This window comes from Plecotus auritus (genome assembly GCF_963455305.1).
Source record: "Plecotus auritus genome assembly, chromosome: 4".
NCBI classification, from domain to species: domain Eukaryota; kingdom Metazoa; phylum Chordata; class Mammalia; order Chiroptera; family Vespertilionidae; genus Plecotus; species Plecotus auritus.
This window is the reverse complement of record NC_137775.1, coordinates 76,024,189-76,096,277: the sequence shown is the minus strand read 5'-3', so window position 1 is coordinate 76,096,277 and position 72,089 is coordinate 76,024,189. Positions and strand designations below refer to the sequence as shown.

General features: G+C 38.5%; 1 pseudogene across 1 annotated transcript; it reads left to right on the top strand.

Annotated features, from left to right (window-relative positions):
* Nucleotides 1-58,854: 58,854 nt before the first annotated feature.
* On the top strand, nt 58,855-60,677 carry LOC308246714 (small ribosomal subunit protein uS5-like; annotated as a pseudogene). Its single transcript has 2 exons — nt 58,855-58,859; nt 59,954-60,677. The product of its transcript is annotated as a small ribosomal subunit protein uS5-like (transcript).
* The last annotated feature ends 11,412 nt before the right edge of the window (nt 60,678-72,089 follow it).

Below are 72,089 nucleotides of genomic sequence, written 5' to 3'. Positions count from 1 at the left end.
CTAAAATTATTTTTTTCAAGTGGAAATTGACCAAATTGAGCTGTTGTTTTGATATTGCCTTGAAAGAATGTGTGCACACTGAAGGTGAGAAGCACTTTAAAATTAAATTCTTTTTCATTTAAGGGGGAAATGAAAAGTAACAAACCAAGCAAACTTAGTTTATGTAAGATATGTCGATGCATGCTGGCTGCGTTGTTTTACTAGGGCTGCACTAACAAAGGACCACACACAGAGTGGCTTCAACAGCAGAGATTGTCTCACAGTTCCAGAGGCGCGAAGTCCAAGGACAAGCTATGTCAGCAGGGTTGGTTCTTTCCAAGGCCTGTGAGGGAGAGTCTGTCTCATCCCCCTGCCTTAGCTTCTGGCACTCTTTAGTATTCCTGGGCTTATAGACACCTCACCATGACCTTTACCTTCATGTTCACATGACATTCTCCCTATGTACATGTCTATCTGCCCAAATTTTCTCTTTTCATAAAGACATAAAACCATATTGGACATGTGCCTACCCTAATGACCTCATTTTAACTTGCTTACTTCTTATTAAATAAGTCATATTGGATTAGTACTTATCCTAATTACCTCATTTTAATTGATTACTTCTATAAAGACCCTATTTCCAAATAAAGTCACATTCTGAGGTACTAGGGGTTAGGATTTCAAAATATCTTTTTTAGGGGAACATGACTCAACCCATAACATATGTAAATGTATATATTATATTAAATATACATATACTATAGTAGCATATAAAATGAACCCCATAGAATGTGTGATTTCCTCAAGAACATATCTTCTGTCCCCAGTCCTTCTGACAAAAGTACAGGAGAAAGAGCGGTCACTGAGGAATCTGGATTCAGCTCCACCACTAACTTACTACAAAACTGCCAAATATATCAGTTTCCTTATCTTCACATTTTTTTAAAAAAGGATTTGCATGGATGATTTCTAAGATGTGTGTGTGTGTGTGTGTGTGTGTGTGTGTGTGTGTTGTGTGTGTAGGGCTTTATAATTTAAAACTAATACATGGGTGTGGTTAGAAAAAACAAGTCAAACATTATGAAAGAATTTTTCATGAAGTGTAAGTTTTCCTTCCATTCGAAACTCTTAGCACCTCACATCAACTACCATGAACATATTCCATGGATCATTTTAGGGACATTCTCTGCATATATAGGTCCATTCCTTTTCCACAAATGATGGCATAGTATTCATGCTATTCCAAACCTTACTTCTTTGTCATCGGTTCGTGTTCTTTGAGGGAAAAGGGGTGGTGTGTGTGTGTGTGTGTGCGTGTGTGTGCAGCAGCAATTAACTATTGTTATCTATATATATAAAAGCCTAAGTGACCATTACAACTGAATGACCAGAATGACCGGAACAACCGGTCGACCAGTCGCTATGATGTGAACTGACCACCAAGGGGCAGACGCTCAATGCAGGAGCTGCCCCCTGGTGGTCAGTGCTCTTTTCCAGCCAACCTCCTAGGGTCCCCCAGCCATCCAACCTCCCACAGTCCCTTCCCCCAGCTGGTCCCTCCCCCGGCCGGCCACCCCAATCTGGTCTGGTCGGCCAACTTCCCATGGTCCCTCTCCCTGTACATGCCCCCTGCTGGCAGGCCCCGATTGGGACTCAGTGAGATGGCCCCGATTGGCCCTGATCACTGGCCAGGCCTAGGGACCCCACCTGTGCACGAATTCGTGCATTAGGCCTTTAGTTTAAGTATATTTACACCAAAAAAAAAAAAAGTGGGGGGAGGGAAATGAGAGAGAGAAAGAGCTTCTAAGATTCTTTAAAAACCTAAAATATTAGTCATCTTAAGTTGACAGTATTATTAATCAGAAGTGATCAAGAATATAATTTTGTTCCACATGTGATTGTAGTTTTAATACAAGTAGTTTGAAAAAAATTATGATAGTAAAAGGACTTTTCAGTGATGTTATCTAGATCAAAATTGATTATTCTGTCTTCAGAAAATCAAAGGTGTCTAAGCCAATAGACACTGAAGCAAGAGACAGAGTCAAGCATGAGGTTGAGGTGGGACATGGAACTGAAATGGCTTGAGACAGATGATCTGCCCACCTGAGCTAATGTGATCAGCTTAGAAAAGACTCAGATTGAAGCAAATCAATAGGTGATATAAGCTGGGGGTTAGTTATAAGGGGAGTTGGCTCCCTGTGTGTCTGATTGTTCAAAAGGATATTTCAGGTCCTCAAACTCATCCTCATCAACTATAAAAAGCCATGAGTCTGGGATTGGGTGCCTGCTATGATGTCTGCTTATACAGTAGACTTCTGATAAGTATACATTCACCAAATGAACAAACAAAAGAAAAATGCTGGTATCTGGACACTTGACAGCAAATATAACAAAGATGAACACTGTCCTCACTGTTAATGTTTAACATTGTACATTCTCATGAATTTGATTTTATGCTCCTTCTGGGAGAAATAGACTTAATATGCTGTTAATTCAGATGTATGGCTACTTAAAGAAGGCTATTAGACCCATAATCAAGAATTTTCTGTGCAGCTAGAGCTAAGAAATAGAGACTACAACTTGAAAATTTTCACCCAGTATTCTTACTTTTAGGAATGAAAAGATATGTGAGTATGCTAGTGTAGAATTTTGGAACAGCCTAAAAAGAAAGCAATAGTATTTAACTCCTGACCTTATTGTTGATGTTAAGCCATATATGTAGCAAATATTAACTTTAGGCTATTGCACAGTTATTTTGTAACCTGGTTTTTAAAACTAGTTTCTAAATATACTGATGTTCAAAGCTTTGGAATTAGTTTGATGAAGAAAATTATCCAACCAATTTGTTACCACAATGAATTTAAGTATCAGAAACAAATTTAACACTAGGTTTTTAGGCTGCCTATGCAGAAAGATTCAGCCACTTAAGTGCATGTATTTGCCAAAAATCATGAATTGTTTTCTTCAATGACTCTTGAGTAAACATTGATTAAAATTATCTTAAGAAATATCCACTAAACAAAAACAAGGTAGACCATAATAGTACTATGCAAGAAGGTGTCTATATGTCTGACCTTCAAAAACCCTTTAAAGCCCAGCTGGGGTGGCTCAGTTGGTTGCGTGTCATCCCGTGCACCAGAGGTCACTGGTTCAATTCCATGTCAGGGCTTATGCCTAGGTCGAGGGCTTGTTCCCCAATAGGGGATATGCAGGAGGCAGCTGATCAGTGATTCTCTCTCATCATTGATGTTTCTATCTCTCTCTCACTCTCCCTTCCTCTCTGAAATCAATAAACATATTTTTTAAAAGACCTCTTAAATGTTATAGTTCACCCCAAAAAAATCCAATTCTGCTGCCTTGAGCTTGCCCCAATGCTGGGAATATTTATTATCCCTTCTCCTACACTTTTGAATTTTTAGTTCCTATCAGGGTGAAGACATAACAAAATTTACAGTGAGAAAGTGACGATGAAAAGAGGAAAAAGACAGACGTATGCTCTCTCTGCCTGTGACTTTCCCCCGGCAAGGACTGGAGCTCCACCTGAGCTCACATGAGTCTCCAAAAGGCAGAAGAGTTTTCATTCATCCTTTGAACAGAGTCATGCTTTTTCTCTAGGTATATTTTTAAATTTCCCCATGGATAAATTAATAAAAGATGAGATAATCTCTAAATCCCTAGGATTTTTCTATTGTTATAGCATTAAAAGCCCTTAAAACTTTCCAAATGGATGAGTTCTTGCTTTGGGGTTAAACAAAACAACTGGTAGAATTCTGTTCCTTGCCAGTTCAGAGGATATACAAAACCTTGGTCCAAATTTATAGATGAGAAAATGGAATAAAAAGCAGGTGATCTGTTGGAGCAAGGAGAAAAGGAAATGTAAAGGCAAACAATGAATGTCTTTTTTATTTTAAATACGTAATGTTTTAATCTTTTCATTTCCATATGTATATGTATTACATGTTTTCATAACTTTTTTTTTTACTTTTTAAAGATGTTACCAAATTAAAGGAGTCCATTTCCCTGTATGCACCAAAGCCCACTCAAATGCAAGCAGGTGTTTGCAGCCAAGAAAGAGGGGTTTATTAGTTAAGAAAATGGCACCAAGTCTAGAGTGACAGGTAAGTTAGTGCTCAAAGACCTGGTTCCCCAATAGCTTCCAGAGGATGGGTTATATAGGGGGGAAAATCATTAATCATGGTGGCTAAAGGAGTTGAGGTCCAGGACTCTATCAATTGCTTGGGGTCAGGGTATCAGGACCTGACATTAGCCACGGCATTGTTTTGTCTGGTTTCATGAGGGTGTGTTCTGTAGGGCCATTCTGCTTTCTTGGGGCTGAAACACAACTGAAGGCAAGATTTTATCTTTAGCTTTACTAAAACTCTGTTTCTGCAGTCAACAGATCTGAGATTTTGTTCTTAAGACAATTTGATGTTGACAAGAATCTGATGTCTTAAGGCCTTAATGATTAAGGAAGAGACTGGACAGACAGAAAGGAGAAAGAGTCATGTTAAAGAAATGGAGTTTCTGCACTGTTACAAGGACAGAAACTACATTTTCAAGTAGATAGTTTTGTTAAAGAAACAAAATTATTCCTGAGGTTTAAAGAATATTATAACTCACAAATAAATCCAATTCTGATATTAAACATCCTAATTATTTCCTGAGGTTTAAGGAAGGTCAATCTGAAATTTTTTAGATTCCATGCCTTATTTTTATTTATGAATTTTTAAAAGACAGTATATGTTTTACATGTTATGTCTTGTGTTTATTGTATTTTAAATCCCTCAAACTATTCTAAAAATATTATATAACATACAATAATCAATAATCATGATTTATTCATTCATATAGTTTATCAACTTTTACTATACATCTACTATGTGTAAAATGTTATGGAAGTGCTATTGAAAAAAAAAAGAGAAAAATCTCAACTGTTTTTTCAAAAATTATTTGTTCTTCCAAATAAAGACAATGGCAATAAATAAAGATATTAGAACAAGGATGGCTCTGTTGGTATGGCTCAGTGATTGAACATTAACCTATGAACCAGGAGGTCACAGTTCAATTTCTGGTCAGGGCACATGAGCGGGTTTTGGGTTCAATCCCAAGTAGGGGGTGTGCAGGAGGCAGCTAATCAATGATTCTCATCATTGATGATTCTCTCTCTCCCTCTTCCTTCCTCTCTGAAATCAATAAAAATATAATTTTAAAAAAGAATGAGGATCAGCACATATAAAATACAAATATAGAAGAGACTTTTTTTAAAACAAACTAAAAGTAGAAACTCAAAGGACATAATAGAAGATGTTTTGCAAGCAGGGTTGTAATTTTCCAACAATCAAATGAAAAACTAGAGATTTAATAGAGTATGTGGAGAATTGTAGTACTGAAGGAATATGAAGGTTTGAACCATCTCAAGTATCTATTTTTGTCCTATACAACACAAACTGAATCTCATTTCAGAACAAAGCTATTAAAAATAAGGATGTTTTGGACATACAGATAAATTCTTGGAGCTTACTAAATTAAATGACTAGTGTACATCAGTGATAAGCAAATTACCAAATTATGTGCATGATTTATTAATTTTGAAATCAGGGTCCAACCCTGAGTTTCTCTCATCCCCAAAAGGCACATTATCAGGACTCAGCTGTGGACTGATTGACTGATTAGTTCTCAATATCAAGAATGTAAACTTCTTGTGGTTAAGGATGCTTGTTTGTTTGTTTGTTTTTCTGTTTTGTTTCCTGATAAATCTCCAATGCCTTGATGAGTACCTGGCACATAGTATGCACTCAATAAATATTAGTTGAATAAAGGTACCTACTGGTTTGTTAATTTTACTTTCTACATTAGGTACTTTTTTCACAACTATAAGATATCTGGAAATAACCTTAATGGTTTGGAAATTAAAAAGTTTAAGTCATTATTGTATTTCCAGTGTCTACCTATATGGATGGCTTTGTGACATGTCAATTTAGCTAACCCGAACTACATTCCTCAGAATTCCCATCCTAGTGTGCTTTCAGATAGAGTGAGCTACAAGAGATATTCTCTAATGAGAGTTAGAAGACAGAAGAGAGGAAGCAGCCATTTTGTAGCAAAAACAAAAAAAAATATCTTCTCTCTGTAATTCAATCAAACTCTAATCTAGGTGCTGCTGTGAAGGGATTTTGCAGATATTTTTAAAGTTTCTACCCAGTTGACTTTAGGTTAATCAAAAGGGAGATTACTGTGTGGACATGATGCAATCAGTGTGAAACCCTTTAAAACAGGACTTAGATCTTCCCTGAGTTCAGGGGCTTCATATGTCAGCTAGTGCTGGTGGGTTTCCAGCTTGCTTGTCAGCTTCCCTTTCTGACTGACTGCCCTGTGGATTTCATGTCTGCTTAGCCAGCCCCTATAATTTCATATGTCAATTCTTTGTAATAAATCATTTTTCCCTACTTATCTCCAACTGGTTCTGCTTCTATGATTGAAAAGCAGACACAAAGCATATGGTCAGTAAATGTTAAGTGAATATGTATATTTTATTTTACTTTTGTGTGTGTGAATATGTATATTTTAGATTATTACTACCCATTGGTTTATGGTCATGAATGACTCACAAATGAGAAGACAATCAGAAAAAGTTACAAGAATTTATGGCTACTCTTTATTTGGGAATATGAATATGTAAAAAGTGACTTTTATTGGATGAATCAGCTATTCACTAATATTGTGGTTCTGGTACTACATATCTCAAATTATCTTGGCCTTCTCTTATGGTTGAGCTCCGAACATCAAGGCCTAAGACATTATTGAAAGCAAGAAGGAAAAGGCTACGTGGAATACAGGTTTTGTTTTTTTACCTGAGTAACTCTCAATCAGAAGAGAAAAATCTTCCCAGAAGCTCCCTGTGGTAGATGGTAAAAATGGCCACAATTCTTTGCAGTTCCTCCTCTAGGTGGATTCTATTGTTCCAATCCTCAAATATGTGCTAGCTGTGACTTGATTTAGTCAGCAGAGTGCACAGAAGTTATGTGGTGAGAGTTTCAAAATGTCAATAAAACTTGCACATTTCTACTTTTTGTTTTTTTATATATTTCAACTAGAGGCCCAGCGCTCGAATGAAATCACCCGAGGAGGCACTCCGCAGGGCGCAGGGCCAAGAGGTGTTCCATGCACCTCCTGGTGACGGGTTGTGGTTGTGATGCCATTGATGCCTTTTCCCTTCCTTCCCCGCTGCCCCGAGCTAATGTGCGTGAGATCGCCTGAAGGAAACTGGGGCCCCGTATTGCGTGGAGCTTGCGTTCCACAGGAACCTGCCTGATCCAGGGAGGGTTGGGGCCATTCACTGCGGGAAAGGCTCGATTTAAATGAAGCCCCTGCTTAGATAGGCGCCGGCTGAGCGGTTTGCCATTTGCAGAGGGTTTATCATCCCTTCTGGCTGTTTCCTTGGAAACCACAAACTCAAGATAGCAGTGGAATGCTGCATCCTCTTATCTGAAACCCTGCTTCTCTGGCGCCCCAGGCGGCCAGGACCCGGTCATGCAGTGCGGGCCGCTACAGGAGTCGGCCAGGACCCATGTCTGGCTCGCAGTGTCCCCCGGACCCCCTGCCTGTGTCTCCTCTGGGGCCACCCCAGCCGCTGCGCTGGCTCAGGCAGCCCTCCCCCCCTCCCCATCTCTTCTCTATCTCCACTCTGGCCCTCACCTGCGTGTGCAATCTCCTCCTGTCCGGTAGTGACCCATTATGGCGTCTGGCCTAATTTGCATATTACCTCTTTTTATATAGAGAGAGAGATTACCATGTGAAAAAGCCTGCCTCCAGCCCTAGCCAGTTTGGCTCAGTGGATAGAACATCAGCCTGCAGACTGAAGGGTCCTGGGTTCGATTCCAGTCAAGGGCACATACCCAGATTGTGGGCTCGATCCTTGGTGGGGATCTAGCAGGAGGTGACCAGTCAATGATTCTCTCTCATCGTTGGTATTTCTATCTCTCTCTCCCCCTACTTCCTCTCTGAAATCAATAAAATATATTAAAAAAAAAAAAACAGCCCCAATCTGATGATTGATGAAGACATTTTGCCCTGAATAATCGATTGCCAACTCTACAATGTGAGTATGGTCATCCTGGATCATACACCACCTGCTCACTGCCCACCTACCAGATGAGCAAGCTGAGGACAGGTCAGTTGAGCCTGCCTGGACCAGAAGAACCACCCAGCCAAACCACAGAATCATGAACTAAACAAATCATTGATGTTTTAAATGACTAGGTTTGGAAGAGGCTTGTTATGCAGCAAAAGTTACCTAGTACATCCTTTTATCAGCCTTGTTTTTAAATCTTTTTCATCATTAATCAAGTTGCATTTCCACAACTAGAGACCAAGCCTGGAAAAGGGAGAATTATCATGATTGACATAGACATACCATGTTTCAGCCTTTGGCACAATACACATTGCTACCTGATTAAAAAGATGTTTCTATTAGCATGGAAATAAAAGGGTTGGTTCTAGACAAGAAAACAACAGTATCAGCTACTGTATATTGCAGTCTTTAAAGCAAATGAGAGAAGGAAAATATTAGACGTTTGTAAGGCGTCATAAACTTGCCTTGGATAATCCCAGATATGAACCTACTATAGAATAAACAGCATCAACATGTTTTAATTTAGAACTTAAAATATTGAATTATAGTAATTTCTCTTAGCCTCTAAAGGCAGTTACTACCTGCTATTTCTGGATGATGAAAATTTAACATAAATTCGATTTATTTCAAGAGCTGAATATAAGATAATGTCCAAATTACCCAACGTGATCCATGGATTCAAGGCAATTCTTATCAAAACTCCAAAGATAATTTTTACAGAATTAGAAAAAAATCCTTAACTCATATGAAACCACAATAACCAAATTATTTTGAGAAATAATTAGCTGGAATCATCCCACTTTTTATTTTAAAATATATTAAAAAGTTACAGTAATCAAAACAATATGATCTTATAAATAAAAGCCTAATATGCTAAGTGTCCAGTCAATGGTCAGCTGTTCAACCAGTCAAAGTGTAATATGCTAATAATATGCTAAGGCTGATTAACTGATTGCTATGATGTGCACTAAGGCTGATTAACTGATTGCTATGATGTGCACTGACCACCTGGGGGCAGACGTTCTGACTGGTAGGTTAGCTTGCTGCTGGGGTCCAGCCAATCGGGACTGAGCAAAATGGGCCAGACACACCCTAGAGCCCTCCTACAGTCCCTCTCCAGCTGGCCAGCCTCCCACGTCCCTTGCCAGCCCCGATTGTACACCGGTGGGGTCCCTCGGCCTGGTCTGCACCCTCTCACAATCTGGGACCCCTCAGGAGATGTCGGAGAGCTGGTTTTTGGCCCGATCCCACAAGCCAGGTCGAGGGACCCCACTGGTGCATAAATTTGTGCACCGGGCCTCTAGTGCTATCATAAAAACAGACATATAGACCAATGGAACAGAATAGAGAGCCCAGAAATAAAACCATGCATTTATAATCAACTGATATTAAACAAAGTTGCCAAAAATACAAAATAAGGAATGGAGAGTCTTTTCAATAAATGGTGTTGAAAAAACTAGATACCCACATGCAAAAAGATGAAATTGGATCTCTATCTTATGGCATACACAAAAATCAACTCAAGTGAATTAAAAATTTAAACATAAAATCTGAAACCATAAAACTAGAAGAAAATATAGGCATTAAACTCCTTGACATGAGATGACACAAAAAGCCAAAGCAATAAAAGCAAAAATAAATAAGTGGGACTACATCAAACTAAAAAGGTTTGTACTGCAAATGAAACCATAAACAAAATGAAAAGGCAACCTACAGAAATTTTAAAAAATCATAAGATTTTCAAACTGTATATCTGATAATGTTAATATCCCAAATATATAGGAAACTCCTACAAGTTAATAACAGTAAAACAAATAACTCAATTTTAATTTTTTAATGAGCAAAAGACCTGAATAGAATTTCTCCAAAAGAAAACATACAAATGGCCAACAGGTATATACAGTATAAAGGTATTCAACATCACTAATCAATTACCAGGAAAATGCAAACATACTACAATGAGATATCACCTTACACCAATTAGAATGGCTATTATTTTTTAAAATTAAGATTAAAAAAATAAAGATAAATGATAAGGAGGTTGTGAAGAAAAATAAACCATTGGACACTGCAAAATGATATGGATGTTCCTCAAAAAATTTAAAAATAGAACTACCCTATGGTCCAGCAATCCCACTTTGGGGTATATATCTAAAGGTATTAAAGTCAGGATCTGCACTCCCATGTTCATTGCTGCATAATTCACTACAGCTAAGACATGGAAGTAACTTAAAATCTATTGACAGACAGATAAATAAAGGAATGTAATATATGTATTCATATAATAGCCTCCAAAAAAATAAGGAAATCCTGCCATTGGCAAGGACATAGAGGAACCTGGAAGACATTTTGCTAAATGAAATAAGCCAAACACAGGATACCACTTAGGTGAGAAATCTAAAATAGACAAATGCATAGATGAAGAGAGTAGAATGGTAGTTTCCAGGGGCTGGGGGTGGGGAAAATGGGGAGATATCAGTCAAGGGTACAAAAGTTTCAGTTATGCAAGATAAATAGTCCTAGAGATCTATTGTACAACATAGTGCATATGGTGAGCAATATTGTATTATATACTTAAAAATTTATGAAAGGGCATATTTTGAGTTAAGTATTCTTATTGCATATATACATAATTAATAATAATAATAACTAATAGTTAAGAGGATGGAAGAAAAGTTTTGAATGTGATAGATATTTTTATGGCATAGATCATGATGATAGTTTCACAAACATACACTTATCTCCACGTTCAGCAAGTTTTATACATTAAATATGTACAGAATTTGTAAGTTGATTGTACCTCAATAAAGAGGTTTTAAAAAATGGTAGAAAGTAAAACTTTAAAGAAAGGGCATAGTAAATGCAGAAGTTAAAAGATTTCACAGCTTCAATTTGAAGAAATAAAAGAAATCACCTCCATTTTACAGCATTAAAATTGACAGGAGACTGCTTCTGCTTTTTGAGAACAAGAAAATGTATGCCAAATGCACTTTTCTACTACCTGAAATCTCCAGAAGAATTGTGTATGTACAGTTTCAGGAGACACAAAAGGTAGAGCACTTGTGGACATGGGGAGGACTCAGTGATTCAGGTTGCTCTGAATGTTAGTTTTACAGGATACTGACTGCACGTTGATTATCCAAATTAAATACAGCATGACCTTCCTAGATGGACAGAAGTTTTTATTAAGGCTCATATATTAAGAAGTTTTTGAAGTGGAGTCTAGGAATAAAACATGTTCTATTATAATTGGTTGCACCTGAAATGTTCTTCAATTAAGTAGTGTAGATTAGTCGAGGGCTAATGTCTGGGTAGTGGAGTATTCAAAGTAATAAATGGCCCCTGCCTTTGATTAAATGCAAAAATGAAGCTGACGTGTTTAATCAACCACAAATGCCTCTTTACAGCAAATAAGTACACTTTAACACATGGGCCATTATAACTTCTCTGTAGCAAGGAAAAGCTTTCAGTGTGTTTATCCAGCCGATAATGAAAATACCATCATGCTGCAAGAGAGTCTCTTCTGCCTCTTGCTGCTCACAGCGGCATCTACACAGGCATCTACATCTACCAAATTGATCGTTTTACTGAGTTGAACAAAATAACCAATTGTCTTTTCCATGAAATTACAGATACTTTTACTCTCAAGTTAGTGAAGCTCAGTGGAATACCAATCCAGAAGGAGTGAAATATTACCTAACCCAATAAAGATGACTAAATCAAGCCAATGATTTGAAGTGGTTAAACCTTGAAAGCGGAGAACATCAATATGTAGAGTGATGAATTGCCCTCCCCTTCTCCAAAAGAGATAGATAGCATTGCCACAGGAGTAGCGTTCCACTTTTCCACACCTTCTGACCACTCGTGACAAATTAAGACTGTGCACTCTCTTCACTCCTCACCATCTCTGTTTGACTCAGGCCACCTCCTAATAAAATCACCCTGATATGGCTCAACTTCATGTTTGTCTACTGTCTCTGGACATGGAATTAGAAAATACTCTTCCTCACATATGATTTTTGTCTCTGAAGATTCCATAAGGAAAATAGGGAAATTCGGAACATTCTTATTGACAGCTTATTCCTCTAAGACCTATAGACTTCTTCATCCTCTTTTCAGGGGTTAAAAGACCAAGGTCTCTGAGCAGCACCCCTACTTTAGCTAGACCTACAATGGGGAAAAAGAATCCAACTCTTAAAAAAGGCAAGAATTCTTAGAGACCAGCCAGATGACATATTTATCATCTCCACTTTTACATTACACATCTATTTCCACTTAAAGAAAACATGTTTATTTATATGGTGCATAAATGAGGAAGGCTTCTGTAACAAGTTACCAGAAATGGAATAGCTTAAAACAACAGAAATTGATTCCACAGTCTGGAAGCCAGGATGTTTACAATAAGATGTCAGCGGAGCTGCATGCCCTCTGAAGGCTCAGGAGGGAACTTGTTCCTTGCCCCTTTTAGTTACTGGTGGTTGTCAGCATTTCTTGAGTTGTGGCCACATCACTGTAATCTCTTAATTTCTGCCTCCAGGGTCACATTGACTCCTCTTCTGCTGTTAAATCTCCCTTTGCCTCACTCTTATAAGGACACATCATTAGATCTAGTGCACACCTGGATAATCCAGGATAAACTTGTCTCAAGGTGCTGAACTTAATATCTACTGTCATGTAAGGTAATATTCACTCTTATCTATATACTAGAGGCTCAGTGCACAAAATTCATGCACGGAGGTGTGTGTCCCTCAGCCCAGCCTGCACCCTCTCCAATCTAGGACCCCTCGAGGGATGTCCGACTGTCCGTTTAGGCCCGATCCTGGTAGGATCGGGCCTAAACGGGCAGTCGGACATCCCTCTTACAATCCAGGACTGCTGGCTCCCAACTGCTCGCCTGCCTGCCTTCCTGATTGCCCCTAACCACTTCTGCCTACCAGCCTGATCACCCCCTAACCACGCCCCTGACAGCCTGTTTGCCCCTAACTGCCTTCCCCTGCAAACCTGGTCACCCTTAACTGCCCTCCCCTGCAGGCCTGGTCACCCCTAACTGCCCTCCCCTGCAGACCTGGTCCCCCCCAACAGATCTCCCCTGCAGGCCTGGATCCCCCCCAACTGCTCTTCCCTGCAGGCCCAGTCACCCCCAACTTTGCTCCTCTGCCCGCCTGGTCACCCCCAACTGTTCTCCCTTACAGGCCTGGTCCCTCCCAACTGCCCTCCCCTGCTGGCCATCTTGTGGTGGCCATCTTGTGTCCACATGGGGGCAGCCATCTTATGTGTTGGAGTGATGGTCAATCTGAATATTACTCTTTTATTAGATAGGATAGAGACCTGGTGCACGGGTGGGGGCCAGCTGGTTTGCCCTGAAGAGTGTCCTGGATCAGGGTAGGGGTTTCCTTGGGGAATGGGGTGGCCTGGGTGAGGGGCCTGTGGTGGTTTTCAGGCCAGCCACACCCCCCGGCAACCCAAGCGGAGGCCCTGGTATCTGGGATTTATTTATCTTCTATAATTGAAACTTTGTAGCCTTGAGTGGAGGCCAAGGCAGACTAGGGCTGCGGGAACTTGGCTTCCTCCAACGCCCAGGTCAACTCAAGCCTCCTGCTCTCTCCAGCTTCGTGGCTGCCGCCATTTTGGGGGGATTTATTTATCTTGTATAATTGAAACTTTGTAGCCTTGAGTGGAGGAGGCCTGGGCCAGCCAGAGTGTGCGGAAAGCTTGGCTTCCTCCATTGCCGGAGAAACCCAAGCCTCCTGCTCTCTCCGTGGCTGCAGCCATCTTGGTTGGGTTAATTTGCATACTCACTCCTGATTGGCTTGTGGGTGTGGCAGAGTGGTGGTTAATTTGCATATTACTCTTTTTATTAGATAGGATATAAAAGCCTAAGCAACCAAATAACCGTTTGACCATTCAACCAATAGCTATGATGTGCACTAACCACCAGGGGGCAGATGCTCAATGTATAGGCATGGAAACATGGAACAGACTGATGAATCTCGGAAGGGGGGAGGGGGGAGGGTGGGAAGAGATTAACCAAAGATCTTATATGCATACTAGAGGCCTGGTGCACGGATTCATGCACCAGTGGGGTCTCTCAGCCTGGCCTATGGGGATCAGGCCAAAATCAGCAGTTCGACATCCCCTGAGGGGTCCCAAATTACGAAAGGTCACAGGCCAAGCCAAGGGACCCCACAGGTGCACGAATCCGTCCACTAGGCCTCTAGTATAATATAAAGTAATAATCACAATTTCTAGAGATTGGGACATGGCCATCTTTTGGCAGGCTACCATTCAGCCCACTAAATACAAGAACATATGTTTATTTGAGTAATTTGAATATCATCAATTTCTTTTAGTTGTCTATTCAAAGTAATACCATGGAAAAGAATAACCCTGAAAAATCACGGAAAAAAACACGTGGGCTTTCTCAGTGCTAGCTGCCTATTTTTGGAGTATTATGAATTATTGTTTCATAATTCTGAGAACTGCAATGTAGGCTTTCAACAATTTCTTTAAATGGACCTATTAGATTGTTTCTTTTGAGTTCCCCCTTCATTAACCTCTTTACTTTTGGATACTTTTCTTCTTTTAAAACATTTTTTTGAATCTCTGAATTTTTGATATTCTAGTAACCTGGTTTTCCTAGATCTATGAGAAATTTTAACATTTGAAAGAAATGTCAGTGATGAAAGTAAAACTATAATTGTCACAGACTTAGTCCTTTGATCTCTACTGTCACATGTTCTATCAAGGTATTCAAATAACTAATCCATCCATGAGATTTGAATTTTCAGATTATTTATATACAGCTCTAGCACTGACCTTTCTTCTTTACTGTTTTCCAAATGCTTTTGTTTTTATTTCCCCCATCCCTTTAAATGCAACATGCTTAAAACATAACATGTGTTTATTCCAAGGTCAGTTATCACTCAAGTTTCCATATTTTTGTCAGAGAAGTTATCATCTTTCTCTAAAATAAACTGGCTCTAATTCTCTCTCTCTCGCTCGCTCTCTCTCTCTCTCTCTCTCTCCTGTTTATAGTTTTTATTTATTATTTTAAAAAAAACAACCTTGCCTTCTTTCTAGTCCAAACTTTACCACCTGAAAAAAAAGAAAAGAAGATAACACAGTTAACTTGTAATTTATTTACACTCTTTTTCTGCAGAATATAATCCAGGGAGTTTGGGATGGAAAAAGCCAGAGTTCCGTCTGCTCTCCTTGACAACTAGGCCTGTGATTAAGTAGACTAATGATATTTGCTAGGAGGAAGAAGCTTTATCTCTGAAAGCCATTGGCAGGATGTCCCTGGCAAAGGGCTGTCTATTGTAAATGGAACCCTGGATCTAAAAGGCATTCCTCCCTGGGGAATGTCAAGAAGGCCACACAACTCTCTGGAGGATAAGATGGAAATGTTTTGTACTTAAATGCTCCTACTGTGTGAAGCCATCACATGGACCTCACATAGAGACCTCATTGATTCTAGGACAGAGGGGCGGATCTGAGAAGCCACCCTTGACACCCCAGACCTCTCCCTGTTTTTCTGAGCCTTTTGATTCCCTATATCCCTGACATTAGTTAGTAAAATTTGACACTGAGGACAAGCTCTTATTCATGGGAGTCTGATTTGACAATCTGATGCTGTGTGTTAACTCATCACCTATCTACTACTTGCATTAACCAATTTTATTTCTTATCCCCTCTAATCCCCTATAAAAATGATCATAAATAATTTTTTCTCAGATTCCATTTTTTAATCACATCTCTTCCTTGCTAATATCATTAATGAATGTCCACTGTCTAAATATTAAGTCCAAAGTCCTTATCCTAAAAATTAAAGGCAACTGTGTAACAATCACAGTGTCTGTGTAGTGCAAATAGTGGGCCATTTTGGCTTTATCTAGCCACATCTTAGTGCATAAAAATTAGGAAAAATATCAATTCCAGAAGGATTTAATATTTATATGAAAAATAAAATTTTAAACCTTATAGAAAATAATATTGATATCAATTTAAGAGCCAATCACTCTCTTCAGTAGGGAACCATATATTCCACAGTAGGGGAGGATTTCTTAAACAAAATACATAAACACTTACAATATAGAAAAATTAAACTAAGTTCAACTACATTTAAAATCCAGGGTTCTATTTATTATAAGGGACTATAGCCACCTTCATCTTATTTACAACATATAAAAAAACACCCAAAAAAAACAGAATTCCATATATTTTTGTATATATATATACTTCCTATGAATCAGTAAGAGGAACACAAAAAAATAGAAAAATGGGGTCTGGCCAGTGTTGCTCAGTGGTTGAACATTGACCTATGAACCAGAAGATCACGGTTCATTCCCAGTCAGGACATATGCCCGGGTTACAAGCTCCATCCCCAGTGTAGGGCATGCAGGAGGCAGCCGATCAGTGATTCTCTCTCATCATTGATGTCTCTATCTCTCTCTTCCTCTCTCTTCCTCTCTGAATCAATAAAAATATATTTTTTAAATGTGATATGTTAAAATAAATAAATAAATAAATAAATAATGTGATATGTTGACATAATGAGTACTATAGAGAACATCTCAACATCAATCAGTCTCAAAAATGTAATGTTGAGGGGAAGAAAACCAATGCTCAGCACAATACGTAGAGTATGATTTCATTAAATGAGTTCACAAACATTTTAAAAATCTAAATATATATTTATAGGAAGTGAAACTATGGGGAAATCAAGGAATTAATAAAGACAAAATTCATCATATTGGTTACTTGTGGGCAAAGGAGAGACTGAGGAAGGGAATTAAGGTGGGCAGATACATCTCAAAAGTAATGGTTAAGTTCCATTTATTTAAATAGATGAAAAGTACACAGAGTTTGTTTTATTGTTATTATTAATACCCTGCATAAACATTAGAAATGTTGTTTTGTATATTTAACTTTTAATGCATCTATTATTAGCCAATCTTATTTTATTTTTAATATATTTTATTAATTTTTTACAGAGAGAAAGGGAGAGGGATAGTTAGAAACATCGATGAGAGAAACATGGATCAGCTGCCTCCTGCACACCCCCTACTGGATATGTGCCCGCAACCAAGGTACATGCCCTTGACCAGATCGAACCTGGGACCTTTGAGTCTGCAGGCCAATGCTCTATCCACTAAGCCAAACCAGTTAGAGCATTATTAGCCAATTTTAGAGCCCTGTCCAGAGATCCAGCAATACAACATAGTGTCTATTCACACATGAAAATTTGTAGAAAGTCAGTGTATTTTAAAAAGATTAGTCTGTGGTGGGTTCTTCCTCCCACCATCCTTTAGAATCGAAGGCTTAAAAGTTGGTGCTTCCAGGATCCTGTTCTTAGCACAATTCTCTCCTAATTGTTCTTTATTTTTCAATTTCATCCACTATCATTGTTTTAATCATCACCTAGGTGCTGATGGTTCCCAAAAATATATTTTTCCTCTATTTCATATTCACTTATTCAAGTGCATCTAGGACAATTTCTCTCAGTGGTTAACGAACACTCCACATGAGTACATCTGAATTCAACTCCCTCTACTCCAGACAAATTCATCTGATCTGGTGTTTTCTTTCACAGTCCATAGCCACTCATTGGCTGTCAGAAACTGGATTCATCTTCCTCTTTCCCTTAATAATCAATTCTCATCATCCTCCCTGCCTTAATAATTGATACTAAATTTACTAACTTTACTTCCTTGTTATTTGTTTAATTTGTCCTCTTTCCTCCATTCACTGTACAAGGGCATGTTAGTGAAGGTCTCGATTATGTCAGTGGAAGTATGACTGCAATTGTGTATATATGAATGCAACACTATACAATCCCCTCTCCTTAATCTTGCCCATCTAAATCCATTGGCTTCACTGCTTTAAATACCATCTATTCAAAGTCATATTGTTCCCCTCCTTAAAACCTTCATTAACTTTATCATCAAGACAATGAAAACAATTATATGCATTTCCCTTCCGAACTCAGCCTTCCCTGTTGCTGTGAATTCATTTGCCATGACCTAGTTTCTGTTTATGCTCTAATTATACCACATCATGAGGCTTTGTTTATAAGTTTTCTTATGCCTGGAATGTGATTCTCCATGCTTTTGTAACTACTAATAGCTACTCGTCCTTGAACCTTAAAACTTCTTTTTGCCATTTCTTTCTGCTGCTACAGATCTCTGTGCATATTTCTATCAATAAACTTTCCATATTCCTTTTAACATGTTTACATCTCTGACTTCTCTAAACTATGATATCCTGAAGTATACATACTGTAATTCATCTTCATACTCCTCTCATTGTACACAGCACAGGTTGGCTTATAGTATGTATTCTACAAATATTAGTTTAAATGGACTGTGTAGATGTTGAAGAATTAGCCTTATTACATGAGGAATTGCCTCACTCTGTTTGCATAGTCTCTTTGAGCCTGAAACTTAGAATTAAAGTTGTGAATTTTCTTTTGTCCTGGACTACTGAGAGAGAGCTATGCCTCTTTGTTCCAAAACAGGTGTTTTAATTCCTCTTGATTAGAAAATTAACTTCCTTTCAAGGGGCTATTTTGGAAAGCAGAGGTCCCTGTTAAGTAGGATTAAGGATGTTATGACACTTCCTATGTAGAGCTATTAACTTTCTCCCTGGCTGCAAAATTCTAGGATATTAAAGTTTAATACTTCATACTAACTGTGCTCACCCTAAATTTTGTTATTTTTTTTTAAGATTGTGGAAACTGGATAAAGTAAATAAAATTAAAAACTGTGGAAACTGAATAAATTAAATAAAATTAAAATTTTGTGGTGTAAATGAACACTTAAATTGGTAAAGATTATAGGTTTTGGCATCAAATAAAGCAATAGTCAAACTTTATATCTTACTAGAGGCCCAGTGCACGGATTCGTGCACTGGTGGGGTCCCTCGGCTGGCGTGTGGGGATCGGGCCAAAACCGGCTCTCTGACATTCCCCGAGGGATCCCAGATTGTGAGAGGGTGGTTCTCAGGTGACACACCTCAGAATCAGGCTCCCTCCTCTCTAGTTCCAGGTGCATCACCTGAGAACCGCAGCTGCCAAGTCACTGCAGCTCGGCAGCTCCCGCATTGAGCATCTGCCCCATGGTGGTCATTGTGCCTCATAGCTACTGATCGGACAGTTGGATGGTCAGATGATTGCTTAGGCTTTTATATATATAAATTATGATTAATTATATTGAAATGTGGGGTTCAGGATACAGACTTCTTCTTGTAAGTTCTTGTCTGATAAAGATGAAGAAAAAACTTGTGGACTAACAGATTTCTTTAATAAAAATGTAGAAGTTTATTGGAAGCATATACAAACTCCATCTGGGCAGAGGTATCCCCAAAGAGGACCCCATGAGGAGGGGCCCCCAAATGGGAAAAGCCTGATCTCTCTCTCTCTAATGGGAAATTTTTTTTTTTTAATCCTGCCTCGTGTCCCTTTGTCTCCGGTTTACATATGCTGCAGTATTTTGCTTAAACCTGACCCTTTCTAATTGGACCTTTCATTAGTTTAGGACCCCCATGCTTTCCTTGTTGGTTATTTTGTTACATAGTATCAGCTTCAAAGGCCAAAGCCCACGTGGTGCTCCTACTTTCTCTCCCCCTTATCTTGCAACATTCCCCTATTCTCTGTGAAAATACGTTTCCTTCTTTCCATTATCCTGTGATTTTTCCTTATCCTCTGTGAATGTATGTTTTCCTCCCTCCCTTATCCTATGGCCTTTTTCTATTCTTTGTACAAGTAAGATAAGCATTTTGGCATCTGCAAGCCTCCATCTATGCATTCCTCTCCCATGGACCCTCTTTATTTCTAAGACTCCCTAAACCTGCCAATTTTGTCTCTAGAATTCCTTTCAATATGACTTTGTATAAGTTATTTAACTTCTTGAGCCTTAGTTTTCCTAGCTGCAAAATGAAGAACTTAATACATAACTCTAAAGGTTGTACCAAATAGTTTTATAGGCAAATTTTATCAATCATTCAATAACAGGCAATGTTAGGGATGAGATGAGGAGACCTCTGTTCTTGTCTTCTTGAGGGAAAGATTTCAATCAAGACACAAAGTATAGAAAAGAATTTATTTACCACAGCAAAAACATACTCAGGACAGTGAAATACGAACCATTTCTCCCCTAGTTGCAAGTCTCATGGGGTCTCTTAGAGGTTAGGGTATATGTGCCTGTGTGGGAAGGAAAGGGGAAAGGAAATGGCACTGGCATGCTCCCTGAGAAAGAGTGCACTGGGACCTTCATTTTCAGGGGTTTTAAAGGCTGGGCATTTAGGGGAGGTCTTAGGGGCCTAATCAATAGAATATTCATCAGCTTTATGCTAATGTACCAAAACAAAATTTATTCTCAATTTGTCTGTCCTTGGGTATGGTTGGCAAACAGCACTAATTGGATTTCTGTTATCTGTCTCCCTGAGTAGGGTGATTTAAGCATTTACCCTCTAGTTGGGGAGGAGAAGTACAAACCATTTACTCATAAGTATCCTTGGTTTAGGGAAAATAGGATTTACTAGATGGCTGCAAACTGCTGTTTAATTCTCTGTCTTAGTTTCCCTATTCTGTTTGTCCTGGAATTTTTCTCGCTTCTTAGTATGCTATAACAATAATTCCAATATTACACTAAGTCTTTCATATAATAAAAAGGGTACATTTCCCGTGTCAGTGGTCCCCAAAACCTGCCCACTAGGTTATTCACTAGGAAGATTCACATGACTCAGTATAGAATCATATTTATAGCTATGATTTATTGTAGTGAATGAATACAAAACAGAAAATCAGGTATAAGTTTCCAAGCATCACACAAGGAGTCACACAGGCATGCTTAATTCTTTCAGCAACTGAAAGCTGTGGTAAAACCTGTAAAATTTTATCCATTAGGGAAGCTCATTAGAGCCTCAGTGTCCAAAGTTTTATTGGGGGTCAGTGGTATCGGCACCATCTGCCTGGCACATGCCAAAATTCCAGACTCCTTAAGGAAAGCAGCTGTTAGGAAGAAGCCAATCTAACAACAACAAAAAATGCTCTTTATGTGGAAAGTAATAAGACTTCTGAAAAGCACCAAAGAAAACTGAAATACATGGAGATACATAGAGATTTATGAAACAGAAGACATATCATTAAAAAACAGAATAAATGTAATTTCAATCAAAATCCCAACACAGTGTTTCATGGGAAGCTGATTTTAATTTTTTATAGAAGAGACAAGATACTTCTGAAGAAGAAGAAGAAGAAGAAGAAGAAGAAGAAGAAGAAGAAGAAGGAGAAAGTGACATGACTTGGAAACAGGCAAACAGGTTCTTTTAATAGAATAGCAAACACTAAAACAAACACATACAGCTAGGGGAATTTGTTATATGATAGAACCAACACTGTGGATCAAGTAGGACAGGTTACTATTTAACACATTGATTATATTAATCAGAGAAAAATACAACTGAGTCCCTCCACTCATGTCACACTCAAAAATCAAGAGTTTAAGAACTTAAATATAAATGGCAAAATCTTAAAACTTTTGTTAAAATATACAAGAAATATCTTTATTACCTTGGCAAAAAAAATGTACTTTTTAGGAATCTAGATGGATGGATGGGTGGATAGATAGGTAGATAGATGATTGATGATAGATAGATAGATAGATAGATGATAGATAGATGATAGAGATATAGACTAAGCTATAAAGAAAGCAAGAAATGGCATAATTTTCCAGATCATGTATTTTCTGAGGGAGAAGGGGATCAGGAAAAGACACATAGAAAACATCAGATGCTTCAAGGATATTGATCTATTTTTTAAGACTAAATGGTAAAATATAACTATTCATTTCATCATTATTTATTGTTATCATTATTTCACTAAAGAAAAACAGACTTTAGATTCTTACATATGTCTAAATTGTTTCCAAAATATTTTTAGATCGAGTATCACAGTTTCCAAAAGAATTAGTCAAAAAATCGCTATTGGATGTCAATTACAGGAGAAACTACAGGCAGTCCTCAGGTTACCTCGGACTCAACATACGTCGTTTTGTGGTTATGTCGCCATCTCCCATCCTATATAATAAAGATGTAATATGCAAATGGTCATTACGCCATGAAACGTAATGACTGACCGCGTAACGACCGGATCACGGATCAGCAGGAGGGTGGGGCAGTGAGCTATAAGCGGGCAGCGGAGAGCTACAGGAGGGGGCAGGGCAGCAAGCTATGGGGGGGAAAGGGGGGCGGAGGGAGCTACAGGAGGGCAGCAGCGAGCTACTGGTGAGTTACTGGTGCACAGATACGTGCACAGGGCTACTAGTTTATTCATAAAAAAAAAGTTCCGTCATTTCGACATATGTACATATGTGCTTTATGTTTTTATTATTTATTTACCACAAGTAAAGGTGAGGAATTGTTATCTTTCTTTTAATTTTTTTTTACTGTTTCACTTCATTACTGCTGTGTATGAGCTCCATATGAGTGACATAGGTGCTTATGTAGGTGGGTTCCGACTTATGGCGAAAATCATGTTACGTAGTGCCGTAGGAACAGATCTCTGACATAACATAACCCAAGAATCTACTGTATTGACACTTCTTCCACATGCTTTTCTAATCTGCTGCTTCCAAGGACAAGCATAGAAGAGGAGTTTTCTATGGATGTGATGTAAGAACCCTAATTTCAGCTTTTGGAAATTTATTTTAGCCAACACATAGGAGATGAAAAGATGCAGGTTTTCTAATTTTGGATTAACATATAGATACACTTCATCTGCATGACAACAATCACCAGGGATAGCATATAGGATTTTCCTGAAAGCAAATGAGCTATTATGTGTAAATTCTGATCTTTTAAATATTTCCCAAAGACCGTAAACCTCAATGTGCTGCAATTTTTAGTATTCCTGTTGGATATTTCAGATCAGTCTTTCAGTGTCTGCAAGTGTAAGTGCTTGAAAATTTTAATCTCAAACCAGGAACAAAAATTAAAGCACCCTCAAGAGGCAGTCTTCATAAATGCTTTCAGTGAGAAAATAGGAATTTAATCAAAACAACATTTATCTAATAAGCACCTTCTGTTCCATTTACCGGGGGAACCAGAGGGAGCGGGACTTCGCTGGCAGCTGTGTTCTCCAGTCTAGTGCAAGCCGTTCAAGTGCTCTGCTGACATTGTGACTCTTTATTCGAATTCACTTCACTAAAAAGATCCAGTTAATACTTAACACAGCCTTTCCAGAGAACCTACAAATCTATAAACTTTCTCAAACATGGATGAAACTGGTCTGCCACATTGTCTGAGAGGGCCTGTGTAGAACTGAGGCCTGTCCTTCCAACATAAGAGCCGCAATTAAATTGCAACCTAGAGCCAATTACTGACATCTTCAGAGCATGGCATTTTGAATACTTTGAGACATATGATGCACAGATGGGTCCATAATCATTGAGTTAGATATATTTTGTTGAATTCCTAGCTAATAATCATAAGGGATCCTCAAACAGAAAACTAGCCTAGGCCTCTAACATGACCAGCCCAGGGTTTTCAAAAATAAGGTACAAGCACAACACATCCTGATGCTGCTTTAGTGCCCAATAAACTACAAGGCTCTAGATTAGTCAATCTGATAAATCCACTCATAGTTTTGTAGTTCTATGATCAGTGTGCAAGGCTTTTTATAGCTCAGTAAAACTCAGGACAGCTTTACAACCCAAGACTAAACCTGTAATAAAAAGGAAAAAAGAGAAAAAAAGATAGCCACATTTTAAAGAAAAATCTTCAAAAGTCACAGAAAGATGTATTTATATATTAAAATTACACATATCTAGAATCCAGACCACTACAAAAAACAGATAGTGAGAATTTTTTCTAAAGTATGAAATACACACAGTTGATACTCATTAAAAGACCCTTAGGCACTATTTGATCCTAAATGCCTTCAGGAAATAAAACATAAATTAAATTCTGTTTTGTGTGAATATGCATTTTATTATATCCTAGTTCCTTCAAAACTAACTGTGAAGGAAAAACCCAGATTTTTCCCTCTTATATAGGGAAAAGGCCAGTTCTTCTCTACCGTGTTTGTTTCCTGTGTTTCTTTTACTACCCAACACAGCACACTTCACTTCTGAAACTTTTAGTTATCAAATGTGTGGAGGTTTTCCCCACAAAAAGCCATTTTCTGTAGCACCAGCAGGGTGTCCTACAATTTAACTCAATTCTAACACTACCCCAGAGTCAGCATCAGATTCCACTGGTTAATGACTCAGTCCCATAATACCACCCACCCCACATCCATTTCCCCCACCCCAACACACACATACTTCAGATGCTGGTAGCAAGCCCAGGTTATCTATCACCAGTGCTTCTGACTAACAAGCTCTAGATAGAAGGTTCCTAAGACTCCCTCCTTGTTTTTGACTGATTTGCCACAGCAGCTCACAGGATTCAAGGAAAGACTTACATTTGCCAGTTTATTAAAGGGCATGATAAAGAATACAGATGAAAGGCCAGATGAAGAGGGTGAAGTCTGAGAGTATCTCTAGCACAGGAGCTGTCCCCGAGGAGTTGGTGAGCATCACCCTCCTGGTGTGGAGGTGTTTGACCACCTGGAAGCTCCATAAATCCCTGGGATTTTACTAGTATGGAGGCTTCCTCAGTAATTAACTTCATCTCTAGCTCTTCTCCCCTCTCTGGAAGATGAGGGGTGAGGCTGAAAATTCCAAGCTTTTCATCATGGCTTGGTCTTTCTGGTGACCAGCCCCAATCCTGGAGTCCACCCTGAGTCACCTCATTAAAACAAAAGATGCTTTAGTGCTGCTCTCACTTGGGAATTCACAAGGTTTTAAAAGCACTGATCCAGGAAGCAGGAGCAGAGAACAATACTAGTATATAGTATATTTTCTATTATCTCATACTAATCAATCATATTTTAATTGGGAAATATAGTTAAACAATATATTTTATTTTTCTTAGCATTTAGGAGTTATAAGAATTTACTTTATTAAAAAATTTGAAAAGGAGAAGAGGCAGAGGAGGAAGAGGAGAGAGGAGATGACCATGACTGGCTATAACTGGCTATTTCCAGTCCTTTCAAAAATGCCCATAGTTTTTTAGGGCAATAGTTTTAGCATTTGTGTCCATTCGTTTACAAATATATGTGCAACTTGAAATCCGCATTGAAATGATGATTTATTTTTGGCATGTTTGTTTGTTTCATCAATTTTCCATATGCAATATAAGGTCATTAAAATATTATGTGTTTATATTAATATTTTTGTCCATTCAAAGAAAAATGATTTATAAGATGGCATTTTAAATTTCTATTCTTTTAATTAATCAGTATTTTAAGGAAAGACAAAATAAGGGTTTATTATATAACTAATCTAGCAATTCAGCTTCATCTTGAGATTTTTTTTTTTTTCAGTATCACTTAGGACAAACCTGAAATGAAATAGCATTCTGTTTGCATATGTTATTTGAATTATGAATTTCATCTTAACTCTCTAATAAAATTAAGTGATTTTGATCAGAGAATGCCTCAAGGAAAGCTATCATATTGAAGGATAGAAGTTCCCAGAATTCTTTGAATAAAATGTCCATTATTCTTTGGATTATTAAATGATAACTCTATACTATGGAAAAATAATGCCCCAGTATGCTTTGTGTTCTCTCTAGAGACAAACTGATTACTCAGAACACTGAACACATCTATTTTAGAATAGAAATGAATCACCTAAGGGAACCTAGAACTCACTACTTGGATGGAAGTATTGTTCATACATTTTCATTCCTGTTAGAAAATTCAACAATTCAACATGCCTGCCTTATAAAATTGCCATCATGTTAGATTAAATCAGAAGGGACTGCTTTCTTTATTATATTGCTTTTGCTTTGCTTATTTATACATTATATAACTTACACTTTTACTTTAAATTCCACTTTAGAGGGTATCATAAATTAGCTTGTCAGAAACAATTCAAACCTGAAAACTTTGATATTGCATTTAGAATGAAGCTAGTACACTTAAATTTGGCCTAGAAAGATCCATTAGACAAAATATATAGCATAAGGTAGTCACACCAAGCGAGTTATACCACAGATCTGTCTGCTGTTTTTCCTCATTGGATATCAAATTAACATTTCTTGAGCCCCTTAAGAGTTGATAAGGGGGGAGAATTTAATATTTCTAAAAATAGCACCACACAACATGTTTTTTAAAAAATAAGATAATTATCAGCAAAACTAAATAAATAAAACAACGGGTACTTTCATATCTGGATTGAGTTTTGTTCCATAATCTGAACTCCTAAACATTTGTTAGTATCTCTCAACTGGCTGCATTCTCTCTGGAAAAAGAAAAAAAATGTCCATTTTAATTATGATGCTTTGTTAACAAACATCCTCCAATTTCATACCTGATTGGTAAACAAAACGATGAACTGACAAGAAGCCCCTTCTTTGGTTTTGTGTCTTATTTCTAGATTATAAACCTACATTGATGCATTTCGAAAAGTGTGGAGGCTGATTCATCTATTCTCTGCCAAATTTCTACATCAAATCACCCACCACTGTACTTTACATGTGCTCTTCATTACATCATTTTCCAACTCAAAGTAATTTTTAAAATTTCTGCATAGAACAGTTAATACCATTCTTAATAATACCCATGAAAAGCAATGCTAATCTTTAATTGTAATTTTCACTGTTTTGAAAAGACTTGGATTGAAAAAGTCAATTAAATGAAAGTATATAAATGACTGAAAGCATATCTATCAACTCTACTGGGAGAAAAAATAATAGAAGGTGTATATTCTGCTATCAGTAATTACTTTAAATGTAAATAGATTAAATTCCCCAATTAAAAGATAGGTATTGGAATAAGGAACTAGAGAACACAATCCAACAATGTGCTGTATATAACAGTATCACTTTAGATCTGAATACATAAATAAGTGAAAATAAATGACAGGGTGAAAAGATATTCCATGAAAATAATAACCAAAAGAAATCAGGAGTGGCTATCCCAATATCAGACAAAATAGACTTTAAGTCAAAAGAGTTATAAGATACAAAGGATTACTGTATATATTAATAAGAGTTTTAATACAGCAAGAAGATAAAACTTTATATATATATATATATATATACATCCTGCTAATGTCATCTTTGCATACAATGATCAGTTTTATCTAAATGAGCAATATTATGTGGAAATGTGATTAGCAGAATCAGTGGAATGTCTTTCTAAATTTTTTTTCAATATTATAATTCTAAATTTATGAGCTCTCCTTTTTCACTTGCATCCTATAATGATATAATGGCAAGAAAAAACAAACAACAATATCTCAAAGTTTTCATTCTTAAGAACCAAGCTGGGTGGGATGGAAGAGATCAACCAAAGAGCTTGTAGGCATTTATGCATAACCCGTGGACACAGACAATAGAGTGGTGAAGGCCTAGGGCAGGGTGGGCAGGCTAGAAGGGGTCAATGGGCGTGGAAAAGGACATATGTAATACTTTCAATAATAAAGATTTTTTTTAAAAAAATTCAATCCAATAATATTTGGAGTAATTTGTGTGATCTTAGATTTAAAGTCATCCCTCAGAATCCTGGGGTGGTGTGGGGGGATTGGTTCCTGGACTTCAATGGACACCAAACTGCACAGATGTTCAAGTCCTTATGTGAAAGGGCATTGTATTTAAATATAACCCATATTTGCATATAGGCTACAGCAGGGTATGCCTACACATCACTTCATTCATATGATTCAGCATAGTCAGTGGCACAAGGGAAATTCAAGTTTTGCTTTTTGGAACTTTCCGGGATATCTTTTTCCCAAATATTTTTGGTCTTCAGTTGGTTGAATCCATGCATGTGAAACCTGAAGATACGGAGGGCCATGTGTACTTATATTTCAGTTCTGATACAGTTGTATGACCTCAATCATGTTATTATTCATGCACAATCAGTTTCCTTATCAATAAAATGAAGTGTGTGTGTAATTGTTTACTTTTATAAGTTAAATAAGAATAAGGGTGCAAAAAGACAGGTTTATGGCTTAATTGTGGCCCAAATGTTATTAGAAGAAACAAACCTCACCCTTAACCCAGTGTTTTTGATTCTACCTCCCCTTGAAGCGGAAGAGAAAGGAGAATAAATAGGATCCTGCAGTCTCTTCTCCGGAGACTCATGGACTGGGTGATGTCTTGTTATTAGATGGCACAGGACCAGCAGCTGATAGATTAACTTGTATACTTGGTAAGATTGCAGTCACAGATACAGATGTTTTGAAGATGAGGAAATAATATGCGGCAATTAGATAATATTGATCACTGTATGCAAAGATATAGAAGTCTATTCTCCCTAATTCTTCAGGGAAACCAATACTGATCTGAAACCTCCAAGACTAGAAGCCTTGGGAGAGAGCGTTCAGGGTCAGAGTGCTTAATATTGACATTGGAGGTCCCAACATAAGCAGTGGTTAAATGTCTTATCAGGCAATGGATGTAAATAGATGGGAATTAGAAGAGGGTGAAGAAGGTGATACAGTAAACTGTAACTGACTGCTGGATTTATGAGAATATCTGCAGTCCCATTTGAGTACTTCTAAAAATAATAGGAAATACATTAAAATACATTCAGCAACCCAGAGAGATGAAGGTTTATGGGATTCTAAAGGAGATATAAACAGTTGTATTGTCTTTTCTAGGCACAGGCTGGTGAAGTCTATGCCACAGGTGTTAACATTTTACTGAGCCCTTATTGTATTTATCTTACAAATAGCTTATAAATAATCATCATACTTACTCCCCTTCCTCTCCTCCCCCTTTAATCCTGAAATACAGAAGGGACTGAGACTTTGAGACGTTATCTGGACTAATGGTTTGCCTCCAGACTGAACTGTATTTTAAAACTGATGTGTGCATCTTTACCACTCACAACTCAGAAGTAGGAGTTTAGCACATAATTGCTGAGATATTGGTAATTCCCATAGTAATTGGGTGAGAACAAGAAATTTTTACAATGTTTATCTTTTTTACTATGAGTTGTAAATTTTGTAATCATTCATCTTTCATGGAGGAAATGTCAGTGTGCTTTTGTTACCCACAAAGTGTTCAACATTGAAAATGAAAATTTTTAGACATCTACTCTAGTGCAGAATGTGACAATTTAAAATGTTCAAAGCCAGATTAAGTCTTCAATTTGAAATATATTTCCAAATAACATAGCGCACTCAGAAATAAATTCAAAGAAATGAACATTGTCATCATTGTATCATCAAGAAATTCAGAACAATTTAGCAACAAATTCTGGCATCTACCTAGGGTATACCTAATCTCCAACAATTTTTTATGCAGACATAAGTGCAAATCCATTGCTACTTTAATTATTTAATCCATTATACTTAAGGTTTTCCTCTCTTGCTAACAACTTGAGTTCTCAGCTCTCATGCAAATCTGAGCTAGAAATACATCATGAGGGATCCTTGGGGATTATGCAGATATGTGTCATTTTTTCAGAGCACAGGCACTCATATAATAAGAATAAATTTCAAAAGCAGCATTCCTGTCTCATAGTAATTGCCAGGCCTCTCAATTTCCCATCATCTACAACCTGTAATTCTTAATATTCATGAAATATGAGTCACTGTCATTCTATTAAAACTGGCTCCTTTCCCATATTCTTAACACAGTTATACATATGCCAGACCCTAAAAAATAACTTTAGTGCTACTCATGCTTTTATTTTCCTCTTGATGTACTCAGGAATCACATTATGACATATCCGTGGCTTCACACAGTCTAGCCACGTAACAGTGTTAGGATGAGGTTATGCTGTTTCAGTCATTGAATTTTCAAATCCTTTAAAATGTCCAAAATAAATGTGTCATTTGCTAAATTCTGATTATAAAGAAAAAAACATGTAGAGCCATATTGTAACAAATGTGTGTTGTTGTTGTTTTTTCACAATAATCCAATGAGATAGCATCAAAATAATAGTTGGAGGAACCGAGTCTACATCTCCAAAATGCTAAGCAATAATAATAAACATAACTTAGAAATGAAGACTCCAGGATGTGAACTCAGGTATGTCTTATTTAATATGCCATTGCCCTGCAAAATTTCAGCCCAGAAACATGGGATAGTTAATGCCACAGGGGCAACTCCCAACCAGTGGCTAAAGGAGCCGGACAGTCAATGCCTGCCATTTTTCTGGATATACCAGTGGAATGGAGTCCTCATTCCTCAAAGCAGTGGCCTTGGGAATATACCATAATTTTGCTTCTATATTCACTTTTCCCCAAATCTAACTCTTGCTTCCTTAGATAATCTTCCCAATAAACTGCTTTCTCCCAAGACCTGTCTCAGGCTCTTTTTGGAGGAAAGGCAAACTGATGTCAGTTGCTTCCTATGGCGGTTGACCCAGACAGTATTGTGTTGATCTAATTTTGCAAACTTCTGAAAGTTATATGTTGAAAGAATACAAGGTGCTGTAGAAGAACCTGATAGCAATGAAAAGAGTGTGGATTAGAAGAGTGAACAGCCGATGAATAATTTAAGTGGCTTTGGACCAGTCAGTTATGCATTTTGGCATATTTCTTCACCTGGAAGAATAGAACTACATCATTTATAAATTACTTCTGACCCAGGATCTAAATTCAGTATTTAAAAATCTCTTAAGTAAGAAAAAGACATAAGATCAAATAATAGGCATAGCCTAAATTAATCCAAACTGAAATTCTGAAATGTTAAAGTTAGTTCTTCATGGTTAGCCAATGACTCATAGTCTAAGTCAGTAGTCGGCAAACTGCAGCTCGCGAGCCGCGGTTTGCCGCTCTGTTGACTAATGAGTTTGCCGACCACTGGTCTAAGTGATATGGCATGAGAACATTTTAATAATTGCTGGACACTCTTTTTTGAGACCTTACATTTTTTTTTGTCAGCCACAGTGGAATTTAGAGGACTCTTCCTACTGATATTATCTAAGAGAACTGCTCTCTGCAGTTATACAAAAAGAGAAATACTGCACAATGAGATGATATACTGAAGTGAGGCATGAAAAAAAGATAAATTTAGCAGATTATATATTTTGCCTATACAGGACATTTCTGCTGATTATTGAGATGTCAAAAGAAAAAAAAACATTTATTCTGTAATTTTGCATGTTAAGCACTCATACCACTGGAAGTCCTAAACCAGTTCAAATTTGGAATAAAGAGGAAGTGGGTGAAGGAATCATTAACCTCATTGTTTCCTGGGTTCTATTTAGTGTGTCATAAGTGAATAGGGTGTTCTATGTGACTGGAATGAGTCTTTTTCTCAGAAATCAAAATGATGATAAATAAGACAAATTGTAATGGTCTCTTTCAGCCCACTATTTTATGATAAGCCTAAAAAATACTTTTCGCTTTTGCCCTAGCTGGTTTGGCTCAGTGGATAGTGCATTGGCCTGTGGACTGAAGGGTCCAGGATTTGATTCCTGTAAAGGACACATGCCAGGGTTGTGGGCTCGATCCCCAGTTGGGGGTGTGCAGGAGGCAGCTGATCAATGATTCTCTCTCATCATTGATGTTTCTGTCTCTCTCTCTCCCTCTCTCTTCCTCTCTGAAATCAATAAAAATATATTTAAAACCAATGGACACAGACACCATTGGGGTGAGGGCATGAGTTGGGGGGGGGGGGCGGGTGGGAGCAATGAGTGGATAAGGACACATGTGTGATACCTTAATCCATGAAGAAAAAAATTATATATATATATATATATATATATATATATATATATATATATATATATATTAATTTAAAAATTTGCTTTTCTTGGTATACTATGTATGTATGGTATTTTTCATTCTGAAATTTGGTCTTCTCATAAAGTTATTTTCTTATGCATATACTATATGATGTTACCAGAATGAATTAAATTTCTTCAATTTATGTCTCTATTCCAAATAGCTTTTCTCTGTTCCAGGCCCATATATCCAACTATATGCCCACCTCCACTTAAGGATTTCAGCTCCACAGATACCACCACTCCAATGTTTCAAGTAACTAAGCATCATTGCTCTTAAAACTTCTCCTTTCCTTTTCTTCTCACATCCTTCTTTCTTCTGAAAATCCCCCTCCTAGCAAATGACACCATCATCCTTAATTATTTTAGAAACCTCAGAATAATCCTTGAATCATCCCTCTCATTATCTGTTTTGGTCTGCTTGGAATGCTATAACAAATTTCCATAGACTGGGTGGGTTAAACAACAGACATTTATTTCTCAGAGTTCCGGAGGCTGTGAAGTCCAAGATCAAGGTGCCTGCCAATTCAGTTCTGAGGGTTTTCTTCCTGGCTTGCAGATGGCCCTCAAGGGCTTTCTGTGTCCTCACATGAGAGGAATAAAGAGAGAGCGACAGAACACGAGAGAGAGAAAGAGAGAGAGAGAGAGAGAGAGAGATCTGGTCTTTCTCTTATATGGACATTAATTCATCATGGTGGGGGGAGGGCAATCTTATGATCTTATATAAAACTAATTACTTCCCAAGGTCCCACCTTCAAATACCACATTGGGTTTTGGGACTTCAACATAGGAATTTGGAGAGGACACTACATTCAGCCCATAGTATTCCACCCCTGCCCCCCCCCCCGCCAAAAAATTATGACTTTCTTATATGCAAAATGCATTTATTCCTTCTCAACAACCTCAAAAGTCTTAACTCATCTCAACATCAACTCTAAATTCCATATTTGTATCTCAATATCTAAATGAGATATGGATGAGACTCAAGGTACTAATATGCATCCTAAGGCAAAATTCCTCTCCAGGAATGAACCTGTAAAGCCAGGTAAGTTATGTGGTTCCAGAATACAATGTTGGGCCAGGCATAGGGATAGACATTCCTGTTCAAAAAGGGAGAAATCAGAAGGCAAAAAGGAGTAACAGGTCCCAAGCAAGTCCAAAATCTAGACAGGTCAATACTAGTAGATTTTAACGCCTGGAAGTATCCATCCAATTATCTTTGGATTGATAATCTGCCTTCAGGACCCATGGGGATGTGGTCCTGTCTCCAAAGTTCTACCCAGTGGGGGTCTCCTGGCCACTGCTGTTTGGCTTGTAGAAACTGAAGTAATGTCCCTCCCCATCCCACTTTGAAGGCTGAGGAGGCAGCTCTGATTATCTCAAATCATCTTCAGGGTCATTCATTCTTAGTCTTGAAGAACAGCTCACATTCACTACCAAATAGCTCTATGGTCCTAAAGTTTGTAAGAACTTGGACAGCCTTCCTTCATTTTGTCCTGTCTATGTTACCATTAGTTCAAACTGGTAGTGTTTCTGCTCAGGTGGCTGACAGGTCGGTGTTTCACACTGATAGTCTTCTTATTAAATGGTTGTTCAGCCATACCCTTATTGAGAACAATCCTTCTCAAAACAGATAGGCTGAGAATTTTCCAAATCTTTAAATTCTGATTTTTTTTGTTTAATTTCTTCTTCATTCCTCTCTTCTCAGATTGTAGTATAAACAGTGAGACAGAACTGTTAACTAGCCATTCCTTTAAAACTTTGCTTTGAAATTTCCTCAGCTAAATAATCCAGTCTTATTGCCTGCAAATTCTGGCTTCACAAAACGCTAGAACACAGTTCAGCCAAGTTCTTTGCCATTGTATAACAAGGATGGCCTTTTCCCTGTTGTCTAATAGCATGTTCCTCATTTTCATCTGAGACCTCAACAGAACAGCCTTTGCTATCTATATTTCTACCAACGTTCTTTTTTATGATTATTTATGTATTCTCTAAGATGGAAATTTTCTCTACACCTCTCTCCTTTTCTTTCTAAGTCTTCATGAGAATCACCTTTGACAGCTCCTTTATGACAATCTTGGCTCTTTCTAGCATGCACTTCCAAACTCTCCCAACCTCTACACATTATCCAGCTCCAAGCAAGCCTCTTTCATATTTTTAGGTATTTGTTACAGCAGCACCCTACTCATCAGTATGTATTTGTCAGTGTTCTCTAGAGATACAGAATCAAAGGAATGTGTATACACAGAAAGAAAAAGAAAAAATGTATTATAAGAATTGGCTCATGTAATTAGGGAGGCTGAGAAGTCCAGACCTGGGAGAGCTAATGGTATAGTTCCAGTCTGAGCTCAAAGGCAAGAAGAGACTGATGTCCCAGCTTAAAGACAGTAAGATGGACAGAGAGAATTCTTATGAAGGCTTTTAGTCTATTTAGCCACATTGGGGGAGGACAATCTTTTACTCACTCTATTGACTCAACTGCTAATCTCATCGGAAACACCCTCAAAGACATACCCCAAAATAATCATTCAAATGTCTGGGCACCCCATGGTCCATCCAAGTGGACACAAAACTGTCACATGATCCCTCTAAACTAGCAGCATCAAGTTCAAATTTTCATCACCTATTGTGTGGGATAAAATGTAATACCCCACCTAGCTCTCTCTGTCCAGCTCCTACCTTCCAGAAATATGTGCCTAAAGTACAAAACGATCACTACCATTTTCAGGGTGTGCCATCTGCTTACATTTCCTGTACTGTCCAATCTATCACCCTTCCTCACTCCTTTCCTTTGATTAACTGAATTATTTCATTTCATCAACTGAACCTATATCCTCTTATCTTTTTTGCGTTTTCAGATTATTAATTCAAAATTCAACCCCTCACTCATTCCTTCATATAAGTAAATCCTTAAACTATTTTAAGTTCTGTCTATATAGAGAAGGCGAAGTAGAAATATCAATAAAAATAGAGAATTTTGAGGGGGGAAAAAGGATTCATATTTATAAAGCTCTTTTTCTCATTATTCTGTATTTCTTATGCTCTGGGAGGTAAATTCTGTGGACATATCCAAGGTGTGCCCTGCCTAAAGGCAAAGGAACAAGAAGAAGCTTCTCATTATTAGGTATCCCACCAGGAGGCAGTGGATACTTGAAGTTTTTCCTTAGGGCTTCTTATGCCTTGGATTAAAATATGGTATTTTAACAATTTACAGCAGATAAAGTAAAGTTTCAGACTTCAACTCTGAAGAGATGGTCACTGAAGAAGTGATACACCGGAAGGTCATGAAGTCAGGTGTTTTTGTAGTATGCATTCTCTAAAGTAAGGAGACCCAGAAAGGGTGCTACACCAGAATTAATGAAGCCATTAGATGCTCAGAGTGCAGAGAGAGTACAAAAAAAGAGGTAAAAGGAGAGAGCTGCACTCCTCACAGGTTTGCACAGGTAAAAGCAGGCATGCTTCCTACCCCTAGGTACACTGCATAGAAGCAAATAGGAGATTCTACTGTGTAAACTTAAGAAAGTAGAGTAAGATGTTCTGTTATGTTTGTCTTAAGCAACTATGTCAGTTACATCAAAAAATACATATTGTGCATTTTGTATACCAGAACAATTTTGTACTGGTATACAAAATGCACAATATGTATTTAAGTTAAAATGGATTAATTTTTTATTAATTGTATTAATTTTTATTACTAATTTTTATTCATTTTTATTGAGAATACTAGCAATTTAGTTGTTTTGTTGTCATAAACTAAAAACTTCCTAACTGGATATTTTTCTGTTTCCATCTAAATCCCTTACATAAGTAAAGGTGAGATATAATTGGCATCAGTAGTAGCCATCTGACCTAATTAACCTTAATAAGTCTTTAATTCCTTTTTTAATGCTAGTCCAAAAAGCATATATTTTTGAAATGGACTATAGAGAATATTAACTAATTATACAAAACCACCATTTCTTCCTGTTTTATTTATTTACTTATTTTTAATATATATATTTTTTAATTATCAATTTCAGAGAGGAAGAGAGAAGGAAAGGGAGAGAGAAACATCAATGATAAGAGAGAATCATTAATCAGGACCAGGAATCAAACCATGACCTTCTGGTTCATAGGTTGATGCTCAACCAATGAGCAACACAGGCCAGGCTATTTCTGCTTGTTTTAAATTGAAGGTATATTGGTTGCCAATTTTCTTAAAGAGCATTGAAATAACTAATGTGCTAATGTTTAAAATGGAAAATATGAATTTGCAAACATTTGTAAATTTGAGTACATTTATTGTCTCCTTGTTTATTTTATCCAGGAAATGAACTTACCTGCTTTGAGCTAACTCCAGGTTTACATATGTCACTTTGTCATTAGAGAAGTAGACAGCAAGGTGGAATAGATGTGCAAGAGTTTTGCTTAGGAAAACTCCTATGAAGAATATAGTGACTTTCTGGCATTCAGTTATTTGAAATCCTGCTAAGCAAATTTATACCTCTTCCTCTCTCCCTCCCAACTCATCCACCAGGAAGATCTGGAAATAAACATTCCCAGCAATTGTCATTCCATTGATATAAGTAAATTCTATTAGGTGTGTGTGTGTTTTTAATACCAAGGGTTTGTTTTAGTTTTGTTTTTTAATGTTTGCCTACATATAAAAAGTAAATATTTTTCTACTCCCAACTCTTGAATTGGTTGGAAACTGAATACTTTTAGCCAAAAAGAAAAATCTTTCCCTTCCTACATCAACGCCATTTTTCACTTATTGCTTGATAAGCTATATTGTAATAACATATTAAAATGTTTTGCTTGCAAACATAAAACATTTATAAACAGCAGATTTGTGCAAAGCACAGTCTCACAAATTTTATCAGTGATGAACGCCTGTGAGTTTAACATAAATTATAATTTACTTCTTTGTGCTCGTAGGTGGTTAATATGGAGCCAGTAATTAAGACTCTTCAATTATGTTTGTTGTATTTTGCCTCAATTTTTATTGCATATTTGTCATTTAGAATTTGGTTTGTAGTCTACTGTCTTCTATTAATAAGGGAGTTTAAATTACAACAAAAATTCACCAGCAAGGGAATTCAATGGGATGTTAGCGACACCGAATCATGTGTCCAGAGTTCCCTTCAATCATAAAACACATGAGGTCTATAATTTCAGCACTGATGCATGACTATAAAAGTTCTAAGATTAAAAAGCCTGCAGCTATTATTGAGTTTATTATAGAAAGCTGACAGTGTTTCCTTCAGCATATGAAAGAAATATAATAATTGACCTCTCCAGGAGACAGTTTTGTGTCTACTTTAAATGTTACAAGTGTGATATTTAATTTCAGACTTTTTTATAACCTATCCTCTCACTGGTCCTCTACAGCAGCATAGTACTCTAAATTTATCTGGTGTTTTAGCCAATCTTTTCAAAAACCAATTACCTTAGCAAAATGTCTCCCTTTTTTAATTTCCTTATCACATAATAAACATGAACTGCCCCTTCAAGGGCTACTCAAGTTGATGGCAGAATTTCAAAGACTTTTATTTTTTGTTTTTTCATGAAAGGTGCAGCTATGGTGCTCACTGGCTTTTGTATAAAATGCTGAGAAGAACAGAATTGAAGCCTCTGAGAAATGCTGACTTTTACTTTCTGTGTTTATAGGGATTTTTTAAGAAAAATGATCATATGAGTTTTACATGACTGTTTTTCATTTTTTCTTTGAAGGAAACATCCTCATAGATTCAAGAATCAAATGCCTAATAAGAAAACTCTAATCTGATAAATATACTCTTCCCCAGACTATTTTGATGATATACAGGATAGGGCAAAAGTAAATTTATCGTTGTTCAAGTGGAAAATAATACAATAATTAATTAATAAATAATAATAAACTCTGTGTTTCACATGCTTACAAATATAAACCTACTTTTGCCCCACCCTACATACTTTTTTAAAAAATTCTTACCCAAGAATATGTTTTTTATTAATTTTAGGGAAAGAGCGAGTGAGAGAGAGAGACATGGATGTGAGAAAGAAATATTGATCAGTTGCCTCCCGCACACACCCTGAATATTGAACCAGCAAAACAAAGTATGTGCCCTGACTAGAATTAAACCCACAACTGAGCATCCCGCCCTGTGTACTTTAACTTCATTATGCCCTCTCTGGATTGTAAATATAACTAATGAACCTATTCATTAGTTCCTATCACCAAGAAAAATAAAGAAGAATGTTCATTCAAAAGCAAACTACTTATACAACCTCCCCCAAATTATTAAAAGCAATAATGAATTGCCCCATTAGAAAGCATCTAAGTAGGTCCAATGTTTCCCACCACCCTCCCCTGTATTTTCAAAATTTTCTCAACATTAGAATAAACAAAAAGCTTATGATATTTGGGTAGCAATTTAGATTTGCTTTCACTGACAGCAGTAAAATAAAAGGAATTAAGGAAAAAACTTACATTCAGAGTCTATACAAGAATGATATGCTTACACATTCAGATCCCTGTGCTGTCTATGAAGTAAACTGTTTTTGCTGTGCTTCATGAGACTGGCTTTCTTCTTGTGAAACTGTTTCACTATTTTATAGCCACAATTTAAAATTAGATTAGACCAAACTCCCTGATCAAAGCAAAAATATATAATTAAACAAAACAATCACAGGAGTAGAGTATGAATAGATTTCTCATTGTTTCTCAGTGTACTCTTCCATTTCAAACAAATATGTTGCAAGTCTATAGATGGCATGTGTATTCTCTAAAAACATTTACATTCATTCAACTTCAAGAGGCACAAAACCGAAGGCAACATTCAATATTTGCCACATAGAATACTAAACAAGACATTACAGAACCATCTTCTCCACTTGTACCAATTCAGTCCACAAATTTCTAGAATTTCTACTATGATTAATAACTAACCTTGTAGAAAGTGCTATAAAAATACTGTCAGTCTTGTCAAGTAAAATGAGTCCTCTGACAGATACTAATCAAGGTACACCATTCATTGAGGAAAAAACTGGTTTGAGGAAAGATAAATTCTTGGTATCCTGAAAAGAACCTAAAAGTGGGCAATGAGACACTTCAGGTGTCATCACAGATATGCCACCCCAACTCAGCATTTAACCTCTCTAGGTCTCTGCTTCTCCATCATCAGATAGAAGTACCTAATAAGTGAGAAAGTTGATGACATGCCGTCTAAGCCACTCAAAGATATGTAGATACACTGAGTGGCCATATTATTATGATCTCTGAATGCATAATAATCTGGCCACTCAGTGTATATCCTATATAATAAAAGGCTAATATGCAAATTGTCCCCTTGACCAGGAGTTTGACCAGCAGGCAGGCCGGCCAACCGCCCATGTCCTCTCCCCTTGGCCAGGCTGGCCGGACCCCATCCATGCACGAATTCATACACCAGGCCTCAAAAATATATATATATATATATATATATATATATATATATATATATATATACACACACACACACACACACACACACTCTGAGTGGCCAGATTATTATGGGTTCAGGGATCATAATAATCTGGCCACTCAGTGTAGATAGAGATGATAGAGATGATAGATAGAGATAGAGATAGAGATAGAGATAGAGATAGAGATAGAGATAGAGATAGATAGAGATAGAGATAGATAGAGATAGAGATAGAGATAGAGATAGAGATAGAGATAGAGATAGAGATGATAGAGACAGAGATAGAGACAGATGTCTTCTTGAACTAGTCTCAACCTCTGTGAGTCAATTCCTTCCTCCATCCTCCCACCAAATGTAGATTTTTTTTTAAGTAGGGATATAGAAACCATCTTATATTTGGGGGACAGGGTTGCACTAAGGGCTCTTAGAAAGTACTTGCTGGATTGAGTGAGGGCACTGGGAAATTAGAGGTGTGAGTGGCCACTTCTTGTTTTTCCATAACTAAACTCTCATAGAGTAGGTAGGTTTTACTTCTAAGGAACCTCTAACTTCTATGCTCTCATGACTCTTTTAGTTGATCGTGGGCTGGAGGGGGAGGCATTGACATACACGAGGCCTGTGTCTAATGTTTCCTCTGCTGATTAAGCTGACTGGTTGGCATAGAGTTCCATCACACACAAGAGGCTCATCGTTAATCATTTAGGGTCTATACAGGAAATAAATACGTGTGTCGGCGGGCAGGGTAGGTAAGTTGTTTTATAGAGTACATTTAGGAAGGAACAGAGAGGTCATGTTGCCCAGTGATTAAAGTAGATTCTCTATTACCAGAACTCTGTTTGAATACCAGCTCTGCAGCTAACTGTGGGACACTTGGGAAATTATGTAGCTTACAGCTCCGTTTCCACATATGTAACATGATAACAAGGTCCTTGTGAAAATTCAATTAACACATATAAAGCATATACTTAGTCACCCTTAATAGACTGTGACTTGAAGAAGTATTAGCAGGCCCGACCTCCTGGACATGCCACCTGTGCAGGGGAACAGGGCGCTGAACTCAGTCAGGTCCTGTGTTTGGTTTAATGCTCTGTTATTGCTACCTTGAAATTCCTAATAAGATTTTAACAAAGAATCTTGCATTTCATTTTACACTGTGCCCTGCAAGTTATGTAATGTAGCCTGTCCTGAGAATTAGCCAGGATGGTATAACATTTTTTCAACTCTATTACAATGACTAGTTTGCAGTCATCCCTACTATACTGTTACCCTTGAAGGTAGACAATAGTTTTGTTCTTTATATACCATCACAAAAATAATTCATCTTTGGAGAGTGAACAGAGTATAACCCATTCTCAGAATTCCAAGAACTTATATGGTAAAAAGCCATGGCAATTTGAATTGAGAAGTGGCTCCATTGTGATTGGTCCCCATCTTCTACCTGGCCCTCCATTCTCAATTCCGAGCAGAAACACGTATTGTCTTGGGCGGGGAGAGAGAAATGAACCCACGGAAAGGACAGGTGAACCACTCGAGATATGAAGAGAGAATACAGAGACGCACAAGGGAGTTTCTCTTTCCCACCTCTTTTCCTGAACCAAGGAACTGGAAGATGTCTGAAACCACTACCACTGTGCTGGAAGTCCCAGTCAGTAACTGGACTCAATCCTTCTCACAGATATTTCAGCTGTCAGATAACTACCACCAGATGGCGCCAAATACAGCAAAGGTAGGCCTTGCCTTGGTTCCCACCCAGAACTCAGGTCTTCCAGAATTCAAGATCACCTAGCTGGGCATCTTGCCATTCATTTCACAAATCTGTTTTTGGCCTCAGCTTGTATTTGGTGGGGATATTGTAACTGGAAAAAAAGTAAAATCAATACACAAGAATTGACTAAATATAAGTTACAATTGAATGGGTTCTTCAAATATGTGCCTTGAATCCTATGAGGCATATGTGTGTTGTTTTTTTAAACTTAAAGGTTACATACTCTATTCCTTTGCTTGAAGATTTGTGTCACCAAATAATATAGAAAAAGCCTGGTAAGTTCTTACAAGAAAAGAAGCTTTCTGATTGTGTTTAAACCAAATATTTTCAAATTACTAACATGTTCATACTGGTTTCTGCAGAAAATATCTAGGAGGATGTTAAAATAGCTATCAAAAGATATAAGGGTTCAGAAACAGGAAAATCTGTGTGGCCTTGGAAAGTAGAAAAAATATTCAAGGTCTAACATCTCATATCTCTGATATCACTTCAAATCCTCTGTGGAACAAGAGGTATTTTGTCGTATTCACTGAAACAACCAATTCAACAACACATTCAAAAGATAGCGATTTTTCTGACTATTTTGTAGAGATAGTTGGAGAAAATATTGTTGTCACATATTACATAGCAAAAATGTAACAAAATCACCCACTAGATATTTGTATTTTTTATTCTTTCCCAACACAACAACTTAATTATTTCTTCTCTTCCTCCTCCTAGATACAATTCCCAAGAAACACACACAGTTATGTTGAACAGTTCAGCATCTCCCTCAGCTTGCTTGCCCCAATCTACAAAATAATAGGTTACTCGTCACCTCTACAGTGGACACTGGCCTATCTATTTGAAGCCCCTTCAAGCTTCCACTCCCCCTATAAGTGGCTTATCAAAGCATTTGCATATAAAGTCTTCTACCTGCAAAAATCTATCACTAAGAAATTAGAATTTCTTCCATGTTAAAACAAATTTAGACAATAATTCTTGGCTATTTTAACCTGAGGATAAAAGTCTGATTCCAAACAATTTTTTATGGAGGTGCTAGGAAAAGGATTGAGGGACTTATGACTATTTAATATCCTATATAATAAAAGGCTAATATGCAAATTGTCCCCTCGACCAGGAGTTTGACAAGGGGACGGGGCCAGCTGGCCAACTGCCTGCAGCCCACCCCCTGGCTGGCAAGGCCCCTGATCAGCCCCCCCACCTCCGAGGCCCCTCCACCTAGCCAAACCCCACCCATGCATGAATTTGTGCACCGGGCCTCTAGTTTGTATATATTTAACAAACACTAACAAAACATGCTATGTTGGACATTGCTGCTAAATGCTTTACAAATGTTAATTCATTTAAAATGGAGGCTTACAAATCCAAACTGCAATGCTATAAGGCAGTAACTAGGCCTCCTCAAGCCTGCCTCTTTTCACCGTGCAGAATCTAAACTGGGAAGCTTTCCATGGTCTGCTAGGATAGTCAATCCTAGCCCCTTCACACATATTCAGGCTGCATCTTCCTAACTCTGTTGCATTGGTCAACATTCCTCCATGAGTCTTTAGTCAACCATAGTATTATTGATTATATTCCCAATGCTGTACATTACATCTCCATGACTTGTTTATTTGGTAACTGAAGTTTGTACCACTAACTCCTCTTCACCTTTTTTCACCCATCTCCTCACCCCTCTTTTCTCGTCAACCAAAGATGTGACACATGCGTACATACACACACACACACACACACACACACACACACACACACACACAAACAGAGGAATATTAATAGGCCATGAAAAGAATGAACAAACTGATGGTTTCCTATAACTCTTGTGTATGCCATACTGTCCCCTCAACACACAGGACAAACTTCTGCCTCAGGACCTTGGCACTGACTGTTGCCTCAGCCTGAAATACTCTTCCTTCAGAATGCCCACTCTCTATTCTTCTCCAGGTATTTTCTTATTGAGGTTTGCTTCTTATTGAGGTTTGCTTTAAGAACAAGCAGTTTTGCTCACTGGGGAACTTTTGAATTTGTATTAATAAATTCAAAAATACTGATTTTTACATTTTTTGTTTTTTAATTACCATATTCATGGCAAATAATTGGTTGTCACTTCAGCCAAACACTTTAAGCCAGTCAAGGGATAGTCATTATATGGCAAATTGTTTGTTGCTAAAAAAAAAACAAAAACTCTCAAAGAAACTGTCTTCAAAAATTAGGTTTACCAACTGCCTTTCTTCCTATGTTCTTTCTTCTAAATTAAGTCAATCACCCACATGGAAGAAAACATCTTCCATGTTTTCTACATAATTCAGAACTGAAATTGTGGTTGCTTTCATCAGTGCTGCAAGTGTTTAATTTAATAGCATCAAATGTGTGATTATACACTACATTTACAATATCATGACAGCTTAAGATGTGAGATTTCAGGCTGTACTTTAAATTCCTTATGTTGAAAAGGAATAGGGCTTGTTTCTGAAACTTTCAAGGACTGGAATGTTGATTTCTGAATCAATATGTTAGAGTCATTGAGCAACACTATCCTCATTGGGGTCTGAAATGTGGAAGTCAACCAGAAGTAGTGAGAATGGATGATAAAACACAATTTTCTCTATGATAGACCCACTGAGTGTGTGCAGTTAAACCCAATCATGCAAGCATTCAATACATGGCAGACCACAAAAATGCCCAAATTAAAACTATTTCAATCAAAATGATAAAAGCATTTTGTATATTCAAAAGTCAATTTCTCTGAAGGACCATTAAGCTTAATGGAAATAGTACTTTGACATTAAAGAACAATATGCATAAGCTTTTGTGAATATGTCTTTCAAATAAGCTGTGCCCTGAAAGCCTTATGAAATAAAATGAGAAAAATAATTAAATAATATAATGAATAATCATATAAATTATGTGAAGTAGTGTAATGCCATTATACAATGAATACATTCAAGTCATTCATTCACCAAACCAATTATGTGAGAAAGCAATTAAGGGAATAGAATGGGAGGAAAGTATAATTTCAGATTAGATTTGAAAAACAAAATAACAAGTTGACAAGATGTGCATAGAGCCTTTCTGGTGTCAATACAAAATCCATCTGCACCTACAGATGGACTTATGAAAGGCAGCATCCATATTACTCAGAGAATAAAGGTCAGAATATGTATTCACATCTGTCAGGTTAAGGAAAACATTTGCCAGAGTAGCTAACCTAAAGAGTTTAGCAAACTTCAACTTTGTTTCAAACTCCTTATTTTTCATCTTTTTTTCTCAATAGTTTTTCCTAATAGATTTGTCTTTCAATCTGCCTCTTGTGTACCATTCCTAACATCTCAATCTCTTGCTTTCTAAGCGCCTCTCCTTTGTCTTCTTTTCCCCATTGTTTTGCTTTTCCTATTTTAAAGCCTTTCTTCAAATTATAAAAGGATAACATCTAATGAAAATTTGTAAAAGTCCTTCTACATTTTAATACTGGTCCTTAAATATTTATTTCTTAACATAATTATATCAAACTAGAGGCCCAGTGCACGAAATTCATGCACAGGTAGGGTCCCTAGGCCTGGCCAGCGATCAGGGCCAATCTGTAGGGTGACCAGCGGGGCGATCAGGAGCCCCCACTGGCACCCGCCTTGGACAGCCTGGGGGGGCAGCTCTTGCATTGAACGTCTGCCCCCTGGTGGTCAGTGCACATCATAGCAACAGGTCATTCCACCGGTCACTCCCTTGTTCAGTCGATTTGTATATTAGGCTTTATTATATAGGATGATGTCAGTGTTGTATCAGTCAATTCACATATTTTTAATTGGGTCTTTGTTAAGATTACCCTAGATACAGATGAAATAGCTCTCCACATTGTGGACTTTTTTATACTGCCTCCCTGTCAATGGTCAGTGGTCAGAAAACAGTAAACCTTGAGAATTGTACTGTTTAAAATTTCAAGGTTTCAGAGGAGTAGGCAGTGTTAATGTTATTGGTAAACAACACATAAATTTTCCAGCTGATACGCCTTTCTTATGAATACATTTTGGAGAGCCATTAATTCTTCAGAGAACTTTAACAAGACAATCCATGTATAATGGAAATGTGATTTGCTAAAGTTTAAGGTTACAAACAAAAGTCTATAACAGTAATGAAAAATCAATATTTCATGTTTCTAAGTCCATGGTATAAAAACTTCTATGTTGCTTCTAAAGGATTTTTATGTGCTTAAAAAAAAGGCCTTGAATCTTAGAAAATTTAACCAGATAAATCTGCACATTACAAATCTTAAAACTGGAAACCATATTATTAACTGTGAAACTATGTAATTAGTTTCTTTATGGTTCTTCAATTTTTTGCTAGATAAAATTAAAACCGCTACCAAAAATTGAGGCCATTATGAACATGACAGGTCATTTGTTGAGAAAAAGGTTATGTAGAAATAGCATCTGATAATTTGTTGGAAATATTAGCATATAGATGGCTATGGAATGTGTGAAGTATTATCAGAAGAATTCTAATCAAAAAATTTGCCATGTATGTCAAATACAGTCCTATTCCAAGTGTAGTTTGGTTGTTAGACCTAAGGGCAAGCATAAGCTACATGAAAGGCATTTAACCTGAAGACGACTTGATGAGAAATTCAAAATTTTGTGGGTTTTTTTTTTTTTTAATCACAAAAATAGCCCAGCTGGCATGCTTGAGCATCAGCCTATGAACCAGGAGGTCAGGGTTTGATTCCCAGTCAGGACACAGGCCTGGGTTGTGAGCTCAATTCCCAGGGAGGGGTGTGCAGCCAATCAACGATTCTCTCTCATCACTGATCTTTCTGTCTCTCCCTCTCCCTTCCAGGTGGTCTCAACAACACATTCCAATGTCAAGGTTGCATCCTTGGGGCAGCTACTAGTTCAGGGAAGGCAAGCTGGACACACATTCCATGGACAGAGGAAAGGGTGAGGACCTGCCAGTTGCCCTGATCTAGCTCCCAGGTCAACCAGTGGTCACGTCCCCTCAATGTCCGCCACCAACAGTCTGTGATAGATCTAACTTCAAGGATGCAAACACAATGTTAAACAATGAAATAACATTTGCAGAAGTACTGGAAAAGTTAAATCTATTTAAAGATCCTTGAATGACTAAATCAAGAAATATGCTCAGAAGGTACTAACATGGAATTTTAAAAGTTTAATATCATGATATGAGTTTTCTGTTGTAATTTTCTCATAGTGAAAAGGGGAAATGTGGCTTGTCTTATAAGTTCTCCTATAAATGACTGGGATTAAACTATTGACTCTTGACATTATAGTTTTGATGACTCAACACCCTAAGTAAAAGTACATTTAAATTAAATGCTTGGAGCTAAAAATGCATCTAAATTCACATTATAGCAGTTTCAAGTTATGCTTTATTGACTTCCATCTCTTTAGAATTGACATGTGATTGTAAAATGAATTTTAAAACTGTAAAATAATTGAAGGCACATGTGACAGACTGTTGCCCCCCAAATCTTTTCTTCCCTTTTTCTACAATGAAAACATTTCAACTAGGCATCTAGGACCCAGATGAAGACTGCATTTCCAGCCTCCTTGGGAATATAACTGGCCATGTACGTTCTCACCAATAGACCCTGCAAGAAAGAGAAATGTGCAATTCCCATAACATTTGTCTTTTAAGGAAGATTGCTTCCCTGCCCTTCCTCTCTTTCCTTTTCCTCACAGCTAGAAACAGCTGCAACAACTTTTAGGTCCCCATTTTGGGGCTGGAAGAGCAGCCCCACAAACCTGAGGCCTTGGCCAACCTCAAGGCATAGATCCCACCTGCCCACCCTGGACTGCTAACTAATGTGCTATCTGGTGTGACCCCTCTACTTCAGGGCCTCTTTGTTATTGCAGCCTAGCCGATACCCTAATTAATCTAGGTCCTCCATGTCTATATGAATGACTTTTTTTTTTAATTATTGTGAAAATTTACCTTAGGAATATCAGAAAAACACACTGTTCTCTAGTTATGGTTGCAAATTCATCTGTGAGGCCACGTTTATATTTTACTATTATTCACCATTATTGTACTGCTTTCTTAAGGATATTTCAGATTTCAAAATTATGAGACTTCCATTTCAGGGAGCAAAATAAATTGATTATGTTTAAAAGCAAAAGATTATTCCTGAATCGGTGGCAAAGGAGTTTAATTTCCTCATTTCATTTAGATCATAGAGTAGCATGATAAACAGGTAGATGATCTTGCATGAATTATGCATAAGGGGGAAAAAAAGGAGAAAGAAAAGGTGAGAAACAATTGCCCTTTCCATTGAGGAAGTGTTAGTAAGTGCTGCTGAGCTGATGAAGCACTTTGGTGGAAAGCCCTTGAGTTTCACTTGATGCCCTACATCAAACGCATCATCTCAAGATGAGAAAAAACTGGCATCTGGTGTCAAAGGTAAGGAACCCATGTAGTTCCCAGGGGACCACTGCTGTGCTCGGTGAATGACAGCCCAATCTACCCCACCTCCAGGGCACCTTAGTCTCTGTGATTATTGGAAGACCTTAAACTAATTCTAAAAAGCTAAAGTCAAAAAACAGGGTCCTGTTTCTCTTAAAGAAAAAAGGCACAAATGTGTGTACTTTTTAAAGAAACTACCATAAATATACAGATAAGATGATAAGAAATGGAGAATAAACTCATTTCTACATGAAGTTCTCTGTGGAGGTTATGTCCGTCTTCTTTCTGTAGTTGTAATTTATTAAATTTCAGGAACACTCCTAAGCAGTTGCCCCCAACAACCTTAACAATTACATACTGAGACTGGAACTCAATTCAAGTGACTTTGAGAAAATTACAAACTGTTTCTAATCTTCAGTATGGGAAGATAAGGGTTATTTTGATGTTGAAATTGGTAAAGCAGTTCATAGAAATCTTGGCATATAACATACACTTATCACATCTTGCTATTATTTTATTTACACAAATAGGAGCATGATATCTATATATATAAGAACCTAAGCAAGCAAACGACCAATCCACTGACCACCAGGGGGCAGACGATCAATGCATGAGCTGCCCTCTGGTGGTCAGTGTGCTCCCACAGTAGGAGTGCCACTCAGTTGACCAACCCGACCCAGCAGCCCACCAGTACAGCGCCAGCCACTCACTCCCTCAGTAGTCCTGCAGGTCCAATCTCTGGAGAACAGGCCAGGCACCAATGGATCAGCACCACCTGCAAGATACCAAGAGTCCTGCTGGCCTCCTGGAAGGTGGCCTCAGGCACGGTGGCCGTTTCCCCTCCCTAGACACTTCGTAAGGAAGAAACGATATAAAAGTGGCCACCAGGTGGCTCCTAACAACCGGCGCGAATGTCAGCGGGCTGGATCCAGATCCCAGGCCTGCAAGGGCATCCCACAACCTCCCCAACCCCCTCAAGCGGGCACCAGACACAGGGTTCTTGGCTGGCAAGTGCTGCTGCGGAAGCGCCTCTCTCTGTTGGACTGACTGGGCATGAGCCTGCACAGCGAGGCCAATATGAGTGGGAGCAGCAGGCAGGAGCAGCAAGTGGCGTTGGACTGTGGGTTTCGGCCCAATCCCCACAGGCCACCTTGAGGGATGTGACCCATGCACAAATTTGTGCACCAGGCCTGTAGTATCCTATCTAATAAAAGAGTAATATGCAAATTAACCATCACTCTGTTATACCCACAAGCCACGCCCACCAGCCACATCCACCAGCCAATCAGGAGCGGATATGCAAATAAACCCAACCAAGATGGCTACAGCCACAGAGAGCAGGAGGGAGGCTTGGGTTTCCCTGGCAATGGAGGAAGCCAAGCTTTCCGCCTGCCCTTGCCAGCCTAGGCCTCCACTCAAGGCTACAAAGTTTCAATGATAGAAGATACATAAATCCCAAACAGAAATGGCGGCAGCCACGGAGCTGGAAAGAGCAGGAGGCTAGGGTTGCCCCTGGTGATGGAGGAAGCCAAGCTTTCCACACACCCTGGCTGGCCCAGGCCTCCGCTTAAGGCTACAAAGTTTCAATTATAGAAGATACATAAATTCAAAAAAAAAATGGCTGCCGCCATGGAGCAAGCAGAAGGCTTGGCTCCACTCCAGGCTACAAAGTTTCAATTGTAGAAGATAAATAAACCCCAGATACCAGGGCCTCCACTTGGGTCGCCTGCGGGCGTGGCCTGCCTGCAAACCACCACAGGCCCCTCACCCAGGCTGCCTCACGCCCCAAGGGAACCCCCACCCTGATCCAGGACACCCTTCAGGGCAAACCAGCTGGCCCCCACCCATGCACCAGGCCTCTATCCTATCTAATAAAAGAGTAATATGCAGATTGACCATCACTCCAACATACAAGATGGCTGCCCCCATGTGGTCAAAGATCCTGCCCCCATGTGGACACAAGATGACCACCACAAGATGGCCAGCAGGGGAGGGCAGTTGGGAGGGACCAGACCTGCAAGGGAGGGCAGTTGGGGGCAATCAAGCCTTCAGGGGAGGGCAGTTAGGGGTGACCAAGCCGGCAGAGGAGGGAAGTTGGGGGCGACCAGGCCTGCAGGGAAAGGCAGTTGGGAGGGACCCAGGCCTGCAAGGGAGGGCAGTTAGGGGTGACCAGGCCTGCAGGGGAGGGCAGTTAGGGGTGACAAGGCCTGCAGGGGAGGACAGTTAGGGGTGACCAGGCCTGCAGGGGAGGACAGTTGCGGGGGGACCCAGGCCTGCAGGGGAGAGCAGTTGGGGGGACCAGGCCTGCAGGGGAGGGCAGTTAGGGGCAAACAGGCTGGCAGGGGAGCAGTTAGGCATCAATCAGGCTGGCAGGGGAGTGGTTAGGGGGTGATCAGGCTGGCAGGCAGAAGTGGTTAGGGACAATCAGGAAGGCAGGCAGGCAAGCAGTTGGGAGCCAGAAGTCCTGGATTGTGAGAGGGATGTCCGACTGCCTGGTGGGATCGGACCTAAACGGGCAGTCGGACATCCCTCGAGGTGTCCCAGATTGGAGAGGGTGCAGGCTGGGCTGAGGGATACCTCCCTCCCCCATGCACGAATTTCGTGCACCAGGCCTCTAGTACATTATATTATGTATTGTATCTTGAACCTTGTTCTTTTTTTCCCTATGTGGATATTTCCAAATCAGTATATACAGATTTACTTCATACTTTTGTATGAACTCCATGGTAATCTACTTAGATGGATTACTAATATTCATGGAATTAGTAGAGGCACTCATGTAGTTTCCATTGTTTTGACATTATAGATAACACAAGAATGTATATGTGTATGGTTGCAAATATATCAATAGGGGTAAATTTCTAACAGTGCAGTTGCTGGGTCAAAACTCATGACTTTTCTATTGCACAAGTTTTGCAAAATTGCACTTCAAAAAGTTAGAAGATATAGTTAGTGGAACTATATCTTCATCTATTTCCTCATATCATTGTCAAATTTGAATATTATCACGCTCACTTTTTCCAAAAGACATGATAAATGGCTTTTGTTGTTTTAACTTGCAAAAAAAATTTTTAATATATTTTTATTGATTTCAGAGAGGAAAGGAGTGGGAGAGAGAGATAGAAACATCAATGATGAGATAATCATTGATCAGCTGCCTCCTGCACACCCCCTACTGGAGGCTGAGCCCACAACCTGGGCATGTGCCCTTGATGGGAATTGAACCAGAGACCTTTCAGTCCACAGGCCGACATTCTATCCACTGAGCCAAACTGGCTAGGGCCTTGGAAAATTTAATTACTAGTGATTTTTACTTAGCCTCTTTTTTTGTGAAGTGACTATGCATGTTTCCTGCCTTTTTTATTGGAAGATAAGAGCTTTTCATATACTAAAAAGAAGTGGACCTTTGCCATTTGTCTTTAGCCTCTGTTCTTTTTTTTCTTGTAATTCTTTTTAATTTTGTGTGGGTACATTTATCAATCTTTTCCTAATGTTTTATGTCTTCGTTCATTTTTGTTTTTTTTTTATTTCAATATTATTCTAAAAATTGTTCTTATTACTTTCTAATGTATAATTTTATATTTACTATTTTTTGGAATATCCATTGATTAAAAGTTTGGGTTATACATTTATATCTGGAGACTTCAGAAATATGATTTCCATATTACATAGTTGATACACTAAATGTACAAGTAGATGTGAACATATATATGTATTTATGATTGCAGTCTTAAGAAAAAGATTCTAGTAATCAGCCAAATGTTATTAAAATTATCTTCTGAGCTCCATTTGGATATCTTAACATCTTTCCAAGCTTTAATTTGCTACATATAAATAAGATACTATTAAAGTTAAACAAATAAAAAATGTATTTCTCGCATTTCACCCAAAAACACTTCTTACCACCGGTCTTAATTAGCTAAATTATCTCACATGAAGTTTCCCAAATCAAACAAGGTTAAGTGATGCTGAAAGTTTTTACAGACCTTTATTTTTTATTCTTAAGTAAATGATTATCAGTGCAAACACTGGCAATATAACTTAGTTCATGACAGGGGACAGATGCTCAAGCCCGCGGAAATTATAATCAAATGCTTCAAACAGCTCAAAGTTTATGGCCACCATTATTATTCCTATTTCCCCAAAGTAACAATCAAACTGCTATGTTTCAGAAATATAATGGAAGGATGTAAATAGTTTAGTCATACAAATTACTATAACATTCATTAATGCAGTGCAAATACAATATTAAATATTACTGAGGTACAAAAAAAAAGCATAGGCCAAGTTCTCCTATCATTTGTACTATCCTATATAATAAAAGGCAAATAAGGTCACATATGTAATATCTTAATCAATAAAGAAAAATAAATAAATAAATAAATAGCTAATATGCACATCGACCGAACAGCGGAACAACGGGTCACTATGACGTACACTGACCACCAGGGGGCAGACACTCAATGCAGGAGCTGCCCCCTGGTGGTCAGTGCACTCCCACAGGGGGAGTGCCTCTCAGACAGAAGCCCTGAGCTGGGCTCATGGCTTGCGAGTGCAGTGATGGTGGCAGGGAGCGGGCCTAAGTATAACTCTATAAATACAGAGTTATACTTGAAAGAAAATGTATATATCTATGGTAGCGTGTTTGTTCTTTTTTTTTTTTTTAAGTATATTTTTATTGATTTCAGAGATGAAGGGAGAGGGAGAGAGAGACAGAAACATCAATGATGAGAGAGAATCATGGATCGGCTGCTTCCTGCACGCCCCACACTGGGGATCAAGCCTGCAACCTGGGAATGTGCCCTGACCGGGAATTGAACTGTGATAGGGGCTTAATCACAAGGAACAACAACAGCCTGTAATTATTGGAATCAAGGGTCCACGTTCAACCACTGAGCCAAGCTGTCCGGCGGGTGCTTATTCTTTCATCAAAATGGGGATCTGCTATTTAGAGAGCCTATCAGTACTTAAGAGCTTCCAGCATAACATAAAATTGAATGTGATAGCTAAACATGTTCTCTACAGAATTTACCTCCATTTAAAACTTTAAACATAACCATATTTATGTTATCTTCATACTGTTTCAAAAAGACTTTCACACTAGTAACATAAAATGACCAGACTACTACACCCTAATTTATTTTCCATATTCTTTCCCTGCTTTCTCTCCTACTTTCCCTGGTGAATGGATACTCATATTTTCAGATGTACATAACAATCTGAGCCCCAGCTACTGTGTAAGTTACAAGAGGCTTGAAGTTGTGATTTTGAATTTCTCACTGTAGTTGTGTCTCAAGCAGATGCTGGCCTAGCAGCTATCTACAGCCATTAAGAACACAAAGAGAATTATAACAGCTAATGGCTATGGGGGGAAAAGCCTCACGATGGGCCAGCTGTTGTGCTTTGAATGCTGCTGAAACACAAGTACAGGAAAGACAATATGGGAATCCCAAAGCATTCAAGCACAGTATAAATGCTTGTGTTAGGAAGATGTTCTGTTTGAACATTGGGGGAAGGCCTCATGGGTACATGAACAGGGTAGGAGGGACTACCTTGAAAATTACAGGAACTAATATTTCTATTTGCCCTATAAAATGATTGAGATATGCCAAAATTGGTCAGCTCCTCAAGCTGTACTCTAAATTGCTGCATTTGTGGAAAGCCAGCCAAAATATTATATTGGGTAATGTTAACAATATCATGCATTATGTGTGTTCTTTTGACTAGGATTGCATTTCTTACTGTTTCAATTGTGTGTGTGTGTGTGTGTGTGTGTGTGTGTCCTATTACCATTTTCTGATAATGGAATTTCTGGAGAAGGAGAATATTTCATTTTTAAGCTTTTTTTTTAACTGTAATGTCTGAAATAGCATAATGTCTCTAAAATTTAAAATATATCCACTTTGAGCACCCAAGTATATTAAAAAAACTCCTGGAATATATAAAGGGAGAGATCGACAATAATACAATCATAGTAGGGGACTTTAATATACCACTGACATCACTGGATAAATACTCTAGACAAAAAATCAGCAAAGAAATAGCAATCATAAATGACTCACTAGATCAGATGGACTTAATTGACATCTTCAGAACATTTCACCCCAAAGCCACGGAATATATGTTCGTCTCAAGTGCACATGGGACCTTTTCAAAAATAGACCACATATTGGGTCACAAACAAAGTCTCCCCAAATTCAAGAAGATTGAAATGATATCAAGCATCTTCTCAGACCACAATGGCATAATATTAGAAATAAACTACAATAAAAACATCCCAAAAAATTCAAACACTTGGAAGCTGAATAGAATGCTATTAAACAATGATTGGGTCACCAAAGAGACCAAAGAAGAAATTTAAAAAATCCTGGAAACTAATGACAATAAAAACACAACAATCCAAAATCTATGGAACACAATGAAAGCAGTCCTGAAAGGGAAGTTTATAGCTCTACAGGCCTACCTCAAAAAAAAAAAGAAAAAATGGTAGTAAATCATCTAACTCTACAACTTAAAGAATTAGAAAGAACAGAGTGAGCTGAAAGAAAGAGATAATAAAGATCAGAGCAGAAATAACTGACATACAGACAAAAAAAACCACAACAATACAAAAGATCAATGAAACAAAGAGTTGGTTCTTTGAAAGGATAAATAAGATTGATGAACCTCTAGCCAGGCTCACCAAGAAGCAAAGAGAGAGGACCCAAATAAACAAAATCAGAAATGAAAGAGGTGAAATAACAACAGACCCCACAGAAATACAAAGGATTGTTTAAAAATACTATGAACAACTCTATTCTAACAAACTAGACAACCTGAAGGAAACGGACAAATTCCTAGAAAAATAACAACCTTCAAAAACTCAATCAAGAAGAATCTAAAAATCTAAATAGGCTAATAACTATGGAAGAAATTGAAGCTGTCATCAAAAAGATTCCAGCAAACAAAAGCCTGGGGCCAGATGGCTTCACAGGGGAGTTTTACCAAACATTCAAGGAAGAACTAAAACCTATCCTCCTCAGACTATTCAAAAAAAAATCCAAGAGGAAGGAACACTTCCAAGCTCATTCTATGAAGCCAGCATCACCCTAATACCAAAACCAGATAAAGACAACACAATGAAAGAGAATTACAGGCCAATATCCCTCATGAACATAGATGCCAAAATCCTCAACAAAATTCTAGCAAATCGGATCCAGCAATACATCAGAAAGATCATACACCATGACCAAGTAGGATTTATCCTGGGGATGCAAGGATGGTACAATATCCTCAAATCAATAAACGTGATACATCACATAAAAAAATGAGAGATAAAAATGACATAGTCATATCAATTGATGGGGAAAAAAGCATTTGACAAAGTCTAACACCCTTTCTTGATAAAAACTCTCAGCAAGGTGGGAATAGAAGGGTCATACCTCAACATCATAAAAGCCATATATGACAAACCCACAGCCAACATCATACTCAATGGGCAAAAACTAAAGCCATTTCCCCTAAGAACAGGAACAAGACAGGGATGCCCTCTCTCACAACTCCTGTTCGACAAAGTACTGGAAGTACTAGCCATTGCAATCAGACAAGAAGAAGAAATAAAAGGCATCCAAATTGGAAAAGAAGAAGTAAAGCTGTCCTTATTTGCAGATGACATGATACTGTACATAGAAATCCTAAAGACTCCATCAAAAAATTATTAGACTTAATAAATGATTCGGCAATGTAGCAGGATACAAAATTAACGCCAAAATAATCTATGGAATTTTTTTACATCAATAGTGAACTTATAGAGAGACTAAAAAAGCAATCCCATTTACCATCACACCAAAAAAATTAAGATAGCTAGGAATAAACTTAACTAAGGAGGTAAAAGACCTTTATGTGGAAAACTACAGTACGCTGAAAAAAGAGATAGAGGAAGACATAAACAGATGGAAGAATATACCGTGTTCATGGATTGGGAGAATCAACATCATTAAAATGTCCATACTACCCAAAGCAATCTATAGATTCAATGCACTCCCCATTAAAATACAACAGCATATTTCACAGACCTAGAACGAACTTTCCAAAAACTCATCTGGAATAAAAAAGACCCCAAATAGCTGCAGCAATCCTGAGAAAGAAGAACAAAGTAGGTAGGATCTCAATACCAAATATCAAGCTGTATTACAAAGCCACTGTTCTCAAAACAGCCTGGTACTGGCACAAGAACAGACATATAGATCAATGGAATAGAATAGAGAACCCAGAAATTGACCCAAACCACTATGCTCAATTAATATTTACAAAGGAGGCATGAACATAAAATGGAGTCAAGACAGTCTCTTCAACAAATGGTGTTGGGAAAATTGGACAGATACATGCAAAAAAATGAAACTAGACCACAAACTTACACCATACACAAAAATAAACTCAAAATGGATAAAGAACTTAAACATAAGACAGGAAACCATACAAATACTAGAGGAATCCACAGGCAGCAAAATCTCAGACATATGCCGAAGCAATTTCTTCACCAATACTGCTCCTAGGGCAGTGGTTCTCAACCTTTTTAATGCTGCGACCCTTTAATACAGGTCCTCATGTTGTGGTGACCCCCAACCATAAAATTATTTTTGTTGCTACTTCATAACTGTAATTTTGCTACTGTTAATAAATTGTAATGTAAATATCTGTGTTTTTCGATGGTCTTAGGCTCTACAGCAGCAGTTCTCAACCTGTGGGCCGTGACCCACTGGTTGAGAACCACTAGCAGGGTCGCCTAAGACCATCAAATGGGACTACATCAAAATAAAAAGCTTTTGCACAGCAAAAGAAACCAACAACAAGAAAGCCCACTGCATGGGAGGACATATTTGCCAATGTTATCACCGATAAGGGTTTCATCTCCAACATTTATAGGGAACTCATACAACTTAACAAAAGAAAGATAAACAATCCAATCAAAAAAATGGGCAACAGAGCTAAATAAATACTTTTCTAAAGAAGATAGAAAGAAGGCCAAGAGACATATGAAAACATGCTCAAAGTCACTAATCATCCGAGAGATGCAAATCAAAACGACAATGAGGTACCATCTCACACCTGTCAGAATGGCTATCACCAACAAATCAAATGACAAGTGCTGGCGAGGATGCGGAGAAAAAGGAACCCTCGTGCACTGCTGGTGGGAATGCAGACTGGTGCAGCCACTGTGGAGAACAGTATGGAGTTTCCTCAAAAAACTAAAAATGGAACTCCCATTTGACCCAGTGACCCCACTTCTAGGAATATACCCCAATAAACCAGAAACACCAATCAGAAAGGATATATGCACCCATATGTTCTTAGCAGCCCAATTCACCATAGCTAAGATTTGGAAACAGCCTAAGTGCCCATCAGCAGATGAGTGGATTAAAAAACTGTGGTACATCTACACAATGGAATACTAAGCTGGGGTAAAAAAGAAGGAATTCTTACCATTTGCAACAGCATGGATGGAACTGGAGAGCATTATGCTAAGTGAAATAAGCCAGTCAGAGAAAGATAAATATCACATGATCTCACTCATTTATGGAATTTAATAAACAACATAAACTGATAAACAAAAACAGATCCAGAGACAGAGAAGCATCAATCAGACCATCAAACCTCAGAGGGAAGGTAGGGGAGAGTGGGGTAGAGGGGAGAGATCAACCTAAGGACTTGTATGCATGCATATAAGCCTAACCAATGGACACAGTCAACAGGGGGTGAGGGCATGAGTGGGAGTTGGGGGTGGGGGGTAATAGGGGTATAAGGACACATATATAACACCTTAATCAATAAAGAAATTATATATATATAGATTCAATGCACTCCCCATTAAAATACAACAGCATATTGGAAACCATATATATATGGTTTCCCAGATTAAAAGCTCAAAAATGATACAGCCAATTGACCAGCATGATACACTGGGATTAAAAGATTATGTTACAGAAAATTAATTGCATAAGAAAATAATTGTATTACAATACCAATAGGCCAGCCAGCTTGGCTCAGTGGTTGAGTATCGACCTATGAACCAGGAGGTCACAGTTGGATTCCCAGTCAGGGCATATGCCTGAGTTGTGGGCTCGATCCCTAGAGTGGGGAATGCAGGAGGCAGCCAATCAATGATTTCCTCTCATCATTGATGTTTCTATCTCTCTCTACCTCTCCCTTCCTCTCTGAAATAAAAATATATTTTTTAAAAAAAAAATTAATCCAAAAGTATGAAGTACAAGTAGAATTTTCAAAATAGATTCTAGATTCAAGTTATGTCTTCAAAATATTAAGAATTCAGCTGAATCTCTAACATTACTAAAGAAATAAGCTTCGTTATGATGTAACAGACTATTTTGCATGTAACCCCAACTATCTTGCATGCCAACTATTCAGCTGAAAAGTTGGCTTTAGGATCAATTGGGGCATTGAATAGATACTTTACCCCAAATTCATAAATTACAATAGGCCTAAAAATAACAGAAAACAAAAATTCAACTTGCAGAATTATTTCTATACTAGAGGCCCGGCGCAGGAAATTCATCCGCAGGTACAGTCCCTAGGCCCAGCCTGTATTTGGGGCCATCTTCCCCAGCTGCCCACAGCCGGCCCCACTCCCCCACTGCCACCAATCCCTGGTTCCCTGTTCACCATCAGGTGATCGGAGCCTGCCGGCTGGGCAAAGGGACCGAGAAGTGGTCAGTGCTCCTCATAGTGACTGGTGGAGCGGTTGTTCTGGTTGTTCTGCCGTTAGGGTCAATTTGCATATTACCCTTTTATTATATAGGATTGTGATGGATAATATAAAAATACTTACAAATAAAAAAAGCAGATATTATTCCTAATTATTTAGTAGAAAAAGTTGAAGTAAATTTTTAAAAAATGAAAGCACTTGTAAACATTCTGGTTCATTTATTGGAGGGAAATTTCATGAGATGTGACGGGATTTCTAAATATAAGTGATTATTTTCTTGTCAATGACTCTGTACTGTGCCCTGTCACACAGTTGGTAACAGATAGCTACAATCTCAGTAAACATAGATCACAGTTCATCTGGCTTTATTGAATTACTTCCCTCCCCCAACCTCATCAAGTTCGATCTCATTTCGACAGTTGTTTCAATTTCAAGATTTCTGCATCCCACTTATCACATGTTTATGCATGACTGTGAAGTAAAAAGTCCACTGGTATATATCCTCCACACTCTCAAAGGTATTTTTTAGTGGCTGAGGAAGAGCATTTTGGAGTAATTTATAACAGAATGGATTGAGCACTTACCAAATGCCAGGTCTATACTCCGCATTTAACAAACATTATCTCACTTAAATCTCTCACTGTCCCTATGAGGTAGGTACTCAATATTCTCATTTTACAGGTGAGAAAACTGAACTTAAGGTGGTTACTTAGCTTGCTCAAGGTCACACAACTAATAAGAATCAGAGCCCAGATGTGATGCTGCAGTGAATTTTATTAAATTTCTAGAGGTCATTCCTTATATCTATTATTTATGATTGTAGCTGGTCTTTAAACTTACTCACATTCATTTATCCATTTTGCTATCCTATAAACTATGCTTCTCTTTAGATTTTTTTCCAGTTAAATGGGTTGGTGCTTACTACAGAAGCTAAATTGATGTTACTAATTCCTCTTCTGTTTACTGTCATTTTCTTGTCATCTCAACTCCTACTTACTTTGTAAAAGGAAGTCCTCTAAAACCCAACCCTCTTATCTATGCAAGGAGAGTGCAGAAAGAAGCAAGCCTGAAAAAGGTACTGACATGTAATATATTCCAAGCTAAGAGTGAGTTACAAGATGAAAATAGAATTATAATGACATGGAGAAAACAGGGTGTTTTCATCTATAACTGGACATTATTTTTTTTTAATCTTTATCGTTGAAAGTATTACATATGTCCCTTTTTTCCCCCAGTTGACCTCTTCTAGCCTGCCCCACCCCCCACCCCAGCCATCACCATAACTGGACATTATGGAGTGTGATCTCACCACGAGGCAGTTCTGCAGTGATAAACATGTTCTCTTGAAGATAGATTGCAAATGTTTGAATCCCAACTCTAACACTTTGTACCTCCATTTGCTCATCCATAAATGATGTAGTACCAACTCCATTGGGTAGTTTTGAAAATTAAATGAGTTTACATATAAACAACCAGAACAGTACTCAGAACCAAGGAAGCACTATATAACATTATTTAAAGAGAATTTCTAAAACATCTGCCACAGATTATCAAATACTTTCAAAGAGTATCTATAAAACAAACATCACTTCCTCTCTGAGAAAACACCAAATGGTGATGACATTGGTGCTATGGGTGGGTCTGAAGGCCCCAGGGCCCTGGAATTCCAGGCCCAGGCAGGTTGCATGGAGGATTTGGCAGAGGCCTAGAGGCCAGAGTCTGCCGTGTGAGGTCATGGAGCTTGCAGAGGAAAGGTCGAGGACAAGGAGTGCAGTCCCATCACCAAGCTGGGCCACCTGGTCAAGGACGTAAACATCAAGTGCCTGGAGGAGACCTATCTCTTCTCCCTGTCCATCGAGGAATCTGAAGTCACTGACATTTCCTCAGGGATATCTCCAGGTTGAGGCTTTGAAGATTATCCTGAAGTATACGCAGCTGACCAGAGGACCCGATTCAAGGTATTTGTCCTAACTGGGGACTACAATGGGCATGTCCATCTGGGTGTTAAGTGCTCCAAGGAAGTAGCCACTGCCATCTGAGTAGCCATCATCCTGGCCAAGCTCTCTATTGTCCCTGTGCTGCAAGGCTACTGGGGAACAAGATTGGCAAGCACCACACTGTCCCTTGCACGGTGACCAGCTGCTATGACTCTGTGCTGGTGTACCTCATTTCTGCGCCCAGGGGCACTGGCATGTCTCAGCCCCTGTGCCCAAGACACTGCTGGTGATGGCCGATATCCATGACTGCTACACCTCGGCCTGGGTTGTGCTGCCACCCTGAGCAACTTTTCCAAGGCCAACTTTGATGCCATCTCCAAGACCTATCTCACCCCAAACCTCTGGAAAGAGACCAGGCTCACCAAGTGCCTCTATCAGAAATTCACTGACCATCTTGTAAAGACCCACTCCAGAGCTTTTGTGCAGAGGACCCAGGCTCAAGCTGTGACCACCACACAATTTTATATTAATTAATTAGTTAAGTAATAGCATTAGGTGTTTAAAATATCTAGTATTCTCAATTTTGAGTGTTGCCGCCCATCCTCTTCTTTATCCCCATTGATACAGATAATAAGAAATTCACCAAGTATGAGAAAAACTGTTTACATGTCAACATCTACTATGTGGGTATTGGGGGGGAGGGGGAGGGTACTTGCTTAGATTTACTGAGTTGACTATTAGTACAGTTCACAGACCCAACCTCTGCTAAGAACTTCTGGGTGGGCATAGCCTCAGACACCAACCCATCACAACTCATCCTGGTGCTGACTTTCCTGTGCCCAGGTAATGCTTAATGGTTAAGAACTCAGAATCTGATTGTGCTGGTTTTAAACCCTAGTCTGCCACTTAATTCCTGCATGGTCTTCCATGTTACTTAAGATCCCTTCTATAGGATGCTAATAACAGTCCAATCTCAAATGAAAACAAAACTACATTGTGAAGGGCCTGACCCATGGTAGATTCTCTAACATTAGTTATTTTTCTGGTTACTATTACTTTTGTTACCATCATCTCTATCTTTCCTCATGTGCTCAGCTCCTTACAGAAACCTCCATTCTCTCCCTATCTAAGAGAAATGAGCTTAAACTAGCTGTAAGCATTGGGGGATTGAATAAAGACACTGAAAAAATGAACTGAAAGAATTATCTGTTAATCTTGCCGATTCTCCAATGCTTTCTCACAATTAGGTTTTAAAAGTTACTCACATTTTACTTTTAGCTTAATTAACTGACCTTCTTTGTTGTAGCTGGTTTCAGCCAAGCAAGGACTTATATGCATAAATGCATAACCTATGGACACAGACAACGGGTGCTGTGAAAGCCGGCGGGGGTGGGGGGGGTTGGGGGGGGGAGGAGTGAAAGTGGGAGGGAGGAACCAATGGGGGGAAAAGGGGACATCTGTAACATTTTCAATAATAAAGACAATTTAAAAAATAAGGGGGTGGGGGGAGGGTGGTAATAAATTTTTTACTCAGCCCAGAGAAGAGTTTAGGTCAAGTCTTTTTCCTAAAGGGCTTACTGGGGGAGCAGATGAGGCAGGGAGAAGAATAGGAAAATAATTTCAAAAGGGTGAAAACTTAATAATATACTATTGTAAGTGTTGAGGAAAACGTGAATGACTTTCTTATGGGCAAAAAGATTATTGAATGTCCTTTCAGTGGAATGTTGAAGGTTATATGGTTCTATAAGAACCTGTGTCTTTCATTGTCTTTGACTAGAATATTCTACAGTTCTGTACAGATGGAAATTAACCTCTAGAAAACTAATGACAGTGCAGATATTCCTTGTCCACAGTAGTGTAAATGGTTCCTGTGCTGGGCAATGCAAATGGATTTGTCCAAGAGACACATAAATCCAATTCTCATTTGAAGTTGTTGTGCCATCTTACTGGTTCACTTATTAATTGATGACTTAAATAAAATAGTTCACATGTGTTTTATTTTACATTTAAATGAGAGATATAATTTATCATTTTGAAAATTACTCTTTAATGAAAAGTACAAAATTAGGGCAGAGGGTCAAATCATCAAATCTGCTGCAGTGAGAGAAGAGGTCGAGAAAGATTTGCAGATCAATGTTAGGTTTGATTGAGCAATTGAATTGATTCCCCTCCCCTGGGAACTGGCTTTTCAGGTCATTTCACTATGGACATTCCCTTTGACCACATTTCACTTGCGGTGACCACATTCCATTATCTCCCTTCTGGGTATGCATAAAGAAGTCTCCACCCAGAAAAAAACCCACCAAAAGTCCTTTAAAAGCCACTGACTCCCATCACTGGATGCTGGAGCCATCCAGGCTCAGTCACCTGGTGTGCAGATGATTGAATAAATTCGTAATCCCTCACCACTCTGGCCTCTGGAGACCTAACAATCAGTTTAACAGGAAGGATATCCTATCTTAAAGAGAGAATATGCTAATTGACCCTTACATCATCACAAAGATGGCAGCACCCACAGCCAATAAGAAGGGAATATGCTAATTGACTGCCAAGCCCTCAAAATGGCAGCGTCCAGTCCCCTCAGCCCCGCCGGGGCAGCAAGTGTGCAGCAAAGCCGGGCCCACCCCCAGGCAGACCCGGCCTTGCCACGCACCTGCCTCCAGAGTCCCCCAGTCCCCTCAGCCCCCCAGCTGCCCAGGGCCAGCCTGAGGCACAGGCAAGCCTCAGATGGCAGCTGCCCAGCCACCCAGGGCCCCCAGAGGCTCAGGTAACCAGGGCCGGCTGAGGCTTGCACTGCCAGCAGTGGCAGCAACAGAGGTGTGATGGGGTGTGGCCTTTCCTCCTGATTGCCGTGTTGCCTCCCGCCCCTGAGGGCTCCTGGACTGTGAGAGGGGGCAGGCCAGGCTGAGGGACCCCCCCTCCAGTGCATGAATTTTCATGCACCGGGCCTCTAGTTAAAACATATAAGGAGAAATTTCCCAGCAAACAAGAAGGAAGGCATTGTAGGCAGGGAAATAGCAAGCCTAATGACTCATAAATGTGAAACAGCGTTTATTCATTCAACACAAAGTGAAGTGCGAAAACAGTTAAAATACAGTTCTTACTGTCAGGAATTTTATACATAAGTAAAAGACAAACAATTAAAACAAGCAAGTATGATTCAGTATCATAAAAAGAAGCTAAAAATGACAAGGGTACTATGACAGCACAGAGGAAGGGCATCAGATTTAGAAAAAGAAGCTAAGAAGGTTTTTTTGGAGAAGTTACTATTTGCAATGAATCATGAAAAATGAATAGAAATGATCTAGATAAAGAAGGAACAATGGATATCTGAGATAGAGAATAAAAGCATGTGGAATGTGAAACCTTGACCTTCTTGCAGGCTAAAAATATTTTGAATCAGTATATCCCAAATGCTAGTCCTTGACAAAGTTTTCAACAACCAGGAGAAAAAAGTGTTATAAATACCCTAGGAGTGGTTCATGAGGAATCAATTGCCCAGAAGTATATCAAATTATGAAACAAATGTCATATATATTGCCCAAATGATATTTTTACTTTTCTTCCAACTTAACATTCAGTCTATTCAGTGTCTGACTCAACATCTGTAAACTCCCCCTCTTCTATGCACTTCCCTTCCCCTCTTCTCCCTCCCTTAACCATCCTGTCCTTCGTGATCTTCTTGATCTTTTTTTCCTCCTCTGCTCTTCTCCCAGTTTTCCAGGTCCTCTCTGAATGTGTTATGCTAGGTTCCCAGTTAGGTTCCTGAAGAGAAATCAGGACCTTCAAACTGAGGTATCTACGAGACAAACATATCTTTCTCTTTCCAATATTGATTACTTCTCCTAGATTAAATTTATATAGTATTATGTTAATAAAGTCTGTCTTTAAAATAAATCCCCTTCTTTTCCATAAGTGATGAGATGGAAAAAGAGTAAATATGAAGATAAAAGGGAAAAAATTTTTCTTCTTCCACTCCTCTCTCTCGGGTGTTTTTTAAAAAATAAAGCCAAATTTACTCAGTCTAGAGTATCATAATTTATTTTGCATTAGTGAATTCATGTCTTTGTGTGTGTGTGCGTGTGTATTTGTGTGTGTGTTAAAATGCTCTCTTTGTAAAGATTAGTTATAGTTACTGGTACCATATTTTAATGTTTTATTGACTAAATTAAAAGTTGCCAACCCATTTTTTTAAATTTTCTTAGTAAAACCCATAAATCAGAGAACTAAACTAAAGGGATCTTCCAACAAGATTAGATATTCAAAACCTCCAGAGCCAGGACTATGATCCAAACTATTATGGTTCTGGTCCAGTGTTCTTTCTACTATTACATGGGAGATGAATATGCAGCACATTAGCTATAACTTCAAAAGCATTAGTAATACAAGCAATGTCAGTTCTTAGCACTGAAATATAATAGCTTAATATATATTTTGTTATTGTACTAAATTGGCATTCAAATTTCTCATCACAGCATTCATAGTGAACTTATAGAGCATTATAGAATTCTCTGGACTTGAGGAACTAAAAGATAATTCAGGTGATTATGCAATCTTATTTCAAGAACTCAAAGATAACAGGTCTAAATTATTCATCTGCATAGAATCCTAATAAAATAAGTGGGGTAAGTTATCTGTGAGGAGAGTTTTTTACTCCCCTTTAATAAAAAGAAAAAGCTTTCAAAACCTGAGCTACATGTTTCATGAGGGCAAAAACATTATACTCACCCTTCACGGGTGAAATACCATCTATTTGTAATGACTCACAGAGCCAACTCATGCAATTTGAAATGAAAAAAGTAGGAAGAATTTTTTTAACCTTGTGTGTTTAAATAAAAAACAAAGATGAACCCAGAAACCATGAATTTTATAGTAATTTTAATGAGACTTTACCAGCACACGGATGCTCACATGTTGAAATTGCAGATTCTATTTGAACTGAAACATCAGCTTATAAACACATTAATTTTTTTCACTTTAAAATCTTCAACTCCCCATAGGCTATGGTCAAAAAAGAAAGCAACTAGTACTGTACCAACTTGTATCAGACAAGACATCTGAGAGTCCATCTTAAACACTATTAATTCAATGAAGGAATTAAATGATGTGCCTGTTTAAATTGGAATGCAGGTCATTTCCTATTGTTCCACAATATTTTTTTAATTTTTGATTGGCATTTAAATTTCACTTAGCACAGTAACAACAACAAAAAAAAGAATAACATGGAGTGCTTTCCAGAAGATATTTTCAGCTGCAGCATAGTAAGGAGGAACCCAAGTGGATGCCAGTGGTCTTTTTGAGATGGAGCAGGTTACTCTCTCAAACTCACTTTATGTGGTTCTCACAAAAGGAGCAACATAGGCTCCTGGGGACACTGCTGCTCTTAAGAGTCCATTTCAATGGTACATTTATATTCGCTTTCACTCCTCTGGCTGTGTGATCCTTTAACACTACGTATCTTACTGTCCCCATGAGCTGCCAAATTTAGCAAATAAAAGGTCACCTAGCTAAATTTGAATTTCAGATAAACAGTAATCATTTTTCTTATAATTATGTCCCCAATATATGGGAACCCTACTTCCTATGGATGGGAGGTGTCCTGGCAGGAAGTCTGGAAGGTTGTCATAAATTAATACTTTCCCCAGTGCTTAACATGTCATGCTTGAACCCACATTTCATGGTTCTCATGAAAATGCATTCCCTTGTTCCTATACTAGGTGTACCAGTTAATAATGCGGATTTTGTAATCAAAGAAGACACGATAATTTCAAGAGAAACATCAAAAGTGCTTTATTCAAAGTAATGTCCAGCGCTAGCTACACATTTCCCCATCTTTCAGGTAATTTGTGGATACCGTCCCAATAGAACTTTTCTTGTTTTGAGGCAAACGATTCCAAGACCCAATTTTCCACTTCTTCATATGTTTTGAAGTGCTGCTCAGAAAGTGTGTGTGCCACCGATTGGAACAAGTGCTAATCTGAAGGAGTAAGGTTTGGTGAATACGGCAGGTGGGTTAATACTTCCCAGGCAAGATCTTTTAACGTGTCTTTAACTGGTTTTTTTATACAAGAAATACATGAACATCTTTATTTTTAAACTTCAAACAATGCAGACAAAAACAAAGAGTATAGTTCAATTTCCCTTCCCCCACACTCCCCTGCCAGCTTCACTGGTCTATATTCTTAACCATCTGGTGTGTATTCTTCTACATACTTTTCTATGCCTTTCTATACATAGATACACTTATCACACTATCCACCCATTCCTTCCCAAGTTGTTTATCCAGAATTAAAGCAGCATATATCCATACAAAGAATTACACACAAATATGCAATAAGTGCTTAATAAATAACAGCCAAAAACTTGAAACAACCTAAATGTCTTTCAACAAGTGAATGAAGAAACAAATTGAAGTATATCTGTACTATGGAACACTGCCCAGCAATAACAAGGAATGGACGACTGGTATATGAAATATTTTTTAATCTCAAGTATTTATGCTGAGTAAAATAAACTACTGGCTCCTAAATGTTTGATTCCCAGTCAGGGCACATGCCCAGGTTTTGGGCTGGATCCCCAGTAGGGGGTGTGCAGGAGGCAGCGATCTATGTGTCACTCTCACATGGATCTTTTTCTTTCCCTCTCTCTCCCTTCCTCTCTCTCTAAAAACCAATTTTTAAATACTGTTTAGAAAAGAATATATACTGTATGATTTTGTTTATACAAAATCCTAGTAACAGGCAAACTAATCCATAGTGACAGAACACAGATCTTTGGTTGCCTGGGGAGATATACGGGTGGGGAAAGGAGGAGAGAAAGAATACATAGGTGAAAAAGGAAACTTCCTGGGTAATGAAATTGTTCATTATCTTGATTGTGGTGATGGTTTCATGGGTATATCCATACCATGAAAACTTACCAACTATAACTTCAAAAATGTGCAGTTTATTGTATGTCAATTTTAACACACACACACACACACACACACACACACACACACACACACACAGCTATATGGAGGATACACCAAGAGATCCCTTCTCAGTTGGAATTCTAAATGTTCTATTCTATCCTATCCACAAGCAGACTACAAAAACAATAAAAAGTATGTAGGAATTGGAACTAATGATGGAAACAGTTTATTTTTTATATTATAAACTTCTGCTTTATTTTATTATTTTTGTCACATGAAGATACTAGTCTTATTTCAAAATTCATTTCTGAAGATTGTTTAAATGCTTGCAAAATTTATAGAAAAGAAACAACAAAAATATTTACTGTTGAATAAATGCCACTAGTGTGAATCATTAGTAACATTTTCATACCACTATACTTTTAAGTTTTTTTAGAAATTTTCATTTTTTAAATTATGTTTAAATATTTATTTTTCGAGCTGTTTCTTAGCAATGGCACTCTTTATTCAAATAGAACCTATCAAGATTTCCAATCCACTGTATAAAACAGAAAAAAAAAATGTTTTCCTAGTTCAGGCCCTCATCAGTTTTGCTTTTTATCTCAGGTCTCAGCATCTTGGGATCTTTTGATCATGATGCCAGAATAATATTTCTAAATGTATCCTCTATATACAACTTTATAGTACAACTTTATAATACAGCTCCAGCAGACCCAGCATCCTCTTTGATCAGTAATTTCTAACTCCCTTTTACTGTCTGAAATGAAATTAATATAGAATATTATCTGTGGGTATATCCATATGTAAAAATACATGGCTATATGGTATGTGTGTAGAAATGGAATATAAATATACATCTAGTCTATATGTTTTTATATATGCCATATATATACCACATATATTATTATATATTTTCTAAATAAATTTTACAATGATATAATTTAATATTTTGGTGGGACAACTAAAACATTGGTATCAAAAGCAATGAGGAATTTAAAATTTAAAAATATTTTTTCCTAATTGTGTTCAAAGCAGAGTAATAGTGGGTCAAATGTGCTTCTGATACATAATTTCATAATTTCTCTTAGTTCCTCAAACTTTTCTTTCCACCCATATATTGACCAAAGCACAATCCTCAGACTGGGAAGTTTAAAGTCTTTGACTCCAATGCAATGAAAAGACTGTTGTGGCCTGGAAGCAGCTTCTGTGATCTAGGCAGAATTTCCACAGGGCCTTGAAGAAGAAATAATATTTGGATAGGATTTTAACAGAGAAGGCACAGTTAGGTCAACTTTTACTTCCTTCCTGAATTAAAAGTTTATAGTAAGCCATTAGGATGAGGATGAAATGTTGTTGGTTGTTAATTTGGCTGCTTGCAAATAAGTTAGATAAACTGATACTGAATAGCCTGCACAATCAGGACTCATTTTACCAAACTTATTTTCCAGTGATCCACAAAAACCTTACTCTTCAGCTAGACTGATTGATTTCTACAAATGCCTTACATATGTGTTTGAAAGAGGTTTGGAAATCTATATACATAAAAGCCTAAGCAACCGTTCAACCGTTTGACCATTTGACCGGTAGCTATGGTGAACACTAACCACCAGGGGACAGACGCTCTGACCAGTAGGTTAGCTTGCTGCTGGGGTCCAGCCAATCAGGACTGGGCGAGACGTGCCAGACATGTCCTGGAGCCCTCCCCTGGTCCCTCCCTGGCCCTGATGGTGCACCAGTGGGGTCCCTCGGCCTGGCCTGTGTCCTCTCACAATCCAGGACCCTTCGGGGGATGTTGGAGAGCCAGTTTTGGCCCAATCCCAGCAGGCCAGGCCGAGGGACCCCACCAGTGCATGAATCTGTGCACCAGGCCTCTAGTTGTAATATAACTTAAGTAGTGGCTCAATATAAACATCATTCTTATTTGCATTAAATAATCCAGTTTAAAGCAACACACAACTTTTTTGCTTTCTCAACTGAAACATATTGTAGGTGATATTTCAGAAGGTGAGACAACAGAGTCATATTCGTATGACAGAAATACAGTAATATAGATGAGAAGTGAGGAGGACAGTGACCTTTTGGTTTTCAACTGCAATGTACTGTAATTCCCATCAATTGTTACACAAGTTTTAGTTAATAAGAGTTTTATGTTTTTATTCCATAAATGCTTTACTGCAATAATTATATTATTTGCTCACAAGTATTTGTTTTCTTGCCAATTTAGCTGTGTTTACTTTCCAGCCCACAGATGTGACAGGATTTGGTCACTGAGATGTGAGTGGACATAATATTTGTCATATCTGAGCTGCAGCTTCAAATTCAATTGCATTGTTTGGCTTGCCCTTTCTTGCTCCTGTGACCACAGACAGGAAAAAAAAAGGCCTTCTCCCTTATAAAAGCTGTTCCTTCCATCTCAGACTCAAAATGAAAAAAAAATTGGGAGAATACTTGAACCTGATATATAAACTAGAACCTAATCCAGCTCAGTACAATCCACAGTCAAACCCTAAGCCCTCATGTAATATGAACAACAGAAAAAATTATCATTATTGAAACCTATAAAGGTGTTAGGGTTATGTTCTTGCAGCAGAAGCTGACAGTTAAAATTACCTTTTTGTGATATTTTTGCACAATATCTTTCTTACTGAGAATGATTATCTGTTTCTAAACATAATAGCAAAATATATATATTTTTACCTTTTTAATATTAAAAAATAGTCAAGTGATTGCCCCCGGAGGCAAGATGGCGACCGGCAGGAAGGTAGAGAGGGAGAGTGTGTGAGAGAGTGAGAGAGCAGTAGAGGTGTGTGTGGGTGTGTGTGTGAGTGAAATAGGGACAGTTAGACCCTGCAGTTCTTCTGGGGGCTGCCAATCCGGGCAGTCTTAGACGGCAAAACCGCACAGCTGCTGCAAACACTCCAGGGAGGACACCAGCAGCACAGAGACCACGCCATCTTGAAGAACAGAACTGCTTGAGACTAGGATCCTAGCCTCACCACCACCCAGTCTGGTCTCAGAAGCAAACCAGGACCCTACAGCCGCTCTGGTAGAAGGCCTACCACCACAGCTGCAGACCCAGGGACACCAGGACTCAAGGCACCCGGCCGCAGATTTCTGTGAGTCACAAAGCCAATCCCCCTCCCCCGCCACCCCCGCAGCCGTGACATAGAAACTACCAGACCCCAGCCGCACAATAAGGCTTTCTGCACACACAAAGCAGTGGCAACTCTGCCTGACTTTGAGCCTTGGTGTCGGACACGGGAAGTTTGTTTCCCGTGACTAGTCTCCGCACCCAGGCAGGGAGACTGAGTGGAATTCGAGCCTAGCCACTCATCCTTAGGGAGGTGGTTTTCTGCAACCAGATCCCGTGCCCACGCAGGGCAGGGAGACAGCGCTGAACTTGAGCCCGGACTTGCGAACTCGGGGAATTTGTTTCCCGCGACTCATCTCCATGCCCAGTCAGGGAGGCAGTCCTTAATTTGAGCATAGGCGCACAACCTTGGGGAGATTGTTTTCTGCGACCAGATCCTATGCCCACACAGGGAGACAGCACTGAATTTGAGCCTGGGGTGCAAACCCGGGGAGTTTGTTTCCCATGACCAGACCCTCCACCTTAGCAGAGAGGCTGCGGTGCCTTTGAACCTGGATGTGCGGTCTCGGGGAGTTTGTTCCCCATGACCAGACCCTGTGCCCACACAGGAAGTCAGCGCTGAATTTGAGCCTGGGTACATGCACACAGGGAGTTTGTCTTCCACAGTGCACACCCGCATGACCAGACCCCACACCCATACTAAGTGAAAGTGCCACCTGACTTTGATTCAGGGCAAGTGCACACAGAAGGCTATTTACCACAGGGCAAAAGTGGACCTCCTGCCAACACAGTGCGACTGAGCAACCCGGTCTCCCGTGAAGATCGGGGACCCTGAATCTCCACATAAGAGGCAGCATTGACCACCAGTGAATAGACTCCGTTCCTCATTACGTGCGCCTGAGATCCCTGATTCCCAGTACATTCACACTAAGAGCCAGTGACTCCAATTCTTGGCTCATATGCACACAGGGACCTGATCCTCAGTGTGAGGTAGAACCAAGAAACAGAGACTCTGATACTCGATTCTCGGCATGGGCACAGGGAGCCTCTGACTCCTGACACGCAATAGGGTACTTTGATTTTTGGCACATGCCAGTGGGTTCTCTGTTTCAACGTGGCGCAGGCAAGGTCCCTGATTCTAGGTGCACACATGAGGCCACACTAAGCTCCTATGACTCTCACGCAGGGTGAGCGTGGCTCCCACCAACCCACAGCAACCACACATCTTGGTATCAGAACTCTTCAGTGACACTTGGAGGTGCAAAACTCCCACTGCACATGGTCCAGGCCCCCGCAACTCAACATCTAAACCTTCTGGTGGTAGTGAGAATGGGGAGACAACAAAGCAATCCCCAGAGGAAAGAAAAGGAGGAATCACCAAGTAAGGAAATAAGTGAAACAGAAGCATGCAACATGACAGAAAAAGAATTCAGAGTAATGGTCATACAGTTCATACACCGGATGGATGAGAAAATCAACAACCTATGCAAAAATCAGGAAGAAATGAAAAATGATATAACTACAATAAAAAACACCATGGAAGGCTTCAACAGTAGACTAGAAGAAGCAGAGGACTGAATCAGCAAGTTAGAAGATCAGGTACAGAAACAAGCCCAATCTGAACAGCAACTAGAGAAAAAAAAATTAAAAAGCAGGAGGAGAGCCTAAGGGAGCTTTGGGACAATGCAAAACGAAATAACATACGTACAATAGGGCTGCCAGAAGGACAAGAAGAGCAGCAAGGATTAGAAAATTTATTTGAAGAAATAATGACAGAAAACTTCCCTGATATGGGGAAGAAAAGAGTTACTCAAGTACAAAGAGTCCCAAGCAAGATGAATCCCAAAAGACCCACACCAAGATGTGCCATAATTACAATGGCAAATGTTATCAACAAAGAGAGAATCTTAAAGGCTGCAAGAGAGAGACAGAGAGTTACCTA